This window comes from Melanaphis sacchari, unplaced genomic scaffold, assembly GCF_002803265.2.
Source record: "Melanaphis sacchari strain LSU unplaced genomic scaffold, SCAv2.0 Contig0_pilon_pilon, whole genome shotgun sequence".
Taxonomy (NCBI): Eukaryota; Metazoa; Arthropoda; class Insecta; order Hemiptera; family Aphididae; genus Melanaphis; species Melanaphis sacchari.
In genome coordinates, this window is record NW_020270366.1 from 17,938,584 (window position 1) to 18,010,672 (window position 72,089).

General features: G+C 29.0%; 4 protein-coding genes and 1 non-coding gene across 13 annotated transcripts in view; 4 read left to right on the top strand and 1 right to left on the bottom strand.

Moving 5' to 3' along the window:
* The first annotated feature begins 3,561 nt into the window (after positions 1-3,561).
* On the top strand, positions 3,562-35,757 carry LOC112596068. 5 transcript variants are annotated; one of them, XM_025341583.1, is made up of 7 exons: positions 3,562-3,922; positions 16,645-17,194; positions 19,105-19,281; positions 20,653-20,878; positions 29,389-29,682; positions 34,051-34,356; positions 34,674-35,757. In XM_025341583.1, exons 2-6 carry the CDS (start codon positions 16,819-16,821, stop codon positions 34,349-34,351), a joined length of 1,374 nt encoding a protein of 457 aa, XP_025197368.1. In that variant the 5' UTR covers positions 3,562-3,922; positions 16,645-16,818; the 3' UTR covers positions 34,352-34,356; positions 34,674-35,757. The 5 variants fall into 5 exon arrangements, with proteins under 5 accessions (XP_025197368.1, XP_025197350.1, XP_025197358.1 ...); XM_025341565.1 differs by having other exon boundaries at positions 3,563-3,926; positions 34,051-34,347; XM_025341573.1 differs by having other exon boundaries at positions 3,563-3,926; positions 16,648-17,194; positions 34,051-34,347.
* A 2,925-nt stretch (positions 35,758-38,682) lies between these two features.
* Positions 38,683-38,766, top strand: Trnal-uaa. The gene has a single exon. It is a non-coding gene; the product is annotated as a tRNA-Leu (tRNA).
* A 9,147-nt stretch (positions 38,767-47,913) lies between these two features.
* On the top strand, positions 47,914-54,680 carry LOC112593447. Of its 5 annotated transcripts, none has more exons than XM_025337846.1 (4): positions 47,914-48,100; positions 48,160-48,403; positions 49,435-50,086; positions 53,572-54,680. In XM_025337846.1, the coding sequence occupies exons 3-4, from the start codon at positions 49,435-49,437 to the stop codon at positions 54,078-54,080; spliced, it is 1,161 nt and encodes a 386-aa protein (XP_025193631.1). In that variant the 5' UTR covers positions 47,914-48,100; positions 48,160-48,403; the 3' UTR covers positions 54,081-54,680. The 5 variants fall into 5 exon arrangements, with proteins under 5 accessions (XP_025193631.1, XP_025193637.1, XP_025193625.1 ...); XM_025337852.1 differs by having other exon boundaries at positions 48,259-48,403; XM_025337840.1 differs by lacking the exon at positions 48,160-48,403.
* Positions 54,681-57,935: 3,255 nt separating this feature from the next.
* LOC112594548 lies at positions 57,936-63,088 on the bottom strand. Its single transcript, XM_025339371.1, has 3 exons — positions 62,564-63,088; positions 60,248-60,665; positions 57,936-58,609 (listed from the first exon to the last, which is right to left on the bottom strand). The coding sequence occupies exons 1-3, from the start codon at positions 62,831-62,833 to the stop codon at positions 58,077-58,079; spliced, it is 1,221 nt and encodes a 406-aa protein (XP_025195156.1). The 5' UTR covers positions 62,834-63,088; the 3' UTR covers positions 57,936-58,076.
* Positions 63,089-64,094: 1,006 nt separating this feature from the next.
* LOC112596672 overlaps positions 64,095-72,089 on the top strand; it is an 11,508-nt gene continuing 3,513 nt past the window's right edge. Inside the window, exons 1-2 of the mRNA XM_025342438.1 lie at positions 64,095-64,609; positions 64,697-64,824. Coding sequence (XP_025198223.1) covers positions 64,723-64,824 — 102 coding nt within the window. The 5' untranslated portion in view covers positions 64,095-64,609; positions 64,697-64,722. The remainder of the gene's footprint in view (positions 64,610-64,696; positions 64,825-72,089) is intronic.

The following is a 72,089-nucleotide window of genomic DNA, read 5'->3' on the forward strand; positions in this document are numbered from 1 at the left end:
CTGTAATGGGCGCGTTGTAATGTACATACTACATAGAAGTAAATGGGTTCTAACATGAACCAAATGGTCAAGTACCTATACACGCGAGTTACATTTGCGACGACTTCCGTGCGCAGTGGCACGATTTGTAGCACATCGAGTCGAGAAACTCGAGCGCAAATAATAATATTTAGGTAAGTAAATCTGTTATTGTATGTAATTATAGTCGTCCGAAATGCTTTTTGAGTATTTAGTATTTTACGATTACGTACAGTTTTTCAATGATTATACATAAAATATTATTATTAATTTCAAAAAAACGAAAACTAGACACTTGTATAATATATTGACGTGTATTTTATTTCGACGATAAATTTTACGAAACATTTGTGTTTTTGACCGAAATACCAACGTGTACCAGTATTTTGAAAATTACGACGACGCGATATGATAGTTGTCGATTTGAATGGTATTAGATGGGTCAAGCTCCATTCAGTGGCGTATTTAGGTTTTTGTCACGGGGAGGAGGGATATGACTTTATAAATGAAGATACCAATGAAAGTATTGTATAATATATTATAATATTTTAATTTTTGAAAATTTAATCAATTATTGATAAAAAAAAAAAAATAATAATTATTTTTTAAATAATATGATAACTATAATTATTTGTGTGTATACAGCCTATAGGGGGGATTTATCTCCTTGATCCCCCCCATAAATACGCCACTGGTGCCATTATTTATCATTTGCCAATAAGAAGTTTTGACGTCAGTTTTTGTTCTGGCTAATTATTAAAATATTTAATTATAGCTAAAATACATACAAATTAAAGTATGTTACATATTTTATTATAATTTAATATTCGAGTATTCGAGTGTAGAAGAATTAATTTTATTCACTTTTCTCCACGCTTTGTTTTCGGGCGTATGTTGTTTGGGTATTGCGTACTATACTAATAATTATAAATGTATATAAAGAGTAATTATTAATTAAAAAGCGAAATCGGTAACACTTCGCACACACATATAATTATAATATTTAAAACAGTTCAGTAGAGACGACAATGTGCGTGGGAGTATGCTATCTCACGTCCGGGACGCGATGGGGTTCATCATAAGAAAAAGGATAAATAGGGATTTATAGACCAACGACCGGTATCGTGATTATTATAATAATAATTATTGTTACATTGGATAATATCAACTGCCGGCAGCTTTTTAATTACATGTTTATTCCGTCACAGTTGTACTTATTTCTAAATCGCAATGTTATAGATATATTACTATTTACAACATTCCACGTAAATAATTATTATTTTTAAAATAGATTTAATATTTATGCGCTTGTTATTTATAAGAATGAAGGGACATAATATGCTCTACTCCAGGACGTTAATTTTTGTAATATAAAAATGATTTTATAAACTAAGTATATAATTTTAAAATTACAGAATACTACATTTATGTGTAATATCATCATACGTCCTACTATTGGTAGTATCCAAAAATTAAGCTACTAATAATTTTGTTTTGAAGAATCTCATTTTAATTTATGCATTATGACTATGAAAATACGAAAGTATATACTTTTTTTTCAAAAACCTAGTTTTTATCTATTATCTTATTTGTTTAAGTTGTTAATAATGCTTATTATAAAAAAAAAAAAAATGAAAACAACAAACTAACATTTTTTGACTTAAATACAGTATAAAAATCTAGTATAGTTCCATACTTATTAGTTATTTTTATACCAATTACCAATTGTTCATTTCCTAAAAAATTGACATTCATAGAAAGCCATTGTTTGTAAACACTCGATATTTGTAGTTTGTACAACTAATTTCAAAACGTATTCATTTCACTTAGGCGAACTAAATATCGTGTGAAATTATTACCGTGAAAAACGTAACAAAATATATTTATTGGTTAGTTACTAATATTAGGTAAATATTTCAACCGGTTACCACAGTTTTACTTATTAACTAGGTGTCGATAGTTAAAACGATGTTTTATTTTATAATATGATAAAATCGAATCATGATCAATAATAATACGAGACCTATTAAAAGAAAATTTTTTTATGCGATGAGCAGTATATTACAACTTACAAGTATGGTTCACGTAAAATAAAAATGCTGATTTCTAGTAACTAATAAATTAAATAGGCATTATATCAAAATCGGTACATCAAGATATTTATATTTATATACAATATTTATAAATTAAATAGAATATTATAATAATTAAATTATATTGGTTCAATATGATCATATTAATTTTAGTGTGTATACTATAATGGAATATTATATTTTTATTTATGAATGGATTATTTTAAATTAAAAAGTATAATAAAAATGAAAATTTTATTTTTTCTTAATATATTAAAAATATTTGCTCATTATAAAGTTGTACATTTTAAATTCATTTTGTTCAATAGATTACAACATTTTTTTTTGAGTTTATAATATTAAACTCATGATTTTATAATATTGCTATTAAGATAAATTCATTTTAACCTAATTTATTTAGGTTTTACTTTAAACTCTTTGCAATTATTAAATATTTAGACTTATGTAGATGTTACTTGGCTTTTTGAGGTTTTAATCTGTATAACATGCCTATATGTTTAAGTCTGTAGTAATTCCAGTAATAAGAGTATTTGAAAAACTATTGAATAAAAGTTTTGATCGTACGAGGTCCACTAATACAGTCAAAAATTCACAGAAAAAATTTGGAAAATCACATAAAACATACGCAAGAATATTTATGTGCCTTGTCCCCATATAACGATTATTTTTGTTAGTGCCAAAATTAATATCAGTCACCATAACATTATTATAATATAGTATATATTATAATTAACTATATATACACTATATTATAATTTATAATTAATTATATATACACTTTATTATTATATTATCAATGGTGATAAATAGTTACATAAAAACAATAAATTACGTAAATTTGAAAATATCCCAATTTTACTGAATTAAATATTAATTCGACGATAAATTTCAAAAAAATATCTAAAAGCGTATTTAAAATTTAAATAAAAATTACAGTAAATAACTTATTGGGTATTTTTATTTTTAATAGGTGGCATGGTGGTATAGTATCTTTAAAAAACGTATTTCTAATTACTGTAAAAATTCGAGATAAATAAAAAAATTAAAAACTAATGTAGGTATTCATTTTTTTTTTTTTTTATAAGTAAATATGATATGTGTAATATTATAACTCGTGTGTTATAGACCTCACTGAATTTCATCATTTTATAGCATATTTTTAAAAACTCAAAGACTAATATCAGTCAAAAATATAGCTTCACTGATAGCCAAATAGTAGGCATACGAGTCACTATTATAATATTATTCGTGTATGCATAAAAAAAAAATTAGCAAAAACGATGGTGGAAAACGCGTTTCTTATGCTATCGCCTTGTTAAGGTCATCATCATCGTAGGAGAGATGCTTTTACCGCGATCGTATAATGAATTAATTTTACTATTACGTATATGGATACGAGTACTCGGGTCGACTGTCTTATTAGAGGAGGGCGTCTTGTCGGCCGGCCGTCTCTGCAGTATCGTTGTTTCCCGCCGCAACACACGCCGGTCAGTCGTCAACAACATCGCACGTTGCTTATTCGTCTTTATATTCACACACGCACGTAAAATATAACCATCTACAAGTAAAATCGTAAATTAAAGACGCATCGACATCACATAGTAGTGGAATACAACGATCCGTTTTCGTTTTAATAATATAATCTCATAACTATATTAGTTTTAATTTTTTTTTTCGCCGACACTACAGTTTGACTCGATAACGAGTGCGTTCCGAAAATCCAACATTCAGGGTTCGTGAAGCGTGCTGCAGACTTCCGATCAAGTGCTCACGAAATTCGATCACGGATACACACTACGTCGATACCCACAGTAGGTATTATACTATACCAATAATTTTTACACGTGGTGAGTCTATTTAAAACGCATATTGTCGATACTCTCGTTATTATAATATACACACGTATCGTACAGCCAGTACGTAGACTTTTGTCCTTTTATCTGCAGGTAATCTCAGGACTCAAGTCCTGAGATCTTAGCATATTTATTTTATCTATCGATCTGTCCATGGTTGTTATATTTTATCGATTGAATTTTTTATCTTCATGTACCGATCAACTGCAACTATAGAGTATTAAAGATTATCATAGTATTTACAAACAAGGCTGCTTAAGTTCCATCTATGCGAGATTAATCGATTTTAGGGTTTATATTTGGTACATCAATTATCAGTTTATGATTTTTTCGTCTGTTTAATTTTACTTACACATATTAGTGATATTATGTGTAATACTTTGAATGTGTATTACTTTAAAGGACTTACTAGTATAAACTGCGAAGATCAATTTTATAACAAACTAACATTTAGTTTTGATATCGATGATAATAATAATAATGTTTATAATTATTGTAATATTTTATACTTTTAGTTAAAGTTTGACTTGGCAATAAAACAAGTCTTAAATACGAGTTTTTCTATCACGTTCTGTTTGTGTTTTGTCAACCCGAACGTCGTCATGTGGGTGAATGTCAAACCACATCGTACACAGTATTAATACGCATGCGGATCTGGAAGGGTTTTAGAAAGTGTATTGGTTTAAAATAACTTAAACATAACTATTTATATATACATTATAATTTATAACATACGATAAGCACTGAATCAATATTCTCTAACAGACGGTACAGTTACTAATAAGACATTGTCATGTCTTTAAAGCTTAAACAAATGGAAGATATACTTTTATTTTAGCTAAAAATAATTGTATCATAAATACTTATACATTTTATAAGACATTTTATTTTTTAATTCAATACAATATTAAAAAAATATAACAAGATAACTCTATTATTCCTGATATATTTATAGAGATTTGTTGCACAGAATTATGCTCATGTTTTGTTATATATATAGATAGAATTTTTGTGTAATAGTGATATTGTATTTTATTCCGTGTTGCCTAGTGCAATAGTAAAGTATACATAATATAATATTAGTAATTATATATTCTCAAGTTTTAATTGCATTTAAATTGCGCACCATCGTAGTATCGTTTTATACCGTTGAATTAGAAAGTGCAATCGGCATTCAGAAATAATAGAACATATATAAAAAAAGTTAGTCGCTAGTAAACAAAAATAATAAAACTACAGCTTGTCTTTTGAAACTAGGTATATGCGTTTAAAAACACTTCGGTACACAGAACAGACATTATACATAAGTATTAAATGTGAACATGAGTCGTTCATGTTAATAAATAATAATAAATTTACTTTAGTAATATAACCAATCGTTTGGTTTCGGTCCGGTGCGGACTTATTATACAGACATAGCAAATATCAGATTATACGTAGTGGATTGCGGTCAATACATCCGTTGACGATTTAAATTGGTTTGCGTGTATAAGTGAGTAATAATCATGAAATATTATCGATTTATTATTATTAATTTCTTATAATTTAATATCACGAATTGTGGTAAATTGACTATGTATAATATAACTCAGCGGTGTCGTTAAATATGTTCAATAATATACGATGGTCGTATGTACGGCCGCAAAGCTTCAGTATTGTACCTACACATCTTTATAAAAGCCGTGCACAAATCGAATAATTATTACGTGTGCTTAAAAATCGTGGTTGTCACGGGTTAACTGAAAATTGATGTTTTCGTTTTATTTGAAACATAATACTTACATAATATTGTATGCTGAATGATATTTTTACCTCTCAAAATCCTGGTTTTATAGATTAAACCTACCAATGGTGTTTTTTAAACCTTATGATTTTTTAACCGACTTATACGCCATAGTTTTATTTTAATATTATATTGGTCATAGTAGTACCCTTTGAGTTGTTTAAAAATAATATAAACACCGAAAAATAACCCTGCATAGTGCGCGCACACAAATAGATACACACGTGTTGTACATGTCTTGTTCAGCCTAATTAACACCTGAACGATTTATCTTCGGCGAGTTCTGAAAGAAAAATGATGACGATTATATCGTTATGCTGCCGTTCACTATAATATTCCGTTTTATTTTGACGAATCTACATGGACTTTCTTCTATACATGAACCTACGCAATATACACGTTCCATTTCCGCAATGTTTCCAACTTTAATTAATTACGACCGCAGTGAGTGATACTGACTATAATATTTATATAAATACATTATTATTAATTGTAATTATTGTATTATATTGTGTTCGTTTAATGACTCAAAATTAATTTTTGATGGTTAGTTTTGATTAGCTGAACAATACAATCATCTCTATGTCTTCGCATACTTAACCTATATGTATACAAGTCTTAATTATTACAAAATATAGGTAAAATTACATACTCGTTGAAAGTTGTTTGTTATATTCTACAAGACTTACGAGAGAAACTTTTTTAATCTTTTCATAAAATAGTTTTTGTATAATTTGATTTTATTTAAGGACGATTAGGTAGCGGTTCTCTTTCGATAACGATTATTTACCATGGGTATTGCGCAGGTCAGTACGCACATCAGTATTTCATCACAATAATAATGTTATCCTTGAGATGAAGCAAAGAAATATTGAAGATAATTTAAACGAGGAAATACAATAGTCTTGCCGGTATATTAATGTTAACGGCAATACGTCCATAATATACTGAAGCAAGTTTTATCACTGAACTTTTTTCAAATTAAAAATTGAAATAGTCGCATTTATGTAGTTTTATTTGGATTATTATTGACATTAATATTTAATATTATAATAATGTTGTGAATTATGATGGAATTTATAAACAGGCTGAAATATTAAGCGCCGTGTACGTAACACTTGATTTTTAAATTAGTTTTTTATTAGTATAATGACTGAAAATTAAAATACACTAGAAAATAATATTAATAACGATAAATAACAATAGTAATAATAATAATAATAATATTATTGATATTATTAAATGTACTATGTTTATAATTATAGCGTTATTCCATTTAACTGTTTAAATATACAGTCGTGCAGATGAAAATAAGTACTATTATAAATATTATAATAAACCTTAATCAATTTATTTTTAATGAACAATAAACATTTTACACAATGAAATAAAATGTTAGCAACAATTTTATAATGATATATGGATTAAATGTATTTAGATGAATGAACTTAAATTGATATTTTTAATGTTAAACGTCTTTATTTATACCTAGTGTAATATAGTAAAATATATTATTATTTTATAGTGGGTTGAATTTGAAAATAAAAAATGTAGTATTAACACATAAAACTTTTGAAATTATTTTAAATTTTATGATTGTCTGCAATTTGTGAAAAAAGCTTTTGATAAAATTTACTTAAGTTTATATACCGAACCTATACTATACGTCCTACTTTAAATAAACAAAATTCGCTACGAATGCACACCTGCTTTATATCTCTTTTATTATAATATAACGACTGATTGTCACGTGGAAAAATATTTCTAGTAATTTAATTTTTTACTCCTTTGAGATTGATAATATTAATGATAAACCAAACTAACAAATGAACCGACGATGACCTGAAAACACCGACCAGTTTGAACCGCGGCCGAGGGAGAGGTTCTTTTCCGGCGAAGCTAGTCTAGCTAGGTTGTTCCGCGCATATTTCCTACATAATTATACTATTACTATTTACTATATAGTATTTGTTAGTTTAGATGACAAACAATTTTTCATCATCATAGCCAAAGAAGATCTTGCAACTGCTGCGGGGATTGGTTGTTGGTAAAATAAACTCCAGTCAAAATATCCCGTGTGCAATATTTCCCATGAAAATAATGTTTAGACTCTCTATTAAACATTATCTTCTAATATGCGGAAAAAAATGTTGAAGCAGATTGGAACCAAGTATTTTATTACGTACATAGAGCTATAATTATTATTATATGATTTGGACGTTTTAAATAATTGCGAATCAGAAATATATAATACTATTATTTACATAGTACATAAATTATTATTAATAGAGATATTTTTCACGAGACATTTTTTTAAAAATATTTTGACCAGCTATCTTACAGGAAGTCGTCGTTCTATTGTATACACCAATAAAAATTATCAGACGGTACTAGTTGGTACTTGAAATCATATTCGATATTTATCTGGTAACTACGTTAATCGAATTTTGGTTCCCGGAGAAAAATCTATTTTGTCGTGTTATATGTATATTATACTCACTGGACGGGTTTTCATATTGATCGCAGCTACAAATTCTATTATAATATCGTGTACAGCTAGTACCTATGTATCGTTTCGATGAATTTTTCCCACGGATATAAGTATGTGGATATTGGGCAGGAGAGTGCTCAGGAATTTCGAATGAGAGAGTATAATATTCGTGGGTTAGTGTGTAAAATAGTATTTTAGACGTTAGACTAACCTTTATTATTAACCTTAATAACAACTAATCCTCCCACAAACCCTTTAATGTTTTTTTAAAAAAACCTAAAAATTGATAATACAATATTATAATAGAACGAACGTATATAATACGTTTATATATTATGTCATATGATTTCCAGTAATTTCTTTAAATGTCCTAATTTTTTTAATAATTGTGTCAATGATGGATTTGCTTAAGAATTTTTAGATTGTATATGATTTTTATATTATTAAATATAATAATGTATCAAATAAAAGATGACAACATATTTTCAAATTTCTTGTAAAAAAAAAAAAAATATGTCATTTAATATTACTAATTATTTATAGTAATTATATGTATAATAGTTTTAATATTAATAATTTAAGTATGATTTTATAATAGTTTTACTATAGATTAGATACTTATTGGATTGCTTACTTAATTTTAATGTAGGATGTTCAAGTAATAGTTAACCATGCGAATAAGTGTATTTTCTTTTGTATTTATATCACTAAATTTTTGGACCTGAGCTCTTAATATTTTCCTGAATAAAGAAGAATTCAGAAAAGCATTATTTTATTTACTTTGACGTTTTAAAATGTAGATATATTAGAAACTATTTCAAAATGTTTTATTGACGTTATTGTTTTATGAGTTTTCTTAACATTTTATTTTTTCATTTGAAAATATTTTGGAGTAGTTTTTTTATGTTCTTGTTTTCTCCACTCGTTTTTTATTGCGTTTTTTTTTTATTTTTTGTTACAAATGGTCATTTATATACTCAGTTATGATGGTATTCGTAATTCGTAGACCGTAGTTCCGGGACTCGAAGTTTGAGATTGGAAACATTGACCACCGTATTATGATCACTGATCATCATTTATTTCCTACTATGTTTTATATTATATGTATATGTATAAAGTTCATCTCGATCACAATCATTAATATTATATATAATCCGAAGCTGCACCTTGTAATCAGAAAATTGTCACACTTTCTCCTTATTATGACTCAGGCAGATACCTATAACACTATAGATAGAAATAATACGCACAAGTACCATAATATTATTTTACTGATTATTTTTTAAAAATCGCAGAGTTCTATGAAATGATTGATAGAGCTAGTATACCTACATTAGATAAGTTAGGTATTCGCTTGCAAAATCTTATAATAATATTAAAACAGTTTAGCTCAGTTAAGGAAATAAAAAAAAAATCGAAGCATACATACATATTTATCTTCGGTAGAACTATTATTTGTATAATGTGCTATAAAGCTGACGGTATAGTTTAAACCAGTGGTTCTCAATCTTTTTAGGACCGCGACCCAAATTTTTTTCCAAAAATCTATCGCGACCCCCATAGTTTTAAATTTACAGAATCAAAAAAAAAAAAAATTTTTTATTACTTATTTACTACTTTATAATAATAATAATTGTAATAATATATTTATAATAATAATTTTAATAACATACTTTAATAATAATATAATACTACTTCTCGCGACCCCCCGTATCATAATCATTTCATCTTCACATTAAAATTTAAAAACAAAATAGTCGTGATTAATACATTATAATTGAAAGAGCTGACGAATTTAATCGAAAGCTTATGGCCATCTACAACAAACCGTCATGTCACTTGAGCATGTTTGTTTTAAGGTGTGTATGATGTTTACACACGATTGAATTTTAATTTGAATCACGATATTTTGGCTGTTTTTTCTAAAAGCGATACGAAATATTCAACATGTTTAGATTGATAAATAAAAAATCAATATGTTCATACATTTTTTGTTTAAAAATTGTTTGAAATATCTTAATTCACAAAAATATCGTAATACGAATAGTTTGGTAAAATTAAATTTATTATCAGGGATATTGGTATAATTATAATTGATCTACTTTTTTTTATTTATTTACAAATTTAAAATCAATACCAATAATATTTATTATATAATAATAATATTATATCAATTAAATATTTACTCATAATATAATATATTGTTATACATTAATACTTAAAGTATATAATCCAATAATAATAATATAACAGTAAATATATACCACAAGTTAAAAAAAATCTAACGTGACAAACATGATCGAATAGACAATGTTAAAGTGTGTCTGGACAATAAATCTACAAAGTTGTAAGTCTAAATTATCGTATTTTTTTTATACTTTTGTACCGCTAAAGTGGCCTTTCAAAAAATCATGAATCACTATTTTTGATTTCAAGTAGCACATGCTATGATTTTGATATAATGATTAATGAATAATAATAGTAATAACTTATGCCTACATAAGTTGGCGTTTTTAATTTCGTAATTGAACATTTCTTCACGATGACAGAATATTAAAAAGTATCAGTTAAGTAAGAAACGTATGTTCAGTTAATAGAATGTAGGATTATTTAAATATCGTAGTTACACAGGAGATAATATATATTAAGCGTATTTTAATTTTATTTTTGATAGATAGTATTTAGATGTAAGGTTTATTAACCTTAATAGCAGAAAATAGGCACATATTAAATAGCACCGATGTGCTCGTAAATATTTTGTATATAATATAATAATAATAATTGTGTATGATTATGTAGAATGATGACAATAATTATCGCATATATCGTATATCATATATATAAATAGCTATTAGTCACTTAATATATAACGTTAATATTTTGATATATTATTATCACTAATAATCAAATGAAACTTCATTGATAACAATGAAGTATGTACGAGTATATATTAACATACATTTTAATAATAATAATAATTTTACATTTTTATCGATGAGCGGCAATTATTTTACTGTTAAGTGATCTTACGCACTTATACATTTAGTCATTTAAACATCGTAACGGTTGAAATGGATAACCCGCCGAGTTGAATACACATGACCACGACAGTCTTAACATATTCACATGTATGATTTGTTCTACCAATCGAGATTTGCGGTATTACACTCGATAAACTCTTTTGATAGATACACCATACACATATTGTCATAGTTTTATTTTCGAGAACGAAAAAAATCATAATACTTCCCCATGTTTAAATATAGTGTATAATATATAATATTCACCATTATATATTTCATTATTTAGCGTTCTATGATCTACATATTTTTCCGATCGCGTGCACGATATATTTATACAGTGTAAGCTTACACTTCTATAATAATTAATAAAATAACAATATGTATATGACGTCACCTAGAACTGCTAGAGCGATGTTCGAGTATTATCGAGCGTATTATCCATGTACATGCGTAATACAATTTCTTGTGTTTGGTTTTTTTTTTTTTTTTTGACGAATTCGTGTGGGTAAACTAAACGCGTGGCATAATCGACGAAAACCAGATATATGACAATTCATTTCAATGAACATCCAAACGGTTTAAAATAGTGATACGGCTATTTGCGTTATATTTTAATGATCGTCACTGAACGCATAATATGTTTGCTGATCGAAACTGGAAAAACACGAATACGCAATAGTTTACTGTTTTAACGTTATATTATACGATATAGTAAATAATATACTGGTTTACGACTATCGCGGTGGTGGCATAATAACGGTTACCACCGGGACCGGGTGTACTCATGTTTATTACATTATCGTATCTACTTATTGATTACTATGTTAAAATTTGGAATTCCGTATAGGTATTGTATGAGTTAATATATTATGTCAATTATAACCGAACTGGTAATGTAGGAAATTTGCGATTCCTCAGCCAATAATGAAAAATTATTAAAAAAATAACCATACATTTAAACTTAAGATGTACTTCTATACAGAGTGATAAATTAAGCATCTTCGCTTTTTTTTTTTATTTAATAATGCAGTTATTCGAAATTAAATTTTTATTATTTAAAAAAAATATATTATATTATATTAAGGATTGTCCAGTGAACTAAAAACTTTTATTTTTAAAATAAAAACCCCTTTTTTAGTGTGAATTACTTGGTTGAAAAGTTTTACGTGTCAAATCAATGTTCAAATGAGTAGTTTTTGAGTAATTTAATTTAATGAGAATAATAAGCCCGTGATATTGGATTTGAAAGACGTGGAAGTTCAGAGTTGAATATGTTAATAATTAATAAGTTAAAATGGTTCAAATATAATATACGCTAAATCCAATATAAAACCGTTTTTAAATACTATTATTTTTAGTATAAACGTTTTGATAATTTAAAAATTATTCATCTGAATTTTGAATTAGGTAAATCATTATTTCCAAAACAATTATCCACTAAATAATTTACAGTAAAAAAGGTGAGTTCTTTGAAAAACAGAAGTTTGTATTGCTACAGCCTACAAGACATTCTTTAAATATTACAAAAAAATCTTAAGAATTTGGATAAATGGTCATTAAGTGTATCAAAGAATTCAAAAAAAAAATTCATATTTTGAGTGAATTCATTATTAAATGAAAAATAGGGGTGGAGAATATTTAGTGAATTATCCTGTATAATACATAAACTGTAAAAATAACTTGTGTCCAATTACGTCACTATCTGTATAATTATCCTTTATAGGAATGTGATTTAAAACCAAAAGACTAACGGAAAATATAAAATAAAAACGTTATACCATAAAACTTGTTTAACGCGTTATCTGATGTGACAAGTCTTGTGCAAAATTTAAAAAAAAAACAATAATGCATAATAACCACCTTTTATCAAAATATTAATCCGATGTTATAGTTATAAATATTATTTTGCTAGGTTTTAAATATAGAAAATAGAAAATTTTAAAATCTAAATTCTTATATTGTATGTTTGTGTTATAATTCTTAGAATCCCGGACTTCAATTTTGTATCTATAGCTCATAAATTATAATCTTAGTATGTAGTTTATGAAAGTATGTTATATAATACAACTAGTTGATTTATCCAATGTTGCTCGGGGGTTGTTCCCTATATAAATGATACGATTTTCTTGAGGCAGTATATAAGAGTTTCGTCCTAGTCTTCAGTATGAGTGATGTTTTTCTTCACATTTTAACCCAGGGTTAAGACTGGTGGCAAGTTTCATTCGCTGGCATGGTTAAAAACTTTTTTAAAATAAAATTAAATCAAGAGAAGCTAAACTAAAAAAAAATTTATTTTATTTGATAAAAAACTATAATATGACAATATATTGACAAAGTTTTATAATATTTCACGGCAAACTGTTTTATTTTGAGGTGCACATATATCAATCAACGAACGGAATTTATATTAAATCTTACACATTGGAAGTAGAGTGTTTTAAAGTCTTGAAAATAAAAACACGAACATTTTTATTCTATCATTGTAGAAATTTCATACCATGAAAATAAACAAAAATATAGCACTTTTGAATACGATATAAAAAAATTAGCAGCGGCTAAGTTAACACATCATAACGTAAATTAATTTGATATTAGTTGTGAAAATATTGTATAATATTATAATTTATAATTACCATACTTAACTGAAAACTAAATAAAGTATAACAAAAATCACATGGTTTTGAAAGATATCACAACTGTGATAAACTTATCTTCTTATACGAATTTTGGTAAATAATATATATAGTGTTTGTAAATGGATATTCTTATGTTATGACTTAACTGGTGTAAGTAATATAAATTTTTTTTACTAGAAATTATCTTATAACGGTAGAAATCAGATGAAAAAATGTTACCAATGGTTGAACCAGTCATGCACTTTGTCAAAAACGCGTATTTCTAGTTTTGTCAGTTTGAGCACTGATTTAACAGTTATTCGATTTTATAATTTTAATTTGTGTACGGTGATAATTAAGCCGACAGTAATAAATTTTTTTTAAATATATGTAATATCATGTATATTATGATATATGATATTATCATAATACATTAGCGTAAATAGACTAGATTTGGGGTATCTTCGAGCTGTAAAATTATAGAAGTTATGGTATTCAAACATGTTAGATTTCAAGTTCATCGCTATACTGAATCTCCCATAAACCATTAGGTACTACAAATTGTAACCTAATACTGTTGTATATTGATGCATAATAATTATGATGTTATGCTAAAAACATGATGAAATAAACTGCAAGTATAGTATATGTATTTATTTTTTTTTTTACAAAGTTTTTCTTTAGGCTCCATATTGTATATGTTGAATAATATTAAGCTAAATTGATAATATTATGCAGATAAAATAATGAACCAAGAAAAGTAGAGTAAATAGCTTTAAATAGAGGTATAATGTATCATGTTGCTTACGTTTTATATGTTTTATGTATGTTATATTGTTATTTGAAAATTTAATAAGCCATAAAAAAAATATCTGTGATAATAAAACTACGTAATTTACGCAAAAATAAGTAATAACCACTCGTTGATAAAAATATAATCGAAAATACCTATAATAGTTATAATTATATTCTTTTCGATAAATTAATATATAAGTATAGTAGATTATATTTATTTTTTTTAGACTAGTTTGAGTTGTATTATAATCATTATAATAAATATCATATACGTACATTTATATTATATGTAATGCACTATTAGACATTACTATTTGTTTTCTACTAATTAATTTATCTTCATAACTATTGATAAATATATACATTATTCATTGTGAGGATTCAATATTTTTTATATCGTACATATTATTAGATTGAGTGTTTCGGTTGATACAAAAAAAAAAAATAAAAAATAAATAAAATAATCCAATTAATTAAGTCCATCGCCGTGGACGAAGAACTGTATAATTTTCTTAAAAATGGAACGTTATTTAAATTGTCTTCTTCATTAATTTAATTATTAACAAAATAAATCAAAAACATCTACAGCTAGTAATATGTGTGGACACAAATACAAAAACGCTATACTCCGGAATGTTTACTAGGAAATATTATGTATAAAACACATAAGTTTTGGGACGAATTAATAATAAATACGTGCGCCAATAGTTGACGTTTATTACACTACGGCCGTTTATTAGCACTGAACGATATCCGGTAACAATTAAAAATAGGAAATTTTTTTTATGATCGCGTCTTCCTCGCTATTGTTTTGGGAATCTTAATGATAATTATTAACTACCACCGCCGTCGTAGATTTATGTTTATAACAAATGCATTAAAACATTTAAAATCAGTGAAAGGTCTCGCAGCGACCTAGTATCGGCGTTGACCTAGACCTTACTCCGGACGGCGAGAAAGTAACTTGCGTTGTCGGATACGAAACACGTATAGGAAGTAGGTATATTGTTTTGACTCGATCATGTCAAGTTCAAGTCTATGTTTATAATATTAATTATTATTATAAAACAAAAGTATGATACGATTTTACGATTTTGGACCCGAGATCGCCGGAACACTGCATAACATACACGTGGATAGGTATCTATGATATTATGTACGTTCAGCGTTTTCGAAAACCACCAGTTGCGCGCCTCCGTACGTACATAATATAGTACCGGTAAGATTTCTCTCTAAACATGTATTATTAGGTATACACGTCACTAAGATTAATTAGCAGCACTGTCCTACATCGCGGCGCATACTGCCTTATCCGCTTGACGGACCTCTCTGTGTAAATTTAGATATTCTGTCGTATTCACGAAAACGTTTTGATAAATTGAAAACCCGCAGACGATCTGTCGACACTCTTGATTATATTCTATTAAGGCTTGCGGCGTCAAAGTGTGTATTTTTTTAATGAATACTAACAATCATAATATTAAATTGTTACACGTCCACCGCTAAAGTGCTGCGAATTCCATAATTTATTATTCCGATCGTTTGTCTAGTGACAAAACAACAGTCATGACACATAAACCGTGTACGGTCATTTTTTTGAACTGTCAGCACGGCCAATCAGCTGTAAAAAAAACGTTGTTGTTAAATAGGAACTACTTATCGATTTTTCAAAACGACTTTATTATCTTTATTATTAATTAATTTACCGTCCGAAAAACAGTTTTATTTTTTGAAATAGTTCACACGCGTTACCTAACGATGCTTATATTGTTTTGGAACGTCGCTATGTAGATGTGATCCTGAGCAGAGAACCAATCGTCGCCGTTACCTTAAATCGGTAAATCGCGGCGAAAGGAATCGAAAATCGTGATCTTTGAAATAATAGGAACGAATTCTCGAGTGTTTTCGTATTTTTTATAATATGTATTATAACGACGGAGTGAAAGAGGTATAATTTTTTTATTTTGGTCCAGTAGAGTCGTTGGTCCGTCGCCGCCCATTGTTGAATTCAACAGACATCGAGCGAACGGCGTGGACGCCGCGATATGACGAGATCCGTGGCCTGACCCGTGCCGTTCGACCACTTCAGCCGTTGGACAGCGAGAACAGCGACCAATCCGACACAGCGATATACGCGATATAACGCGATGAATCGGACCACATATGCGGCCGCCCTGATAGTGGCCATGGCGCTCTGCGGCGCCGTCACCGTCACCGGATCTGACGATTCAGCGGCCGTGATGACAACTGCGGAAGACCTCCAAGGACAGCTGATGGACACGGTGGACAGGATGTTGGACGCGGCCGACTCGTATCAGTTGGCGCCCGGCGTCCGGATAAAGCGATCCGCCGAGGATACTACCGCCAACGCCACCGTCGATCACCGGGCCGACCGTGAACTCGATCCTGAGAAGTACCTGATCGACAGGCTGGCCCGGTACGCTGGAACGCACGTTCTAGACGTAGACTTTGCTGAGATGTTCCGGACTTCCGGAAGGTCGTTCTTCAAACTTCATCAACTGCGTGAGTATAATATACATTTGTATCATTATTTGTCGCGTGGTTTGGATTTTAAATTCGTTTGCGTAAGTGGGTAGATATAGGCAGATAGGTTACTTCAGAAATATAATTCAAAGGTTATAGGTGGTGGGAAAATCCATCAGAGATATTTGTTTAATAGTTGATAAATGCTACGGTATAATTTATTATTTTCTTAAACGCTTTATTAGTCATTATTATGTGTGCAGGAAGTAATTATACATTTTGATATTCTGTCTTTTTCGATTTACTAAAAAGTTGAAATTTACATGAAACAAAAAAATCGTTTTATTGTTAATATATGTTCTAAAAAGGTTCGCTTATTTAAATTAACTATCTTATAACAGCTTGGATTTTAAAATACTATGAAAGCATATACTCGTAATAACATAATTACTATGTGAATGGTAGGTTGAATTATTTTTTTATGATTAGAAAATATCCAAGTTTATGTACCTATTATACATGAACATACATTTACAGAGATGCATAGACAATTAAAAGATTAATATTTGAGATTTGGTTTATAGATTATAATAAATGTTTAACGTGATTTTGTTTAGTTATATGAATAAAATCTCATCAACAGTCAAATTCATACCATTATTATACTTGATCTGGCGTATCTGCTGTGAATAATTCCTCTTATTTTTTAGTTTCTCTGTAGTAGTCCATATTTCATCACTCAAATTATTAGACTAGTATAATATTATGTTAATTTTCTTTAAATATTAAAATTGTTTATTTTATTTGTACTATTCTACTATGTATGAAACTACGACATAAATTATTTTATTTACATTCGTATACATTACACTCTAAATGTTAATAATTTATAAAGCAATTAAATAAATTACGATAATTTGTATATTATTATATTTTAATTGTAAGTTATTATAGTTCTAAATAATTTAATAAGATAATATTTTACCGTAAATCAACACAATGGTTTTTAATTTTAAAATTTGATATTTATCTATACATAAACGACTATAAAACAATATTTTTAGCTATAGAATGAGAGATACGTATTTAAATTTATAAGTGGGTAATAATTTTTTATTTTGACGATAGAAAAAAATTAACAGTGGAAATAAGGTACATAATTTTTGTAAAAAAATATCTGTGACCTCTTTGACATAATATCCCCAATAGAAGTAACAGCCGGAGTAAGATATCAGGTGACTGATAGGTGATAATCAACAGAAGAAGAATTTTAGATAACTATATATTTTAAATTTGTACACTAAACATTATACTCGTATTTAATACATGTGTCCACACGATGATCTATATCTTATAAAATGTATAGCTTTATAAAATTACATTATATACCTAGGTACTATTAAGTAATAATGATTAGCTAGTAGTAAATTTCTGCAACCATTGGTAAACGTGATTACGATTATAAATTTTGTATACATTATAAAAATACATCGTTCATACGTTTTATAAGATGTATTAATGAAACAACGTAAAAAAAAATAAAAAAAATACCGTTCTACATAATAAAGGTTAGGTATATTATATAATAGGTAGGTATCACATTTATAAATATTAATTTAAATCGTTTATGTTCTGAAATTTAGATTTTATAGTATATGGTATTACCGTTATGAATTAAAATGTTGTTCTATATACTGTTAAATTTTATATTCTACTGAATAATAAATTGTTTACTTCTTGGCAGTAAAAATTTGCATACCTACACGTAATTATTTACGTAGTCTTATCAACATATTAAGTTATAACATCTGTAGTCAAATGATAAATTTACATACTGTACCTATTGCTAATAATACTTTATATACATACTCGCGAGTAAAATTTAATGATATAATAAATTGATGGGCACACACTATTTTTATGTATAAATATTATATTTTACGTTACAGCAAGATTTAACTTTGGTAAGAACTCATTTTTGACGGGTTTTGGATTGGGTTTTTTGGCGTTTGGCTTGAAAAAATTATTGCTTCCTATCATCATCGGTGCACAGATCATAAAATCCATTGCACTTGCTGCTCTGTTACCAACGATATTGGGTAGCGTTGGAAAAGTCGTTTCAAAAGGTACGTAAATCGTTATAATAATAATTATTTATATAATATTGTCAATATTAAAAAAATATATTACATAATATTATTTACCTTCTTTCTTGGTAATTAAAAAAAAAAAAAATTACCAATTTTATAGTATGATCAATAAATTTATTAAAAAATTGTTTTTATTTCAAATTTAGTATTTATGTTGTATTTCTTGTCTCAATTTTAACAGTTATCTTGCTAAACTTTAAACTATAATTTGATTAGCCTGTTATATTAATAAAATAAATTGTGTAATTTAATTGTACTGAGATAAAAATTTCTAGTAATATAAGAAAATAAATATGTGTCGCAGACAAGACGTTTTTATTTTTCACTGCTCTCTTTATACGGTGTGTCAGTTTACTTACTTTGTGACCACTTGTTAGATTCCCTTTTAAATTACTTTTTATACCTTCTTCACTCAGATAATTTCGTTTTAAGGAAATTGATTAAGAGAAATATAGGTCTTATATATTGAAATACATTCACAAGTTTGAACGTTTTGTTTTTTTAAGTAGATTGTGTGGATAGTACATGAAAAACTGTATTGTTATAATTTTTAAGTAATAAATACGTACTACGCTATTAAATAATATAAAATAAATAAATCTGTAAAACAAATAAAAAAGTACAATAATATACACAATTTTTTTATTCTGTTTATTTTCAAATTTCAATAAAATATTCCTTTTTTTATTAATAAACTTGTGCCATGTTTCATCATTAAGATGGAAATAAGAATAAAAATTCTGTTTAAGTATTCATTGCGTTAAAGTCTCTATAATAACTGATAACGCATTATTTGGAGTGAGCAAATATTAAATAGTCAATAAATTCATAAGTAATTATACTTATGAAAGAATCAGCTTTCTGAAAAAAAGATTCAGAATTATAATTCAATAAATAATTATCACAAAATGGATTATTATAAATTTATGGAAACTTACATGATTTATTTTCACTGAGTATTACTTACTCTGTATATCATTAAAACAGACGATTAAGAGTGATTTTGGAAAATTTATTTTGTGGTTTAATAAATAATTTAAATTATAATTGCGATCAAGAAAAACGTTATTTTTTACTTAATTTAATTTAATTCTCGTTTAGAAAATTAATAACATTTTATGTGTCTCTAGAAAAACACACATATATTTTAAAATTAATTAGTTATAAAATATTAACTATACATTTTTAATTTGATTAATACGAATAGAATAATTCGGAGATCTGCGATTTTTTAAAACTTAAATGTTTTTAAAATGACATATATTTCCATTAATTAATCTTGACACTTTAAAAGCTTTATTTGTATTTGACGACTGTTAATAATTATAGTGTGATAACTCGTTACAGGTGTATCGAATTTCGCATCGAGTTCATCGCACTTTGGCCCGGGAGCCGGTTCGGACGGTTTGAGTGACTTTGAATTTAAAGACCAACAATCGAACATCGGTCTGGGTTACGACACAGCTGGTGCCGCAGACACTTCTGGTTCGGAAACGGGTTACCAAGGCATTTGGACGTATCCACCAGATAACAATGTGAATGCAATAACCGCGAGCTACGGTAGCAATAATAGGTAACTAATAATTGTATTATTTCCTAAATATTATGTCACATTGTCAATCTACTCGCTAAACTGATGATATTTTTCGGTATATTCCTATACTATATGCATAAATATTTACATTATCGAATCGAAATTCAAAAGCGTATATGTTGTGTGTGTGTATGTATTGTCTATATTGTATAAGAATAATGTACGTGTCAACGTGTGCACGACTTGTTAGTTGTTTATACTAATCGTTATCGAGGAATACTGGTGTCTGACAAAATATAATGTTGACTAAACATTTGTATTTCAGTTGAATTATTCGCAATTTGTCAAAAATATCTTTTGGGAACTTGATTAGCATGTTTAAAGACAAAATTTTGCACCAGTTCATAATATGTAGGCACATATATTGTGGGCATGGCTTAAATTATAAAAATATATGCCGTTTTTACGTTTTTGAGTAATCAAACGTTATTATATTTTTAGCAATGTTTTTATTCTTTGTTATAAGTTTAATGAACTAAAGCTATCAGTAAACGTCTAATTGAGGCGGATAAGTATAAATTTATGAATTTAAATGAATGATAATATGATTTATTACGATGTGTTCGTATAATATATACAGAGTATATTTTTGAAGCAATTATATTACCGTTAGGATTACACAATTATTTGATATAATTCTATTGTAAAATACTCATAAAAAGACAGTCGTTAAAGTTTAAATGGTTTTGAATATAAAAATTTGATTTTGACTTAAATACGAATAATATCATGATATTTTTGACACTGAAATTGCGCACGACACGATTGTTTGTGAATCCGGTTCACACGACGTATTCGTATAGCTATTTTTCGTTTAAGAACCACGCGTCCCAGTTTTGAAATATGAAGATTTCTGTTCATTACAATATGATTCGTTAAAATCTATTTGAAGTAACCCGATGACCATAAAAACAGCCCGCAGCTGGAGAAATATAAAAAAAAGTTGCAGCAGTCATCTACAAATAATCAAGTCGCGTCGTATTCTTTTTAAGCTTTCGAGTTTTGGTATAACCTTAGGGGAAGGCTAAGATTAGTCAAACTATATACAACAATGAAATGTGTACTTATATTGTTACTATTGTTATATATATCAATTGTCTTTATTGAAATGTTTGTAGTTTTTAATAAGCGTTTTGAAGAGTGTTAAATATTTTTTTAATTCAACTGTAAAGCGTAAAATTTTAGGTATTAAATTATTAATTCCGTTATACCTATATGTAGATAAAAAATCGTTTATATCGCGTTTAAAATCATATATCCCCAATTAATTAAGTTGAATAATAATTAAATTTAAATTGCGCGAGTAATGTTCGTGAGAAAAAAATTTGTAATTTGTTTTACGGGAAATAAAAATGTAGGTATTATTATATTATACGTTTTTATAGTGTACCTACCAACAGTGCGTGCTCCTCACTGCGCTTATATTATATTATAACTAAAAATCCGGTTTTAGTATGTTGTGTTTTTGACCTAATATTTTAGTTGCTGAAGATGAAAACATATTTGTTTTCTCTCAAAAACATCGTGTATTACACACCATTGTTGCAAGTCATTGATAATGTATGATACCGTATTGTATATTTATATATTATTATTTATTATATTGCAATAAGACGTGAAACTTTGGGAATATTTTTGTATTGACGTAGAAGATTGGAGGATAACGCGTTGTTTCGTATTCAGTGGGAATATTTGCAACATCAATAATACAATAATAATGTGTAAATGAATTCATGTCATTACACGTTTCGTTACGCACAATCAACAGTCGCAGGACTGTTTCGTCGTTTGCTGCTTAATAAATATCGGTGTATTTAGCTTCTACTAAACGGATGACGTCTTAGCCTAAATCGACTATAATCATGGTATAATACGTATATTATATCAGTGTAATAGTATTAATAGAATTTTTTTGAACAGTGTTATTTTGCAGTAATAGGCGAAATGTAATTATGTTCATCGCGTTGTATCATTACAGTTTTACACATTGTACACAGCGTAGACGGTAAACGATTCATTAAAACCACATGACCATTTTTAAAGACGAAAGATGATAAGTCGTGTGTTTTAACTAAATGTATTATCGCATTGTGTAAGATTGCCCCGATCGTATTGTGTTGTCATTATACGTAAACACAGTCGTGTGGTCGAAAATTTGAATAATCGTGTTCATAAACGCGTATGATATACACATGACGCACTCGCGGTAAAAATATACAAAATTATGCGAAATGATATTTAAAAAAATCTTTACATCCGAAGTGTATCATATTAATATATTATTCACATAGTCCTTTTTTACCCATTATATGATCTAGCGAAAAAATGTATGCCTACAAGTAAAAGTAAATACCTAATTTGAGGTAACTAGATTAAAGCTTTTAAAATATTTTTATACTCGTATATACTTAAATCACGACGTTAACATCATCGGAATATGGAACAGATTTTTTTCCGGTAAATTATACTACCTATGTGGCTATGTGCTTCTTAAAAATTTACGATTAAAGTAAATCAAATGCGGTCTAATAATATTACGCAATATAATCATATCGTATTGATGCGTATGGAATGTAGTAGCTGCAGTTTGGGTGCTTATTGCCTCTATATATATGTACATATATATACATATAAAATAATATACAAAACAATTAATCGAACGTGCTCACTTTTATCGCATCATACGGTTTTCCTCAAGGCTCATTGTATACAAAATTTAAGTATTTGAAAATAAGCTTAAAAATTCAAAAAACCAGAATTTGATTAACTCATTACTAGATGGTAAAAGTAAACGTATTTGGTGAATAGCCCTGTATTATTATATTAATATAATGATAATATTTGCGGATTTGCAGAGTGAATTAAATACTAGAACGATAGTTAGCGGCAATTCGTCGTGAACGGTGACGCGAAAACGAACTGTTCAAAAACACAAAATGTTTTAAAAATCAATAATGTAATTTCATCTTTGTTATTATTATTATTGAACATATAATGGAAAACTGTAGAAACTATGGACGGTGGAACAGAAAAACAAAACAATAACGAAAGGCATGCGGACGTGCTTCCAGAACGTCATCTGGTTCGAACGACCGTTTGCGCGATTTTTGCGTTTGATTTTTTTTTTTTCATTGATTGTGTGTGTTATAGATAATGCGAGTGAGCACGCACTGGGAAATCATCATTATTATTGTTATTAATTAAATACATTTCGGTTGACCAAACGTCATCGTCGCGGCTGTAGTCGTCGTCAAACACTCTCCAAAAATGATACAAAGGAGAGAGAGCTCACGGATGAGCTGACGTATATGTGCGCACGCGTGTGTGGAACCAGTTTTTGGTTTTGTACGTGACTAAAGTGACCGGTCTATGAATTCCTTCTAGTCGTAATAATAATAATAATAAAAAAGTAATAATAGTAATAATAATAACAAAAAGAGAAAAACGCACAGAGTCGGCAGAAGTCATTTTAACCTCAATTATTATTATAGAGAACCTAGTTGGCGTAAATGTCGTGTCCATCTTTTGCCTGATGAGAGCGAAATCAAAAGTTGAAGAGTTCCGATAAAACGTCATTATGAAAAGAATGTATATAGTATATAGTACTGTTGCTACCTTATTATGTCAAACTTATTAAAGAGTGTAAACTTAATTGTTTTCTCAAAAATATTTTTATCCATCAGAAGATAAGAATTTCAAAATTTCATCAACTTCTTATATTATTACGGTAAAATTACAAAACAGTAAAAAGTAAAATTTGAATCAATTGTTTTCGAAAACGCTGTACTATTAAACATCAGCCAATAACAATAGATTAATAACGGCTAGAACAAATTACCATGAAATTTATAACTTGTTTAAACATGTGTTAATAAAAAGAAAAATATTTTGTGTTAGGTTTAATCGATTATATTTTTGCTTATCGCGTATTGACTATTATGAGACGAATCAATCGAAATAAGACATTTTATTAAACACCAACACAGTTTATTTTTATTAGGTATACATAATATTAAAACGAGTATATATTATATTCTTATACAATATACCAACTCCCGTTAGGTAAGGATATTTTTGTTTTTCTAGAACCACAATTTAAAATTTTTTTACAGCATACTATACCACATCTATTTTTGATGTTAAAAAATAAAATAATTATAATAATATGTTTTCGTTTATTTAATTTTAAATTTTTTTTATGACTCTAAATAATACTGGGAAAAAATCTTACCTATAGCTATACTAAATTTTCAACACTGTTATACGACATTGAACTAGACGCGAATCGTCCGTATCAAAATATTCGGAACAAAATCTACATAACGTGCGATAATTGCCAATAAGAAATCAAGAGCACAAAAACGTTGTACATCTGGACATCGTATCAACTTTATGGATAGACAACATAGACACCCAATATTTTTACGTTTTTTTTTTTTAAAATTAATCGTTTTAGTCGTAACTGCCGTGGCGACGACATCATAACACATTATATGTGTATACTGAATAAATATAATATTCACTAACCAGAGTAGTCGAACCGTCAAGGTCGTCGTGATGTTTCGGTGCTCGAGCCTCAGCCAATACGCTACAACGCTTACTCGCGCAGTGGACGCATTTCCAAAAGAGAAATTCATTGAATATGTTTCTGTGTGCAACGGAATGTGTGTCAAACATTAATATATGACGTATAGTTTTATAATTACTAATCGAAAAGGTATACAATTTAAATTGTATTCTTATCATATTTATATACATATATTTTTATTACATACACAATATGTATAATATGCAAGAGTCCGAGTCACTGGTGCGTTTCCACAAAAATGTTGAGTGTAAATCTATATACTAGGGCGTCCACTGTATGCGTCATCGTCGATTTTATAAATGACTTACATAACAAATTTATTTATAGTTAAGTGACCCGGAGACATTCATTTTTGAAACAAAATTATTTATTTATTTATTATTGAGTTTTCTAAAAATTTGATTCATCCAATAAAATATACAATTTTATGAAGCTAATTTTCGGTATAATTATGAAAGTAAAATCACTTATTTTAAGTAAAATATATTTCTTAGAGTATATTCTCAAGACTTAAAGTTTGAACAGGAGATAGGTAGAAAACCTATGCATATAATTAACGGTGAGATATTTGCTGTTGAATTAAAGTCGCACACTTATAGAACAAGACCGCTAAAAGATACAAATCAAATAATCTATAGCTTTGATAAAAATCGATTTAAACCGTCTGTCTAAATAAATTAGTAAACAATTTAAAAATTCAATATTGGCATTTATTAGAGTCAGCCAAGTGTAAAATTATATTTATTTTGATATTGTCGAGCATTGTAGAGATCTCATTTTACTATCCAAGTATAATAATATGCTAAAATTAATACATTTTGAGTATTAAGGGTCTTGTTATAGGCGTGCTGAGTATAATACGTAGCATGAATATGTCAAAGTTTCACGTAGCAATACCGTGTAATTAAAAAAAAATATATTTAACTACCACCACAGGTGTCACAGGTATATAATATATATGATATAATTTATAAAGGTATACTTTTAAAATAGTAAAAAAAAATGGAAATTGGTATATGGTGGTGTATATTAAAGTACACAGAGATGTAACTACATTATATTACAATATACGAATTTAATAGCGTACGTGATGTACGAAGAAATCGTAAATCATAATATAATTATATACACTTTCCGCGGACGTGGTATGTCATTTTTTCACTATGTGGCGGCGTATCCGTAAAAGTGAGATTAGGTTATACTAACATTCACATGCATGAATGGAATAATAGTTAGGGAGTAAGTCATCGATATTGTTTTTCGATATTGTCGCAATCTGCGCGTTGGAAATCATTTCGAGCAACGAACTATTGCCGGGCAATTATGAATTTTTCGTAAACGTGTTCTTCGTAATACATGCATGCCATTTATAATATCACCCGCCAAGTATCTATAATCACGATTGGTGTTTAAATTAATATTTTAGAATCATAAGCTGATAAAAAGTTTTCATCCGATTATGAATTTAATCGTATATGTCAATTTCAGCGATAAACAACCTAATACTGTTATACAAAAATAAAATAATCAAGATTTTAAAATATTTATTTTTTTTCACTGCTGATGAAAGTGCTTTATAAATGTTTGTAATGACGAACTGTTATTAGTAAGTTTCAAAATAGTAAAGCCGCAATAAAAGTTTTTATGTACTTCAGTATTCAACCCATTCATCCACCTCTATATGCTCATTTTCAAAATAAGTATAATACTTATATATATATATTATTTTTTTAATTGGACATAAAATAATCATTTTGTAATGTTCGAGTTTTTAAATTTCGGTCAAAACAATATTTCTGTGCACGGATTTCGTTGTTATTATAACATACAATTCATACATACTCTAAATTAGTATTTTATTAATATGTTTCTTTATGATATATTTCCATGGTACATTGTTCCGTTCGTATTGTGATATTGATAGACCGTCTATAATAGACCGATGAAATAATTGAAGCGCCGCGTGGTTTTCATCGCACAAAATATATCACTGTATACAATATATAACTATTGCAGCACGCGTCACAAACTTGGACGCCATGTTTCAAAACATCGTTAATTTATCATATTTTTATTATTCGATCGTATATACGTACGGGAAAGAAAGACGTCGGAAACGAAACGCAACATATAATATAATGAACATCGATCGCGACAGGCCAAGGAATCTCCGTTTCTCCGTTATTACAATTCTTACACATTGCTCTACGGCACGTATAACATTCAGTGCGACAGAAATTTCGAGAAAAAAAACATATACACACAACGTTGTTTACCGATTTCTAACGAAAAATCCAACGAAGAGTAATTTAAAAAAAAAAACTATTTGTGAGGTCGGAATATTTCAGACATGTATAAACGGAACGGTTTACTTTGCTGTAGATAACAGATAAATTGTGTAAGTATGATAAATATTTTATTATTAACACACTTACGCGGTATTAAAGTAAGCCGCCTAAGCTGCTGTTTAAATTACGCACCGTGGCATGGATTTCTATATAATCTTTGGAATTGTATACTTACCTATGAATTAATAATAATATATACGTTTCATTTTTGTCGTGGGCGATTATTTTTTTTTTTTAAGTGAGTATTAACCGCGTTTACTGCATGTCCTATAAATTCGAAAACGATAAAACGTGTATGCACTGTAGTATACACAATACACACATATTAATATTATAATTATCATACAATCCAATTAGCGCGTGTACTTGTGTTTTTGATAAACCAATACGTATATTATTATTACTGAGCTCGTTAATCATTATTATTTTTCAAACACCGTCTAAACGTTGATCAATTCAGATGTATTTTATGCGGAACGCATACGATCAAATCAAAACGGTACAAGATATTGTTATTAATTATCCGTATGTCTCTCATCTCACACGGTCATAATATCATGTTTAGAACAGCATCTGCCATGGGTTCAATTAATTGGTTTAATACCTATTAATCAAAAACATAAATGACTTCGGAAGATTTACAAGTTACAGGATAAATCCTAACGAGTCATTACGCTTACGAAATATCATAGGGTCTAAATAGTGCAGCGTATAACAGTATATTCTTTTTAGGCCATATGCCTAATATATTATACCTACCTACGATGGTATTTAAATATTCCTGATTTATCAGCAGATTGATTGCATCCGTGTATATACCTGCACACGTATTAATGTCCTAGGCGACTAAACAGAAATATAATCAAGCATATAATATTTAAAACGATATTATTTTATATAGGTGCTATATGACGATAAAATTCTGTTAAATCGTTTATTTTTATCGACATAACACACTCGTTTTTAGCTTTTAATTAAAAATTTTAGGTCAAGATAAAATTTACCCACTATGTTAACTATGTTATATGTATACTAATGTTGTTGACGTTAAAAGTAGACATCGAGTTGACATAATACCGATGTTTCATTCATCTTTATTTTTTTTTTGTTATTCATATACATGACGGTATTACAGTTGAAATAATGCATTCACGTACCTACTATCTATTAAAGCTAATATTATGGTATTGATAATCCAATAATAATAATAGTAATAAAAAAAAAAAAATGGGTAAAATATAGTATTTGATTGATGAAATTAAGTGGCACGGCTGAATTGAAAATTGTTAGGAGAGAATTTTAAATGACACGTAGATACAAAACTCATCGTCATATTTGGTACTACATCTTAGTTGTGCATTTGTGCGGGATGCACTTCAAACAAATTCTTCGTTTTCGTACGATCGCATACCTATACGTTAATGCAATTCGCAACCAATATCGCTTAAATTAAGTCATTTAAAAAAAAATTAAGTATATATAGGTACTTCATGTATACATGTTACTAATATTTTTCAATGTATTAATGATTATTTGTTATTGCGTGACTTCAGGTATCCATTGAAATATGGTCAAAACACTGTGTCAAGCACCAAGCTCCAGTCGGGCAACTATTACACAAAGGATAAGACTGAGGACTTTAAGGTATTCCATACGATACCGGCCAGCTCGCACCTGTTGGCCAACTACGATCCATTTTACAGTCCACTGCTGTCCAGGATCGATACGGTATACAAGCAGCTCGGGTACACGACTGAACCGTGTCGAGAACGATTGGTGTGTCAAATGTACAAGAACCCTGCCAAGTTCGCGCCGTACAGCAATCTTGTATCAGCGCAACTCAGCAGGTATGTTTTTGTATTTTCTATCACCGATTTTTGCATAGGTATATTCATTATTTATTTCATGTATGTTTAATATTCATTTAAGTACAAAGTACAAGTAAAAAAAAGGTACGTTAGCATGAATCTATGTGAGATGCCGACGGAGTGATAAATATGATTAACAAACTATTTCCATGTGCATACAGACTACAGAATTATGCAATTAATCGTTGACGAAAAATATCTTAAAATAATTGGTATTTTTTATTATTATAAAAATCTTTGTTCAATAAGATAAAAGTAATTCGGGATGTTATTAGTATTACGATCAGTGTTTACAGATTGTCCTAAAATATTGGAAGTTATTGAAAATAAAAAAAAATATACGACAATAAAATGTTTTAAACAAAAATATTTTATGCAAAAATATACAGAACAAGTCTTGTATAATAACGATTATAGTACGTGTAGGTTATAGTTTTAATGTAATTAAATTAATAATTTCTTCTTTAACTGAATAGCAAAAAAATAAAAACAACATTCAAATATATAGTTTTATTATTCATTTAAATTTATCAAACGACCAATTAGCAATACAAATCATAAATATGATCTTAAGTGTAAGCGTCTGAAAACATAAATGTTAAATTAAATATTTTAAATTTACTAAATATTTACAAACAGATTATAGTATATTAATATATAAATATTATACAATGTAAATGGACGACGAACTTAAAATTTTGATTCACATAAGAAATACAAGGATATTAATAACATAGACTTTTTTTAAAATGATAATTATATTATAATAATCAGAAAATATTATATGATTTATTTGTTACACATGAACTATGGGACTGCGGGAGTCATAAAAATTCTTGGTACATAATTAATACTTTTCTTATTTTAAGTGGGCTTAAAAAACAATTTAAACATAAAAAATAACGATATTTGGTTGCAAGAAAATACTATATATTTTTATTACAAAGTCATGATTTGTATTATTATTATTATTATTATTACTAAAAAAAATTGTGTGGGTACTTTTTCGTTTGTGTCCAAATCGTTATTGTATCGTAGCGTTAAGTTCTACGTATACAACTACACATAGTGGTTATCAGGATTCTTTAAATACAAATACACAATGTAAATTATTTCTTGCAGTGAGTAGGTGTGTGACCGCGTGAGTGTTATTCTAAATTAGAAATTTATCAGCACCAGTAGTGCCGCATTAAAATAATAACGTCATATTTTCAAATTTTATTTGTGCTGACAGTAAATATTCATCATTAGTACATACAATAAATTGTAGAATATGAATGCATAAAAACGCGGTTTGATCGATCGATGGTTGACTGATACTCCGCACCACAGAGTTATTGGACAGCAATAAATTCTATTTAGCACAATACAAACGATAAATTATAATTAATAAGTTGCCAAATTGTCGTACATGCGTAGTGCACTGATACTTTCACTCGGCCGATGTGCATAAAAGTGTTTTAATCGCGTGCCTATTGTTTTGTTGGCGCTTGCCATAATATGTAGGTCGTGACGAGCTTCTTCTTATTAGGCTGTTAGACAAACATGTTATTAGAATAATATTATTACTTAAACGGACGAGTAGGAATACTCGTAGTATTTAAAGAGTAATAGTCGACAACGATATTGTTTTCTATTCCGCTTAAAAATACAACACGTCACCCGACCATGGCATTCGCGTACAATTGCTAATAATGATATTACTACAGTCAACAATAATTTTATTTTACTTTTATTATTATAAAACATAATAATATGATAAAGCAGTTATAATAGCTAGTATTTTGATTCATACATTCGAAATTATTAATTGGCTCTATGGGACAATAATGGAGTTATAATGATCTATAGGTGCAGTGCACAGAACTATATGATAGTATTTTTATTGTGTGATTAGTAATAGATTTTGAAAAGTACTATCCAACATCGTACAAATTAGTTTTAATGTCGTTTACATCAATTAATGCTTATTCTAAAAGATCAACAACAATAATAATATAATAACCCCAATAGAAGATGCATTGTTATGTTTTTCAAGGAAAGTTCAAAATGTATAATATATATTATATTTTTTGTGTAGACTGGTCAATGTTAGATTTATTTTTAATTTATTTAAATTTAGTTGAAATTTTTTATTGTTAAAATTTTCATTTAATGGTTAAAGACATAATAATTAAAATAGAATTGTGAACCCTAGTAAAAATGTATAATCTTACTAAGAAAAGTCATATATATTTTTAGATAAATAATCTTTAATTATACAAGTCATTTGTATAATAAAATAAAATTTTATAAACAATAATATTTATTTAAATAATATTTTAATAGTTATAAAACATATTTACAGTTAAGCGTAGTACGCATTAAATAAGTGTATAGAGTATTGAAGTATCGTACAATGATTTACCAATTTAATGTGGTAATAGAATTCACACTATTCCCATCCACATTAAAATAGTTATCCTTCGTTAAGTTTTTGTCTAATGTTTCACATCATATTTAGAAATTTTAGTTGAAATGGAACGATTATTTGGTTAATTAAATTTGCATTTAAAACATATTCTATACTATACTAATTAAAATGAAAAAATAGCTTTTTTATTATATTTAAATTGGGTTACACTATAATAATCTACATGTATATATTTTTTCATCGTGTAATGTGTATAAAATATGTTAGTTTAAAGACAATTAAGTTGTTATAGAGTAAGCAATCTTACTTTTTAAGTTATACTTGAATAGTTTATGCTAAAATTGATCTACTTATAAAAGTAAAAATAATATTTACATCAAAACACATTTTAAAAACTAATAAATATTATACCCGGTTTGTTTTATTTTATTTTTAAATGTATTGAATATATTAAAGAATCATCTACGTTTATTTATATTTATATGTTAGAAAATCATCTTACACTAGTTTATATAGGCAAACAACTGTCCGGGTACATTTTTGTCATTTTATTAAAAGAGGCTAAATGTGAAAGTTTGATAAAACAATCATTCCTTAAGCCAAAAATTACTATCAGTAGTTGTAGAAACTTTTAAAATATTTTTTCTCATACGAAAACTGATTTGATAACCGTACGTGAAATAAATGTAAACACAAATTTCATTATTATTTTAATTAATTGTCTGGTCATAGATACTAATATAAAAACCATTAACGAGCGTATTACGAAATTTGAATGTAATTTTTATATTTAGTTACATTCACTTTTTTTATTATTAACATAGTTTAATGTTATTGATTTAAAACTAAATGAATACTAAAAAATATTAACCAATCGTAAAATCGTAAAATATACTGGTATATATTAAACCAATATCACATGTATCAAGTTAAAACAATGTATGTGTTTTTTACCATAAAATGTAATCACATTTAATATCAATATATTTTTCTTGGAATCTTAATAGGGTTTTTTTTTTTTTAAATTGCAGTTACCTATTAAGGTAACAGTAAAACACATTATACATTAAATTAATTATTTTAATAATTTAATTATTAAACTATCAGTTTATATTTATTTATTTTTTTTTAATCAATCAAACAATTACATTTACAAAAAGAAATACATACATATACACATTAATGATGTATCTATCTCTAATAAACATTGCTTGTGGTGGATATAGAGAGTTATATAGTTTAATTACATTTTTTTTACATTTTAATACATATATATATATATATTATATATATATATAATAATTTAAGAAAAATTTTCCATATTTTTTTACAACTAGTTGTTTACAATTTCTTATATTATATTATTGAAGTATTTGAAGCTGAGAAAATAAATATTGATACTTTCCTCATACATAATAATATATTATCTTATTTAACAAACGTATAGTGTCCACCAATTAAATTTTAACTGTAGATGTAGATTTAAAATATATATATATATATCTACTAGGTATATACAATAGTATAAACTAATTGAGCTATTCAAAAGTTACAATTTTTATTTTTAATTTTGTATATATTTGAATAAATTATAATATATTAAATATATTTAAACTATATCCATGTAATTTTTAACATAATTGAGTAAATCATAAAATGTATATATTTCTTTTTTTTACAATAACAAGTATAAAGTTATTTTACTTAGGTCAATAGTAATAATAAAAAAAAAATAAAAATATATAAATTATTATTTAGCATGATATAATACACATTATACTATAGTTTTATTTATAATAGCATTTTATGCTGACGATACAAAATAAAAATTTACAATAATGATGCATGTAGTATGTATAGTAGAAAAAGTAATATAGTTTAAAGTATTTAAAATGTACAAAAAAACAATCTTAATCGTAAATGTTTGGTTTCAGAGAGCTGAACGAACTGCGCAAACCATCGTCCGAGAATCCAGAGATATTGCGATTTTTCAAGTACATGAAAGCCGCCAAGGACGGTCAAGACAACAAGAATTGCGAGATGATATTCTCATCGTGCGTATCCCAAAGGTCACCGGACGATTCGGTGCCCATGATGACCACTTATAACGAAATCAACAAATTGGTACAAGCCCGAAACGCGAAGAAACTGGCGGAATCGTCCACAGTCGCCGAGGTCGTTAAGTCAGAATCATCCACCGTTGTTGACGTTGAATCGGTATTGACATCGAAGTGAGTAGTGTACGGTATATTATTATTCATTGTCATAACACCGTATTATTTATTTCATTACGGAGTACCTTCTCACTGAAAGGTCTTTTCACTGTGCATTTTTTGTCATTATATTTTCAACTACATCGATTAAACTTAAAGTTCAATGCTCGCAATAGATGACCGAAATAAAAAATTATATTAATAAAAAAAATTATATATATATATATATATATATATATATTTATCATATTTAATATATTATTATATTCTACTAATATTACTACCAGATATTAGTTGTAAGAGTAATATTGACGGACGGATGTTTTGAATTTTTTTTTTCGCAGGTGAATTAACGTCATTTATTTTCGATCCATGACGCAGCATGGCGGCATATATTCAGTCATTAGGAAATATATACGATACCTCGTATAGCTCAACATAGTTTTGTAGTTATAGTTATTCTGTATAGTTACGATTATATAGTTAGTATGCGGAATGTACAAGCATTATAGGATGATAGTTATTTGTTAAGCGCGCGGCATACTGTTATACATCGGTATAAAGCGCGCGTTGCATTTTTATCATAAAAATAATAATAATAATTTATTGTGTATACGCCGAGAACATAATATTTCGATAATTTGTCATAGTTTTTGCACTTAGTCGAGCTGGATACATACTTTATATTGTATTCTTTGTTCGATCGAAACATTCAGAGTGTCAATACCGGAATCGTCGCTCTACTGACAAATTCATCGAACTTTATGTTTTTGATACCTATTAAATATAGTTCATTGCTGAAATGGTCTCGGTCAATTTGGATGGAAGTTGTCTAAGTTATCTCAAGTTTGATTAAAACACGAAAGTCGTATTTTGAGTTTCATTTTTAGCACATTTATTTATTTATTTATTTATTTATTTATTTATTTATTTATTTGATTATTTATTTATTTATTCGATTTCGAGTTACTCGACTTGAATAGCAGAACGAGAGTAGGTACGCAAAATGAGTTTTCGAAACGGTTTAAAATATTACTTGTGATATCGGTACAACCATTATACAAATACACCGATATAGTTTATTTCCCTATCGTATTATCATTACAATAGTTGGTTTATAATTAACGGTATTTTTAATTTTCATGAAAAACATTTTGAAACGTTACAAAGATTTGTGAATACGTTATTACGAGTATAAACTATAATAAGACAGAAACGCGGTTTAGTATTATATAATCTATATATCGCAATTTCATTGAGAGATGTTTTGAGAATAACGTTTTTACATAGTTTTTAGTTTTAACTAATAACTATTAAGCATGTTTAACGAAACAGTTAGGTAGGTATCATACTTATCTATACTATAATAATTGTGCGATATGAATAAAATGTATGTTATCAATACAATTCAGTGCCTAATTTATTATACCAGTGATATTATCGTAATATTATTTGTTTAATTTTATATTGTATTGCATCTTTGTTTATAAAATATACAAGATCCGATTAATTTTAATTTTTAGGTATGTACTTATGATTTAATAGAGTTGTTGATCATAAATAATAATTGTATCCAACACATGTATTTATATGAAATAATATTATATTTTTTTAAACTGATTATAAATTGATACATTTATTATGTTTTATAATTTTGTAAGCACCAAACAAATTATGTACCTATAGTCATACAATGTAGATAAAACATAACATAAAATTATTAATAAGTTAGTTGTATATTTATCGTTGATGTATTGAGTACATGACTGTAAATTAATTGTATTAGTATTATTATATTTAGTATTTTGTAAATTATTTATGCACTAATCAAACACAGTTGATTATATTATGTTTTATAATCGAATTGAAATTATTGTTATTTTTTCGTTAAGTTTCTGTACTTTCAAAACACTTCCATTGTTAGCTTTGATATAAAAAAACTTTTAATTTAAAAACATTATTATAAATAAATTATTATCAATATTTGTTTGTTATTAATGTTTATTATTCAAAGCTATTATCTTAAATGAGCTAATTTTTGATTATTAGTGTATAGAAATTTTTTTTTTTTTACTCAAAACACAATCAATTTTTTTTAACTATTATTACCATTTAATATTTATTTTTATAAATTTTAATAGTAATATAGTAATTATAAAGTGCTTTGTATTTAAAATAAAATATCCAGTCAAATTGTTTATTTTTAACGACAATATTAGCTCATAATAGTCATAAATTATGACTTCTCAAACGGACATTTTAGTGTATTTAAAGATAAATCAAAACCAGTGTTTTAGGAGTTTTGCAGCTTATTTATTGAAAATTGAACATATATACTCGTATAAACTTAGTATATATAAACTCATGATTATGAACAAATATCATATAGCTAAAAAATAAATAGGCGAGCTAACTGAAATAAAGACTCTCTGTGGAATCTTATCCATAGGTTAGTTAATTTTTCAGAGTTTTTTTCTATGATTAATTTTAAAATTCCTTATTTTTAGGTTCGTTCGCCTTATTTTTTATATTTACCACTTTGTACGACGAACAGATCAATCTATAAAATTATGCAAATTGCCTACAAAGAAGATTCATTTTTTAGTTTTTAAGTCATCTTTATGTGCTATTGGTTTTATATTTATCCTATTACGCTAACTTCAATAGATTTTTAGTTTTACATTTAATTTTGTTAAATTCTTATATCTTTAATTCTGACGGCCAGCATTGAAATAAAACAATATATATAAAATATATAAATTGTTTGGAAATTTAAATTAGTTACTATAGATTATTGATTTATTTTATATTTATATTATTCATTGTATGGATTAATTAATTTTGATAAACTGTTGGGTAGTCAGTGATTGTCTATATGATTAATTTTGAATCTAATAGAATAAATGTAATAGTAAAACTATACATAGGTATAGGATTTAACAAAAATTAGATTTTTTTCTTTTGGTAATTTTAAATTGGCAGATTATATTAACTGTTATTGAATACGTGAACATGTTTGATTAATCATTAAATATGTTATACAATATATAGTCCATTAATGCCTCAATTGATAAATTAAATTTTTTAAAATATTGTCGTTTTAAAACAATATTTCAAGATATTGCCTATATAATACGCCGTATAATATATTTTATGTTATATTAAAAAAAGTTTTGATAAACCTTCTTTAATATTTTAATACCATTTTAAAATATCGAGCATTAAATGGTGTATTAATGTAATGAAATATATGTTTTTATGGAATAAATAATTTTAAGCATGACATTTGTCATTAATAATTACAACAACAAATAAATAATTTAATGTTTATAGACGTTAAGTACACGTGAAGAAGAAAAATGTGACTGAAACACCATATCTTAATAATTATTGTTGTTAACATGAGTGGAAAATAACTGCCATATTTATTATTATGATCATTATGAATTTAAAGCGAATGTAATTTCTATGCGAAAATGTTATCAAGATAAGTCGTTATTTGTCCAATGTCATTTTTATCATCACATATTTCTCTAACAATTGTCGAAAAGGGAAGACCAGAAATTATATAAAAATATAAATTTTTATTTAAATAAGATAATACAAAACCATCATTTTTCGTCGATTTCATATTTAGCTTTAATAACGATAAAGAAAAAAAATCTTGTTCTTTATATTATAGACACTATATAGGTGCCAAAATTTAGCTATTTATTAACATCTGTCAATATACATAACGTCATCTTCAAAATTAAATACGATATAAGTATTATCTAATAATTTAAATTTAGAGTTCTAATTAACTTTGTTACATTGACTATCTAAAAATGACACTTTTTACAATAATTGAAAAAAAAATATCTAGCTAGTTTTCTAAATTTAATTAAGAATTTCTTTTTAAAGGCATTTTGTTAAATAAAAGTAGGTAAAAAAAAATCACTTACATAATATAATATTAAAAAAAAAAATTATAATGTATATTTTTATAGTTTTTACTCTGTCTATCCCAAATTGCTTAGAATGTTATGGCAATCCAGTGAAGAGGTTTTAAAAAATCCTAATTGATCAGTTTTTAATGCTAGGAGAAACATGATTCAAAAAAATATGTGTAAAAGGTGTTAAAAATTTAGTTGATGACTAGATACATAATTGTTTATTCTTGGATACCAATTCCTAGATCAAAAATCACCACTGAATATCATCATTAACAATTTTTAAACGTCATATACTAGAATGTTTTATAACAGTGTATTATCATTTATTTTATTTTTAATTATATTAATGAACAAAAAAAAAAAAAATATTTAAGTTTGAGTAAATACAATATTAATAGTTTACATCTCCATTTATATAGTCAGGTTGGCCGAGCGGTCTAAGGCGCCAGATTTAAGCTCTGGTTCCCAAACGGGAGCGTGGGTTCGAACCCCACACCTGACAAAAATTGTATTTTGTTGTTTTCTCAGCTTAAATTATATTAAAAAAATAAAAAAATAAATAAATATTGGAAGAAAAAAATCAATTAAGCTACTATAGTAATGCTACTGTAAAAAAAAAAAAGAAAATTATACATATTTTATTATAAGTAGATTTTTTGTTCAAGTAATGAAAATAACCAAAACTGTACATTTTTGAATATATATATTTATATGACTCCCAGTTGTATAAAATATATGTCTTTTTATGTGTTTAGGAATTCAATTTTAGTTTTTGGGACCTATCTAGTCTATGAATTTTTGACTAAACGGTTTTTCAGAATTAATCTACTCTAACATCAAATGCCCAATTTTCTTTTTTCTTTGTTTTATTTTTAATATTCATAAAGGATTTTAAATTTTTAATTATAAATAGAATATTTTTTTCTTATACACACAATCAACTAGTAACACATCTAATAACTTAAAATTTTCTTTCGTTGAACCTAACAAAGTATTTTTACTTAGGCTGACCCCAATAATTTTTGTTTATAAAAGTTGTAAAGATCTAACTACATTCTGATTTAAATCTCCCACTCCCGAACCAATAAACCATATTAAAATATTAACTAAAATAATGATAAACAAAATAACTTATTGCATAGTTTTTAATAAAATATTATGACAGCTAAAATATAAGAAATGTATTAAAATAACTCACCATAAACATAGATTAAATATATAATAATATATATTTAATCTATGCCATAAATAACCACAGGTTTACGAATTATTATTAATCAGTAAAAAGATATGAGATTCTTAATTCGAAATTTGGAATTCAGATATAGTATCTTTGAAATAAAATGACCGTCTTGAATAATGTTATAATGCATTTTATAAGTTGTCGTGGATATACTTGCTTGAATGTTTATTTGTATGGTCGATTACATATTTTGAATTACTTTAGTTTTGTATTTCGCAATAACAAATATTTATCGTACTTCTGTATTTTTGTATAGACATTTGCATAACATAATAAATTGATATAAATATTTTCTTTTTTGATAATTTTTTAACACGGAGAACATCAACCGAATGTCCGGGTTAAGAAAGTTTAAAAAAATGTACTCTGATATGACGTCGGAGGATTCGGAGTATTTTGTAAAAACTTCCTCGCTAATTCCCGAACGTATTGAAAACAATACAAAAGTACAGCCTTCCATGTCTGCTGCACACATTGAGATCGAAACGCCAAAAGTTGTGGTGATTAAACAGAGAAGTATTCGTGCGACGTCAACTCGACTCAAGTCGCAGTTTAAAGCATTAGCCGATGCTTTACGAACAGCGGCTATTCTGCGTTCGTTAAACTGGCCAATGATAGTGCTTTTTCCACGCTCAACTTCAGAAGACGAAATATCGACATTATGTTTCAACAGTGATGGTAATTCGAGAATAACGGTCGTCTGTCCAGACCGATTGATTCGGGTATTCGCAGAATTGGCATCCTCATCCAAACTAAGAATTAAAGATCTAACTTCGGAAGATTACTTACGTGATCATCGGTCACAGAATGTACCACCGCTGAAGGTGATCAGAAGTGACAAAAACGATTTAAACGTTAATTTAGTGGCAGCACAGAATATTCGATATTTTAAAACTGTCATAAAAACACACCAGAGTACGCGCAGTTATACGTCAGAAGACGACGTATACCTGGCAGATGACGAAGGATATACGGCAGGAGACGATGAATACGTAGCGGAAGACCCAACTCTTACCAGAAGGCAAAACATTATTTGTGCGATCACCCAACTCCGCGGCAAACACAAGTTGAAATCACTGACTTCGGCACGTTTTAAGATGTTGAACTCGTTAACTGACGAATTACAGGTGACGGCCACTCGGAGGTCAAAAAATTTTCCTTCTGTTTCATTATTTAGTGATAGTAGTGTGGCGTCATCGGAAATACACAGACGGTGGACTAAAACAACTATATCGAAAAAACTGTTAGAGCTTGAAGAGATTTCACGAGAAATTAATAATGCCAGTTCAAAGAGTGGAAAGCACTTACCACCGATACCCTTATGTCTGCGAGGAAGTACACCAAGCTACAATATTGAAGAATCATTAGTGTCTCCTGCAAAGGATGTAGAAGAGATCTATTTGTCGCCGGTGTCTAGCAGTTTGAAAGGCGTACAGGAACAAGAGTCGTTGTGTGCGCAAGTCAGTGAATTAGATGTCGAAATAGTTCTACGTGACGATGTTGAAAGTGACTGTGACAAGCAGGATGGAGCCACTACGAGCACAACGGAAGAAATAACATCAGTGTCAATAGTAGAACCATTGAAATCCAAACGTCATAGGCCATTCCTATCAGCGTTGAGAAGGCGAATTCTCAAGGTCTGTAGAAGTTTGTGCTGCTGGCGTTGCAAATAACAATGGTAGTAGGTAGACGTGGTAGGCTTAATTAAATTTACAAGGCGATGAGTAAGATAGTTCCAAAAATCATTGATTTATAATATCTACCGTGGTTTGTATTCCATACATCATTGATGACCTGTAATCAAGGCAGTTAGCCAGTTTTTGATATCATAATTTATTATGATATAAATATTACACATAATGCTTGCAGAGTTTATTATTAATGTATTTGTATTAAAAAAAAAAAAAGATTTATGAAATAAATATTTATAGAGATACGTATATTGTACGTAGGTAATGTACCTATAGATTTAGTTATGTTATATTAATTAAATGTATAGCAAACTTGTTCCGTATTGTTATGTAAAAAATAAAAGTTAATTATTTACAAAACACTGGTTAATTCAATTGACGGGTAGATGTACAAGATAAAACAATTCAAACGCAATGATGCAATTATATTATAGACTATAGTAATGCATGTGTATTTTTAATTTTATTAAAATGCATATCCGCGAAAACAAGTTAGTCGAAACTTTTGATATTATTAGGGAAATTAAAGTGAAAAATAAAAAGCTACAATCTATAACTCATTAGTGAATGTTTTAATTGTGATTATATTGTAATAGTGTATCTACCCATTATAATATTTACATTTTACTATTTTAGTATAAATATAATATATCTTAGACGGCTAGGCACGTTTATCATCTCACATTAATTTTGTATTATTGCAAAGTACCTCAATTACAGATATAACTACATTTTGATTACTTAACAATATTTACAATAATATTTCAATGATAAAATCTTTCAATCTGCTACATATTCGCGTTCTAAAATAGTTTCGTTTCATTGCTTACTTTGTGAATCACTACTAGATTCGTTGGTAAAGTAAAGTATTATTGTCGTTGACACAAAAAATTCACTCATGTACTAAAACATGATTTTTTTGAAGACGTAAAAAATGTTTTAAAAATTAAAAATATTATCAATGATAAACTAAAATAAATTTTATAATCGTAAAACTATATAATTAGGTAGTTATTCCGAAAAAAAATTGAAGTAAAAAACTTAGTAGATATGAATTTATTGTATAAATTGGTAATATTTTATTACAAAGGAGGTCTTGTTAGTTACAATTTATGGCTATACTTAAATTATTTATTTATTATTCTTTATAGTTGAAAAATTCATGAAATTTGTTTTTAAAATTAATTGTTAGTTTTTTTGTGATTTAAATAGATATCTACTTAATTAATTCTTTTAATTATTGTTTACAAAAAAAAAAAAAAACAATATTTTTTTGATTTATTATTTTTTGATTATAAGATATTATAATGTGTGGTATTATGATAACTTATGTTAAACTGGTTAATATTGATTATTAAAATTGAAGTTTTTATAGTTATTAATCAAATTGCTTAGTTGATGATGGTTGCTTTTAACATAAGTATGAAGCAAAATTTAAATTTTAGTATGTTATAATATATTATTAATTTTTACAGAATTTAGTGGCAGGTACTATAACATTTGAAATACCTATAATATATATATATATAATATATTAAGTTATATAAATTATTAAATATCTCATGAGGATAACATTTTTTTTTCACTGATCTTTAATCCTAAGTATATTTCTCTTCTCTATTATGCACGATATATAGTAGAAAACCTAAGTTTTTAAATAAGTGCTATTATTATTTATGCCATTTATGGTTATTTAGTAATTATTTTATATTATTAAATAAATATATATAACCATATATGAGTGGGTACTGTAAAAAGTGTATAGTTTATTATTAAATACTTGACTAATAATGTCTTATATCTAGGGAAGGAGTTATTGGAGAGGGGCATTTTTCCATAAAATTAATACCTCTACAAATCTCTACAAATTTAGAATATATGTATTTAAAGTACATATTTAAATCAAATTTCTAACAAAAGCTAAAAAAATAAATAAATTATATATTCTATTATGGATATCTATATATATCTATTTATTTATAAAAGACATTTATAATTCCTGTACACAGAAATAATACAATTAGGTAATAAACATGTTAATAATTAGCGTAATTTGCTTGGAAAATGTGAGGGGGAGGGATCCATCGACACTACTAAATTATGTAGGTATATTTAAAATAAATTTTAACAATATTTTAAATGGCAATGTCAATTCTGTCTTTTTAAGCATAATATGTAGCTATTAAAAAATATAGATTAATAATAGTGTTTGACAAAAAGAAAATTGTGTACAGACTTACTTTATACGGTAATAACATTTTGTGTAAATAACTAAATATGTACCTATATAGAAACGCACTGTGGTAATGCATATAAATAAAAACCGGTATTAAAAACAACCAGTTTAGCTTCGAAATTCCTCGTATATTTTCAAATAAAAATGTATATGTTTATAAATAAAATTATTTTTTTACTGTATAATACATTACTTTCGATTCATTTTAAAATCATCTGTTTTCAGTGTACGCCGTACGGTAGAATTGAAAATCAACATCTCCACAATCATTTTATTTAGCGTTTTGAGTAAGGTAACACGTACATACTATAAGTATAGTTAGTATGACTTATGTGTGTCATGGTGTATTTAAATATATATTCAAGCGTAACACGATTCATAACATCATTATTGTTAATATGGTTGATTTGATACAGTACACACTATATGTATTATACTCCTGCAAAATAATCGACAAATCTAACCACAGCCATTCAATAATTATAGTTATACGATCATAATTTAATTTATACGATTGATGTATTGGGCGCCCTAATTCATATTTAATGCGTCTATTCTAAAGTAATATATCGCAAAATAATTGCATTCTTCCATTCCTCTAAACTTTTAGTTTTATAATACAGGTTTATTTTTTAAAAGATTAATTCAGTGCAGTGGTTCTCAAACGGTTTTAAAAATTTGTTTTACTCTTATCCATGAGTATCCGAAGGATACACACAATATCAACAAAATATGAAAAAACCTTAATGCGTTGAAAATTTGAATTTAAAGGTTATTTTAATAAATTCAATCCACCATAATGATAGAATATACACAAAATTATAATTGTTATCCGTCGTATAAGTAGAATATCATAATACAATGATATTATTTTGTTCATAATCGAATTGATTGTTTGTTAATTATGAATTTATTTAATATTTTAGCAGAATATGCACGTGGACAAATTTTAAACAACTTTGTTTACATATTTTTTTAATAGAATCTTTACATTGATGATAGTTTCTGGTAGTTCAACTCTTCTATCTGAGCTTTAAATTATATTTTGATATCGAATTCATTCAATACCGATTCGTCAGTACACTGAGCATAAACACATTTAGACAATTTCAAGTTTGTATGTGAAATTCATAAATATTAAAAACAAATAAAATTAGAACCACACTTAATATACTTTATCGTTCATGTAAAATCATTAATGACAGCGACATCGATATTGAATACCATGCTGGTTCGTTTTTGTTTATCGTTCATTGTTGTGAAGTTGTTTTTGATTCTAATCTTCCGGTGTTTTGTCATTACAAAATAATTAAGTGGGTATGAAAATTCAGTGGACTAAAAAATGTAAATTAATTTCTATATTGAATATTCATACTACGACTTTAAGAGAATAATTTGTTATCTTTGGATGATATTATAAAGTTTTTAGTTTTTAATTTTATACTTAGAAAGCTTCAGAGGACTAAAATATAAAATAAAATGTTAATTTGAAATTATTATAACTTTAGGGGATGTACATTTATATTTGTATTTTCTAACTTTTAGTGTCTATGTCTCTTTTATATTATGTATTCCAATTAAAGGCTGCACTACTGCACTAATTATCTAGTATTTATTACGTTACACAAATTATTATTTTTTTTTTTTTATCAGAGGTTTTTAAAATTTCTTAATGACAACTTTTGCATTTAAAACCATACTATAAGCATAGTATCTTTCTAAAGGTTTTAATAGAATATTAACGAACGCTGTATAAATGCTTATACATAAAATAAAAATTAAAAACTATTTATTCAATAATCGAAATTTATCCATTAGTATTTTAAGATTTCCCTTGCTATTATTTATTATATTAATCTTATTTATAAAACAGATGTTTTACTATACATTCGGGATAATTTCTATCAACCTTACCGATTTGTGCTGGTGTACTCCAAAGATCAGTCGTAGAACCACTAATATTAAATTTATTTACTTTTGACTAATCCACTTCTTTTTATAAAAAAATTGGTGATTTTGCAAACGACAAGATACTCCTAAATCCCTATTCTAATTCCTAAACGCCATTAAATCTCGTAAAAAAACCACTAAAAACTTTTGTCAAACTGATTTAAACTATATCTTCAATTCGCTCAAAATATTCGTTATTTAGATCTACATTCAGATCGTCAATTAATTTGGGTAGTCGTGATTAATTCTTAAAGTCTCACCTTAAACAACCCTTCTCGATTGCTATGTTTTTTCTCGCACTTATAAATATGTGAATATCAAAAATAAACTTCTCCCGTATAAATTTTTGTTCGAAAAACTCTCACGAGGAACATCGTAAGCAACGATTGTGACAGTTTGACTACAATAGCTGATAATCATAATAATAAGTCGTATTCAACTTTTCACATCGATTGTTTGTGGTTTTCCGGCAAAACGTGTGCCGTATTGTAATTGCTGATACATAAAATTAATTTATTACTTATATATTATTTGTCGCTCGACCCGGATGCCGGTCAGCCCGGCCCATTGAAGAAAGTCCGATGCGTCACCAACAGACCATAATATATTATAGGCACATGGTGTATGGTAATAAATATTTGTAAGTTACGAAATACTACGGTTTTTTTACCTTTCCAGAAGTGTATACTACCCGCGAGGTCGGATAACGATAGTAAAATATTTTGTAATTGGGCGCGCGCATAGCCGCACTGGAATATATGAAAAAACAGTGACTCAGTGAGTTCAATGTATTTATTATGTGGTAGGCGTCCATACAATAACAATAATATGTAATATCACAACGTTTGTATTATGTAATCCAAGGGGAAGACTCGCTCTGTAGTTCCCGGTAATCCGAACCGTAGGGTTATTATTATTGCTATGATGATAATATTGTACTAGACTTTCACGACGGAGTGGGCGACTATCGGCTATTATGATGGCATTGACGTAGAAATAAACATCTCGGCACGAGTGTACGGCCGATATCGTTCCGAAGTCAAACAAAGATTATGGTATAACTAAACGGCTATAATGTTATAAATTATATGTGGCCGAAAGCGAATTTTTACAATTTTTACGTAATATATTTGGTTGATTAAAATATGATGTAGGTTGACAAAAAAATTCGGCAGTGACTTATTGATCACAGAATATTCTTAGAAAAAAATAACTTGAAAAATTAGAGCTTATTAATTTTGTTTATATGATATAATAAGGCATAAGTGCCGAAGATATAGAAAAAATATATCATTCATGCCAAAATAACTGTGACATAAGTGCTAATAAAAAAAAATATACTTAATTTGTGACATAAGCACCAAATATATAAAAAAACCTATTATCAATTGTGCCAATATTAATATTTCATAATTTGAATATTTTAAGTTAAGTCATGAAATGGTATAAACAAAACACTTATATTATAATGTGATAATGGGCACATATTTTTTTATAAATTGTTTCTAACTAACTATAAAACAGTAATAATCATTAGAAAAAATTAAAGATAATATTTTCTTATAATAAATGTATTTATTAAGATTGTATGACTGTTTATTTTTTGCTTTTTAACGATAAAGTTTAAAATAAAATACCTGGAATAAAATATTCACTGTATGATTTCGACATTTTTATACGATAATATTATACACTAACTAATTTTCTTTTTATCTAATTCTGGCACTTTTTTCAACCAGATCCGATTATTCTGGGATTAGAAAATATTTATTTTCAATAAATTTTTCAATTTTTAATATTTTTTTCAATTTAATTATTTCGTAGGTTTAGGTTTGAAAAACGCATTGTGTGATAAGTTAAAATTGTGAAAAATGTTTAACAGTTCTTTTTCATCAGTCATTTATTAATATTATTTATCTCATTTCTTAGCGTAAATACGTTTTTGTCCACTATTAAAAAATACGTTTAAAATAATTGTGTATCAAATCACTAAGTCGGTTGTCATCTCAACTATAGGTAAGCCTAATATTATGATCGAATCCGATTTGTATTGTATTCGTAACGGTTTATTTAATTGTTTCATGTTTTCATTTAAGTTTTTAAAACACGTATATTACTAGACGATTAAAATATTATTTTATACCATATTTCTAATGTAGAACATTAAAATAATTAGATAATGCTCAAAGGTTATGTGCGTATTGTATTTTGAAGTCGTAAGCACCACCTAAAAAGTAATAACCCACTAAATTTGAGATTATTATTTTACGTGTATTGTCTTGTACAACAGAGTAGTTTAGTACACTTTCCACGTAGTCTTTTTATTTGTACAGTGTATAGTAATAATAATAACATGGATGTAAAGTTTTTGTTCGTTTAGGATTTTTGAGACTTGAGTGCGATTACCTAACGCCATTTCATGACACACTCACATGGTGTAGTCGTCGAGGCGGAGGAGGAGTCGGTGTGTTATGTGCGCGCTCTGTATATATATCGCAGACGGCGGACTACCGACCGGCAGACGGTTAGTGACATCCGAACGGTCAACGGACGAGGTTCAACTTCGGCAATCCTGTTCGACGTGTTTACGTCGTAACCATATTTCGGAATAATAATCATTATTCATCCACCGTGGTATAACGGTATACGATACATAAAACACAACCGGGTGAGAATTCTGCGCGACGATCGACATCAATAGACGCGTTACTAACAGGTATGGGAGTAATTATTTAGAATGTATAATACGATATTTGCATGTAATATTATATATAGGTACATACCTAATGTACCGTGACGTGTGCGCTGACAAACCAACTTCTGACGTTTGTATGCGTCGAAACTCGATCGACTTAATAATATCAAACATTACAGACGAAAAATATGTACATACCAATCATACGTAAAAACTACATCCATGACCAACGATTGTCATAAAACAATTTTTAACACCGGTTTATTTTGAAACATTTTAATAGATAGTGTGCATCGTTTTTGAAACAGCTAGACGCTTTTAAAGGTATGTCGATGTTTATTTTTTTTTCAAATATAGAATTATTAATACATATTATTATATTAGACGTTAAACTATTTTTATCGTCATAACTATTTTTTCGATATTATTTTTACAATTTGTTATAAAACCTCTTCTGCTAAAAATATCACAAATCAATCTATCTTAACTAACTAACTATTATTATTATTATTATTGTTTTTTTAAATTAAGCTGATAACAAGTGAGACTATGTTTAACAATTATTATAAACTTCACTACCTTAACATAACCGTACTTGACATAGTTTTGTTACGTTACAAGTGACATGCTGGGATAATAATTGCGTTTATACTCAGCGCGCTCTATACATTGTGTTGAAGTTGATATTGGACTCAGCAGAAGTTCATGCCACGTTGAATACTTTGCATTCAAATCTCTCAACAAATGTCGTTTTAAAAATTCATTCTTATCAAACCCTACAGTGCATTGGAGGCAGGCGACAACAATTTGAAAAAAATCGAATTTATACTATGACAAGTATGACATGATTATATTATGATAGATGGAAATACGGTTTCGATCAACTACGATTCGTTAGCATGCATCTATCAGACAAGTCTTATCACTGATTATAACAAAAGTATATGACTATAACAAACAGGGCTGTTGATTTATATTTTTATATCATTGAATTTCATTCTTAATTAAAAATAAACGAGAAACAACTTCGATTCGAGACATTAACATTGCAAATATAAACTATTACTATTTTGTTAACGTAGGTATACTATTGTATATACGACTATATGAGAGTAATAAACATTTATTTGTATTATAATTTTTAATACTTTACGCAAACATAATTTATTGATACCTTATTTATTTTAAGCCATAATCACCACCTTGAATTTATTTCGTCGAGATAATTTTACACGTCTTCGTGCGTTTTGAAACTAACGGCGTATATCACTCTCGAGTGTACAAGTTCAAACGAAAACTTTACTGTTTTAAATTTCACAGCTTTACATATGACAATTTTTTTTTCGTATTTGCAGATGCGTAATAGCCACAACTGCGTGAGGGCTGCGATCATGGTGACGAGCAACCGCCGAACGATGCGTTCACTGGCTGTACTGATGTTCCTTGTAGCGTCGGCCACGGGTCAGCAGTCCATGTCGTTTCCGGACGGCGAGGTTGGCGGCAGCGGCATCGCGGATAACGGGACGACGTCGGGCGGCGCAGGCTCCGGAAACAGGAGCGGTAAGAACCTATTCAACTGGTTGGGAAGTTTCTCGGACGAGGGCGCCGATCCGTACTTGTCGTCGGCCAACGGCGCATGTTTGCAAGGCGACATGGCGGAGTGTTTCAAGGCCCGTGCCCTGTCCGGTCTGGGTGACTTCTTTGTCCGGGACTCGTACCGGCTCAATGAGAACGTGCGGGTGGTGCGCCTACGTGACGAAGACGACGACGGTGGCCGGCATGCGTCCAGGGCGTTCGAGTTCTCGACGGATCAGCGGCCGGAGGATACTGAGTGGGATAAGCTGGTGAAATTCGCCACGCGCAAAGCCGAACGATTCCTGCGGTCGGCCGCCGTCGAGGTGCACGTTCCCGACGAGCTGACTGAGGGTGGACGGTATTCGCCCAGGTTCATCGACGAGATATCCTCCGAGCTGGACACTCTTGAAGACAAAAAGGCCAGCGTCATTAGTGAGTTATTGAATTTCAATGTATTTTTTTCAAACGATGTATTTTTAAAGGGGCATAAAATTTAAACTTTAAAGCACGGTTTTAATATAGATTTACTTACGTGTTGCCGATCGTGTGAAGGAAATGAAAATTCAACGGTTTTTTTGATTTTTGTACATTAAAAACTGCTCATCTCTTATACTCTGCAATGATCAAGAATTCATGTAGTTCAAAACCGGGAATTGAGACATAGCTGTGTCGGAATAAATTTGACATGAATTCGAGCGGTGGCGCGATAAACGTTAAAAATAATATTATATTTTACCTAATTTTCTGGACCGGAACACGAGCGCTTTAAAGACGTTGTTGATTCATTATAACAAAATAATAATTTAATATAATGATACAAAACCGTACAAATATTTCAATGCTTGGCCTGCACGTTTTGCATTCGCATGTACTACTAAACGGTAAAAATGTATAATTTCAATAAATCATAATATACAGTCACGTAACCATCATAAAAGTATTGTAACGCTGTATATCGATGTTTCCTTCCAAACGTAATTTTATATTAAAAATATAATAACCCAACTGTGATGTTTACTTTTCAAAAATTCGGGTACAACAATATCATAGCACTAATGTTTGGAACGGTTTACCTAGCGGCAAATTCGTACTTATCGCACAAACCAGAAAACCATTTCAATTGACTTACTCGAATACTCAACACTGAATCATTATATTGCACCCAGTTTAGTGATTCGATTACAATTTTAATGACTGTCGTTGTAACGATAGTGTTATAATTTTTATACACAAATGACTATTGTTTAGTATTATTTTATTATTAATTTTCGACTATGGACATAAATACTTAACTATAAATTTTGTCATATAATATTACATAAATGTTTTCTGATTTTTTTCTTCAATTTTAATAATTTCATGTACTAGTAACATACCTATATCTAAACTTAATGTATACAAATTACACACACCCATTATATACGTTATATATAAACGAAAAAACCGAAAAAATTATTTAGCTATCAGTGTCTTGTGAAAATATAAATACCATTAATTTTCCAATTTCCAATTTCTTAAATTGCAGTTATTATATCAATATTATATTTATTTTAGTATGCCATATTGTAAGGTATTTATACTTGATTTTTCATAGACGCGATCGGTTTCCCGTAATTTACCGTTCGGTCGATAATCGTCAACGAAGACTGCCCTGCACGTGTACACAATCAACAACGCATAATTGCGCACGTATTATGCTTGGAAGTTATATGTGTACAATGCACTTTCTCCCCGAACAATCATCTTGTATAGTTGTCTACAAACAATTTTGTCTTAATTTTTCTATCGCACTGCGTCATTACCGTACGTGATACTACTACCTATAATAAGAGTATAACCAAAGCGTATTCACTATATATACAAAGACATTTTTACATCGTGAAATATTTGACTTATGTATCTTGGAAAAATATCATACATTTTTAATTATTATTACTTTTGTAAACGTTTAAAAATCTATCAGTATTTGTTACTTTTAAAAAGAAACATAACTATTTATATTAAATATCTCTTGAGATATTTATTCAATTATCAATAAAAAACGTTCTTCTATATTAAATATATAATATATTATAATAATTATTATATATTTTCAAAGCGTTCACGCGCCAATCCGCGTATCGTTTACGATTTCACATTATTTTTATTTGTTCTCCACGGAACTGGTTATAATAATAAAACGAAAAAAATAAATCTTTCATGTACGCCTATGCAGAGCATATATCTACGTGTAGATTTAAGAGGTTAGTAGCTTTCGAACGTTACAATAATAATATTATGAACTAATCTACTGAACTCGATGAAAAATAATCCACCGAAATCGGACGTTATATTTTATGTTCCGTTGTTCGTTGGTATGTAGGCGCCTCTTGCGTTTTTTTGTGTAGTAATGTCATAATGTAAGTTATAATAAAATATTATGTAAATATTATTATTATTATTATTATTATTATATCGTATTATGTTAATACGATAAAAATAACTTGGACACGACTGTCGGTGTAATAGGAAATTAGCATCGTCAATTTAGTTTGTATTCATACATCGGCCGCGGTACACTTTCTATATTTTTGCACTCGGCAAACTGCACACTTGCGCTATAACACCATAACACCAGACCCCAAACGACAAATGGGCAAGCGAGTATTCACAAATCGTATTATGCTATATTATTATGTATTATACGATTGTGGGTCGCAGGCGGTAAGACCTCAATAGTACAGTAAGCGCGTATGGACTTCCGCCTCTCGCAGTTATAAAATATTGTGTTGATCGTCGTCACGATTAATGGTTGGTTTTCAACGCGCGCAAGTGTTATCGTAATGATACAACAAAAACAACACGGAGCACTTCCTCGACGTTTTCGTGTCGCGCGCGATCGCGTAACAACCAGCAACTGCATAATATGATACAAAGAACAGATATGACGCTCACGATATTATTACGATGGACAAAACGAAAACCCGCACAAAAGGTTCGACTTTGCAGTGAATGGAGGCTAATAATCGGCGAGAAACTCGCCCAGGCCGATTCATTTATTTTACCATAGTTTTCCTGAAACCGAAAGCGACATTACGGCGTTCGGCATGCTTATTAGTAGGCCTAAGCATTACAGTGATTATTAAATTACCAATTTTTTCTACCATACAGTACGAATGAATTGTCTACTGGTGTTATTCAAATGTCACCAGTTACGTGATGGCAGTTCAAGTTACATCCGATCGTATAATATTATTATTATTACCTGTTGAAACGTAATATACCATAAAATGAATTACGAGCAATTTTTGACTTAAACGCCCACCTCGAGAATAAGACGTTTTTATATTGAAATAATGATAATAAACGATATGATATAAAACATGTTTCACACGTAACAAAATAATCATTTGTGTATAATAATATCGTTTATAGGTACCTATACTATATTATTATATAATTACACGGAATCTATATTTTTATCTCATAAATGTTCTTGAATATTTTTCAATTATTTTTCTTAATAGTATTGCATAAGAAAAATTAAAATTCATATAAAAAGTTTTTTTTTTTTTTTACTTAAAAACGATAAAGATTTTTTCAATGTTTTAAGCTTCAACGATATTTTAATGATAACACGGCGTTTTGAATAGGCTATTCAGTAACGCTATTGTTATGGATTACATTTCATCGATATCTCTTCATTAAGTCAACATTATCTTAGTATTTAATAAAAATATTTAGATTCAACGCTTATTATAAATAATATTGAACACATACTTGTCAAAACTTTTTTTTTTTTAAGTAAATTACTTATGCGATAAAATAAACAAATAATATAAAACGGTGACAATTTTTCGGGCAATATGATAAAACTTTATAAATTTCATAAATTTTTATATTATTTTATTTTAACCATAATCGTTTTCGCGTTTCAGCCAAGAAAAAGGTTAAGAAATTGCTGATCCCGTTGCTAATTGTGCTCAAGCTGTTCAAGTTAAAGCTTCTCCTTTTCCTGCCGCTCATCCTGGGTTTGGCGTCATTCAAGAAGGTGCTCGGCTTCCTGGCATTGGTCGTGCCCGGCCTCATTGGATTCTTTAAGCTGTGCAAGCCCGATCTCCAGCATAACTATGGTACGTTTGGACACAGCAGCTACTATCACAGGCCGTCCAACGGAGGTGGACCTCTGCCTCAGACTGGACCCGTGTACTCGCCATTCCGTGAACACCAAGAATCACAATACCATCGCGAACAACCACAGTACTTCCGTGAACATCCGGTAGATCCTCAACAGTATCTATATGAGTCAGCTGACGCGCAGCCATACAATAGCCGGCCAGCTCGAAACCAGCAGGATGTCAAGGTACCGTCTACCGGTTCGGTCGCGTTCAAGGACGAAGCCAACGACATGGCGTACAACGGTTACAACAGGCAACAGCGGCGATAAAACCATAAAATAATTTATATCCATGGCTACAATAGAGACTTTACCGTCCCTGTTATCGTAAGATAACGATGTACATAGATTGTTCAATCTTCATAAACCCTGTGGTCCCTATTGCGTATCCCTTTTGTGTCCGCCGACTTGTCTTTCTGTGCCTATGTTTAGCATGAATATATCTACAAATATTATCGTCCATTACAATATATTATAAAAATATTATATTGTATAACATCTTAACATCATGATTTAATACATTTCCAATGAACCATTTCGACCTGTCGGAAAATCTCATATTTTGGAACAATTTTATCATTCGACTGAAATCTTCGGCTGTTTGTTGGCGATAAACGTCGTGATGGTTCGTTCTGTTCAGATGCGTAAAAAGCAGTGGGTTATTTTAATACAGTATTCGTAGTTCCTCGTAATCATGGCCACAGGAATCACTGATTGTTGTGACAACGATATATTATAAACTTAAGACCTTAATTCGTATTATTATTTTTTTTATATATTTTCGTGAAGCGTAAAAACTGTGTGCGATATTTTGTATAATTTAACATGATTTTGTATTTTACTGTAAATATATATATATATATTTTTTTATTTTTGAATTATAATTACCTAAACATATATTTTACTATCATAAATCCCACTGATTTAAGTATAATTATTATAATCAATGATATTATGTTACATAATTTATGTTGTTCACATCACAATTGTCAGGATGTTATTAATATACTTTGGTAAAATAAGCAAAATAAGTATACACTTTTATATGAATAGAAGTACTGATATCAAAATAACATCTATAATATAGTGTCACTAGCCAGTAGATATGATAGTATATATATTATTGGTACCTAATTTACAAAATTTATAGCATAATTATTTAAAAAAAAACATTACTTGATTTATTTTGATGTATTTACATGATGATTAATTAGGTATCTACTATCTATCCATTATAAATATTGAAAATTTGTATTAACTAAGTAAACATAGTTGAAAAATGTTAGCAAATTTGTTTTAAAAGTAGCCAAGCTGTTCCATAATATTATTATCGGAAATTTCTTAGTCCAAGATTGAAATCCTAATGATTTAAATCTCAATTCGATCAGGCAAGTTTTTTTCAACATTAGCAAAAAACAATCTAATTTAAAATACTGCCTAATATTACTTTTGAGCTGCTTCAAATTAAGTCAAGAGTTATTTCGGATACGTTCACTAACTATATATTATAATATACTTAATTTAGGGCTTGATAATTTGGCAATTAATTGAATACTAGTATATTATTTAATTTAAAAAACCTTAATATAATAAATAAATTCGAAACGAATCTTTCACTACAGTATTTAGATTTATTTTGTATACAGATCCATTCATTCTTTAAAATTCTGACTACCCATAATAAATTAATTGGTTTATCTTTTAAAATTATTTTATTTCAAATAACAATAATATAATATTTAACTAATATTTATTTTAATTAAAATTATTTCAATTAAACGGAGTAAAGATCGTATTGAAAATCGAGAAATCATATTTAAACATTTCGATGAGTGCTTATTGAGGCTGTATTATGAATTTTGTTGACAATATTCAGTAAAATATACCAGAAAGATTACAATATAATTTTATATATTGATAGGTGTTATCCTCGCCACCTAAAATTTGGTGTTTTTTCTACGTCGCGAATGATGTGTTCCATTTACTCCAAAAAGAAGTGATTAATATTCCATAACAATTCATTTTGCATATCATCTATCTTTTACACGACCGAAGATATTCACCGATTGTCATATCAAACTACTTGAGACAATCGAATACAAATTTATAAAACTTAAATTTATTTTCCCAACGAAATATATAAAAATAATATAGCAATCAGTGATATAATGATTGTACGCATATTGTGTTAGCAAATATTGTTGTTATATACTGTAAAAATAAATATAAAATAAGGTTAGATATCGACTGTTGTTACTGAAATAGGTGTGCTGAATTTTAATAGAATTATATATCACTATATAAGAAAAACAATTCTGAGGAGGAACGGTCTGTCAGTCCATGACCCATGTAAGGGTTATTCTAAATGACTCATCTGATTCCAAATAATCATATATTTTTAGATCTTATGTTTAGTGTAACATATGATACATTAAATAAAAGAGTAAAATTTCTGATTTATGTAACGGTTCCAAAAAAATGTTCTTCGTGGTTTCCTTTGGGCTTAGATCACACAAATAACAAATAATTGGAATTTTAATTCATTCCATACTCATCTGTTAGAAATTTACTGTTTTAATTTTTTAGCTCATTTCAGGTATGATAATAATAGTAAATATACTGTATCTTTAACATGTTCCCAAAATATGAAGTCGCATGGTATAAGATCAGGTGACACAGGAAGCCAGGAGCATGTATTGGTTGATACATTTTGAATAGGATAATTTTTTTTTTTTATTAATGTTACTATAGGATGATTTAATTTTTGCAGAAAACATTGCATTCATTGTATCATTATTATTTACTTATTATTATAATATACATTTATACCATAATTGTTTATTATTATTATTATTAACTCAAAAGTTAATAGCATTTTATTGTAGAATAGAGTAAATAAGTTCATAGTATACATGTAAATATCTTAAAATTAATCCACATATTTTTTAGATGTCGTTACGTTTAGAACAATATGAATAGTTTAAGTTTTAAGTTCCGACAAATAACGTTTTTATAAAATTGTAATAAAATAATTAACATCGTCATCAATGGTTAAAATATTATGTAATTTTAAATTCAAAAACTATGAAAAATAATTATAATTGTATAATATATTAAGATATTTTAGTCTCAATATAAACTATTGATGAGAAACGTATACAATTTCTAAACTTTAATCATACAAATTGAAGATTGTATCTAACTTTTTTAGTACTAAATACTATTATAGTTTGTATGATTTTGTAAAAAATGTGATATTGATTTTAATATTTATATTCATATCTATGAAAAACTTATATGTGGAATAATGTATTAGTTTTTCAAAGATTTTGGTCTAGTAAATAATTTTTTATCTTAGTAAAAACATGAAAAATTTAGTGAAAAATTAAATCAATTAGTATCAATGGCTATCCGTTTTTAAATTATGATAAAAAACGAAAATCGTTTGAAGAATAATTATTATATTTAATATCATAAGAATTTTAACTTAAAACAGTTACAAAAAAAATTGATTTAACTTTTTATTAAACTTTTTATTTTTACATGTAGAAAAATCGACGAGAAATTTTATATTGAATTTCCAAATGTTAGATTTAAAAGGAGACATTTTTATGAATTTCAAGCTACAAAATAATTTATATACTCTCAAAATGTAGACAAATTTGTATAATTCTAAATTTAAAACTTAAAAAAAATATTTTAACTCTAAATGTCCGTTATTTTTTAGTCGACAAATGAACAGCTAATTTTAGAACCTGGTGTTAAAATTTCAAGTTTATTTTTCACCTAGCGATAATTTTTCTTCTCGACATTTATATAAAAAAAAAAACTAAAAATAATTGGGAATTAAACCATGTATTGAAAATTATAATATAAATAATTTAGTAATATATATATATATATAAATTATATATATTATAATAGCCTTCTAAAATATTATAATATTTACAATCACGCGGTTGTGTTATTTAATATCGAAAAAATAACATCGGCTTATTACAAAATCATATTATGATATAAACGAAATTAAATTAAAAAAAAAAAAAAAAATTGAATAAATATTAATAATGATAGTTATATCACCTAATAAGAAATAAATAAATAAATATTTGTGATAATCATAATAATAATAATAATAATAATAATAATAATAATAATAAATAAATAAATACTATTAATAATAATAATAATAACAGTTGTATTAACGTCGACTGTGAAGTGGACGCTCAAACGATAACGTCAAAACTCCGATTGGTCGTCGAGACGTCAGGCGTTGTTGGTGGGTATGTAAGCGACCGGCGCCAGCGGATAAGACAAACGGCCGACGGTGGCCTCGTCGTCCGCGTCCTCCTCGCCGGCCTGTTCACCCGTGCCGGACGCGTCGTTGGGCTGGACGACGGCCGCCGAAACGGCCGGCGCCGCGTGCACGACGCTGACCCGCTGAGCCTGCGGCGGGCCGCGGCCGATCGGGTGATGCGTCCCGCCGTTCTCGTCCATGGTCAGGTGTCGAGCGTAACTGTACGGCGCCGACGAGTACGACGCTCCGTGCACCAGGTGTTCGTGGTCGTAGATGGCCGGCTTGGTGATGATCTCGTAATGCGACGTCTTACCGTAACCGCCGCCGCCGCCGCCTCCACCGCCTCCGTGGCCCTTGAGCGCGCACACGGCTGCCAGGACGAGTGCCAACATGGCGGTCATCAGCGCCTTGCCCGACATGGCGGCCAACGATGCGAAAGCGATTGCTGCCAGCGTGCCTGCTGACCACATGGCCGCTTTCATACCGTCCTTCTTACCTCGTCCTGCGTGTGGGCAAATATAAAACAACGATTAGCAAAACGATCGATACCCTGCAAAAATCGCGATAATATCGAATGCCTATGACCGCTAAAAGTGGAATTTGGCGACTAGGTACATATAGTATAGCAAATAAATACAGTCGAATTCGCTTATAACGATGCCATTTACAACGATAATCCGGGTAAAACGATTCCAAGCAATGTATTTGGTTGATTTTATATCTTATGTATTGCTACATTTTATAATCCGGATTTAACGAAGTTCGGTTACAATGATCAGATTCTCTTGGTCCCTTAAAGATCGTAATAAGCGAATTTGACTGTACTGGTACATGGAATCTACTGGTTATGAATTAATATTAAACTGACGCGCCTTCTTCTGAGTACTTGTCGTCATAAACCTTTATCAATTGAGTACAAGTTTAGAAAGTTTAGAACACGTGTACACGTAAAATTACCAGTAGGAACATCGTAAGACATTACATTTTCGTGGTCTATTTAAAATATTATTATAAACTATCTAGTACTCACTTATGGTGAGTTAAATTTTATGAAAACAGATCGTAGTAAAAAATATTATACAGGAAGGCTAATAATTTCAAATATAAAATCTGTTTTGAATCCGATTCGGAATCATAGAAAATGCGTACTAAAGGGGTTGTATTAATAAGTTTTTATATAAACATTTTCCAAGCATATTAAACACAACAACATTATAATATTACAAAAAAAAGTTTTGGTTGGATTAAATTTACATAAAAAAAAAAAAAAAAAATGCATGAATTGGGCTATGATTATGTGTACCTACTTTGTACTTACAAACACATGAGAATATTATGTTTTCGTGACCACTTTTACGTCTATTATATAATAATTTACCTCAATGAAATCTACTTGACAATAAATGTTTTTAAACGAGCATAATACGAGAAAAGTTCATTGTTTTTAATAGTTTAGAACTACGTTACAAGCTGATGCCATTATATTATTAAAATAAAAACGAAAAAAAAAAACCAGTAATGATTTCTTCGACACGCAAATGATCGCGTCTAAAATACGCAAAAACGAAATATTAATAATCGATTTGTGAAAACCGTATGATCGACAATCGAGAGAGCGTGTAAGTGAAGACGAAATGTAAGAAAAATATCGTGAAATTTAATGCCTATCATTCGTTTGAAATGAAAATGTTATTATTCTCGAGTATTATCGGTTGGACATAGTGTGCAAAAGAATAATTGTTTTGAACAGCACCAAATTTTAATATACACTTAATTTGTTTATATTCATTGGCCACAAAATAGTCGTCTTATAAATCGCAAATCACGTCGATAAATAATTCAATGTCGGGAAATTAAAGTAGTCTATTGATGATCAGTAGTAACTAATAAATAGTCATGAATTATTATGATACATTTTGAGGTGTTAAGTATTTTGTTTTTCTTAATAATATTAGTAGTGCTTTACAAAAAGTGTACGTCAGAAAATCGGGATAAATAAAACTAGTTTATTTGATACAGAAATGGTTCATTCCAATTTCACGTTCATCTAAGACCCATGTGGAATCACTGAAAAATTCACCCCGACCACGATAACATGATCAACGGTTGTTAAGTAACGCGTGACGATTATTATTATTACCAGTCTCCAGTAATCCGGTGGGTAGTATGTTGACGAGCATCTGGCTACTGAGATTGCGCACCTTCTCCACGACCGCCGAGTCAACCAGCTTAACGCTGATGGACAGGCTGTTCAGGTACGCATCGACCTTTTCCATCAGATACCCGTCCAGCTCATCAGCCGAATCGTTGCCCCGCACTAGGGACCTGACTACCTCCGGAGGTATGCCGCCGTGATAGTGGTGTTGCTTGTGGTGCTGGTTCTGTCGGTAGTGGTGACCGCCAGTGGCCGCCGTCTGGTTGCTGTCCGAAGCCCGAACAAGCGACACGCCGGGAACTAGCTGATAGGCACGGGCCGTGCCCAGTCGGTCGATCAGCCGAACCAAGTCCAGTTTCAGGCACGTCATCGTGTACCGATGTAGACATTTCTTCATCAACACCTGTTGCGCAACATATACGCGGGCGTGCGCACACACAAACGACGGTATGTAATAACAACTGGTACATCGACGAGATCGCCGTGCGAATTTAATAATAATATTATATGATTTGATATCTCATTATTTCAGTACAATGCATTAACAAACGATCGTCTTAACAGCGAACACTAGAGTGTTATGTATTATGTATTTCAAAAATTTTCTTTTTTGAAATCTGAAGCCTTTACTCGTACCGGTAATTGATAAATCGAGTTTTACACGCATTAAACATACAAAAAATAAATATCCAACATAGCAAAAGCGTAAAGTTTTTAGCATATTGTAACATATTATCTATATTGCATAGATGATAAAAGTAATAATCGTCAATAATTTTTGATACGTATGATCGTAGTGTTCACTGTTAATGGATCGATGTGCATAATGTGATATAATAAGTATACATTAAAATAAAATGCAGTGTACTGTGTGATAATTATTACTCAGAAATCGTTATTGTAATGTTTATGGGATAGGTGGGATGGGACCTACCACGATAGAGTGTACCATACGTGTCGATAACAATTATGTGTTATGGATAAAATTATTTATTTCCATAACAATTATTATTATCGACTGTAAGTATATTTTTATTCAGAGTCCTAGTGTATTTTCGTTGATACGGCCATTTATCGAAGAGCATAATTTATACGGAATGATCTATTTAACGTAATTACATAAGACACTCATTATTTCAGAAAACAAATTTTTAAATTCTTATTCGTATGAGAAATATAATTCGAAATGTTTTGATCAATAAAAATCAAATTATTTCGGACAAAATCTTTTTTTTATAAGTATTTAAAAGCAAGTGCTGTGTGGTGGATTGACGTTTTGCTATATACCCCTGTATATTCTCTCAGTACATCGCTAAGCTTCTAAACTTTTAATTAATATAAATTATAAATTACACGTCAAAAAGTTAATTTTCATGTAAACAATTTCTAAATGATATCGTTAAAATTAGTATAATTAATTATATACATTTGTAGAAAAACATTGTTTTTAACGACTTAAATTCAAAAAAAAAGTATTAAAAAACATTTATAGCTTAAAATAATAAATGTCTTACGTTAACTAGATCATTCGGTAGGCATTATGTATATTATTAATAAACTTACGTGACAGGTAATTCGATTAAAATAATGAAAAAATGTGCACGGAGGAAGATTTAAAAAACAGTGCGTAAAAATTAGAAACAGTGGCGTGATAGATGGAGGCAAAAAAAACTCACGAAATTAAAAATACATAGGTATTTCATATAGTAATTATTCTCGAGTTCTAGATTTTTCTTCAAGAATATTAATACATTGAAAATCTACGTTCAATAAGTGTGTTCATAGTCTCATTCCAGCGGAACTGATATAACATTTCAGGAAAAGAGCTTAGGTATTTATTATAAATATTAAATGATAAAATCGATGAATTCAAGCGAAATATCACACCACTTGTTAATAACGATTGACATACACACTTCACAATGTGCGCTCAACGTTCTATGGGCAATACTATTGTCGATAATATCAAGACGGGGCGAGATAAAAATTACCCGAGAACACGTATTTACGCACAGAAATCGGCGATTTTCAAAATTAATCGAATCTTCAGATGATTTTACTGTTCGACGACAGCAGGCCGTAGCGTTAGGTTAAATTCGGTTTAAAATATTACTTCGAACGACGCCAGCAACGGTTTGGAAACGGGAGAAGACGTTCCTACAATGACACACGACACCGTCGTACGGCAATCTCGTGTAGCCAACGGGTGAGGCGAAAAAGCGGTTGACTTGCCCCCCGACAGCAGCCGAATGACTGCGCGCAGGGTGCGAGCGATAAGAAAATGACGATTTTTCCAATTACCTGCTTCAGGAGTTCCGCGTTGGCCGAGTCGTCGGACTTGGCCTGGTGTTGAGCGTTGGTGGTCGTGGTCGTGGTCGTGGTGGTTGTCGTAGGCGGTTGCAACGACGACAGCAATTGCGGTCCTCCACCGCCGCCTCCGTCCGGCGCCGCAGCGACGGTTTCCATCTGCCCGCGCACCGCCGAGACGGCGTTCAGCAGACAAGTCGCGCACAGGGCCGCCGCGATGGTGACGGTCGCGCCGCCGTGTTTTCGCCGGCCGCACGTCTGCATAGTGATGATGGCGACGACGACGACGACGACAACGGCGGTGGTCGAAACGAGAAACGCACCACACTTGTACGACGACGACGCGCGGTCGACAGGACGATTGTGGTTACGAGCGGGGCGCGCGGTGTGCCCGTGGCCGCGGTATGCGTGATGTGCGTGTGGACGACGCGGAGACGACTACTACGGCGATATGGCTGCAGAGAGAGACGGTGTGTGTGTGTGTGCGTGGCCGTGTGTGTGGCCGTGTTATCGGTACGGAATGAAGCCACGAACTGGAGCTGGCCGACAGCGCGCGGGTAGTTTTTATAGAGCCGTGTAACGAAACGATTATCGGCGGCGGCGAAGAAGTGTGCGTGTGCGTGTGCGTGTGCGTGTGTGTGTGTGTGTGTGTGACGGCACGCGCGTGCGTGCGTATGTGCGAATCGCGAGCGACGGACGGATGGTAAAACCGACGGAAAAAAAATTAATGAAAAACCGCGTTGGAAATCGTTTTGCGCGCGTAGGTAAAAGTAAACGAGCGGTGATTCGGCACAAACCGACACAACAATGTGTGTCAACGGGGTAGATGTCTCGCAGATTTCTGCGGAAAATTAATTATCGCACGGACCGCGCGCGCGACTGCGATTTCAATGGGCTCGCGCGTGGGTTTTTTTTTTCCCCCCGTTTTTTTCCCCGATCTTTCGCGCGTCGGAAAACGAATTCGATTTTTTCGTCCGCTTTTGTTTTTACTCATTAAATCCGCGCCGGACCGCGGCGATCACGGTCGGTTTACACGTGTGCTGGCGTGTCATACATTTCACATTATAATATTATCGTTCGAAACGCTCGCCGGACCCGACCCCCGCCGCCACCGGTCTGATTTGATTCCGTACAGGTATAAACACCTCTATTACCCCGAACGTCATGCGTGCACACGCGTGAAAACGATGCCGAACGCTTGTTTGCCGGGGGTTTCGGTCCTGCGGGTTTTCACTGTTTTCAATTATTGCTCGCGAATTCGCGCGTGTGCAAACAACACGTGCGACGAGCATAATAATATCATATTATTCCACGGGTGAAATTATTACAACAACATGTGACGACAACAATACCAGCGCTATACGATAATGGCAATTACCGACTCTGCCCGTGTATCATTATCGTCATTATCGTTTTACGCTACAAAACCGTAACCGGACGATCGCCGAAATCATCCATCGTACGTAATCGTGAACCCGTCCGCGTTACAAACTTCGGCGGCGGCCGCCAGTCGGCCAAACCGTCCCGTAGCAGCATCATCGTGGTCGTGGTCGTCGTCTTCAGCCGTATCATCGGCAAAATGACATATTGTCGAAACGCACCGAGTTCTGTATTGTAATCATATATGTTTTGAACGACGCATACCTACCTGCAGCATCGACTAGTGAAATACAAAACGGTATATCGACGCTGACGTCGAGACGAAATTCACCGTCGGGGGAGGGAAAGACAAAAAAAAAGAAATTTAAAAAAAAAGTTAACAACCGATTTCGGATATAGAAACGTTTACATCGGGCGCTATTGTGTTTAACGGTTCACTTGTTGCGACTATGTTTTTCCGCCGATTCACGCGACAACAGCAATAATTAAACCCACGTACCTATATACAGGTATACATATCGGCGGTGGCGGAGGCGGATCACGCACCCCGACGACCGTAGCGACGGCGCCGCTCGTTAGCGGTACAATATCCCGGCACCGTCAGTCATTAACCTTCCGTACACTGCAGCCGTCGTAGCTCTCTGCCATCAACGCAATACTGTAATGACATATTAATATTATCGATTAAGATATACACGAATTATAATATTTTTGTCATTGTACAACGTATATTTATACACGTTAAAGGTACCACTCGCCGCTGCGACGACGACATGCATCACCCTCGGTGGTCGCCGCTGTGCCTCGCCTTGTATCTGATCGCCGGAGCAGAGGTCCTGCTGGCCGCCGATAACGTCACATCTACCCCGGTACAGGTACAGTATAATATAACATATAAAATTGGTAATAACGATAATAATTGGCATTATCAATAGATATATCGTGCCGATCGCGTGAAGACGTAGGTGAATAGTATCGCAAACATAGAGCGCGGTATTTACGAGTTCCGACCGGGAATGGCTTTAAGGGGGCGAGATTTCTTGAGTGACTTTTGTCTTAGACTTTCTACCGATTAGAATTTTTATCCGGTTATCGAATTCAATTTTTTTTAGGTGTACGCCGGTCAGAACAAAAGTGTAATGATTATTGGCTACGACTTTTATGGTAGGTTTTGATCGATTTATTTTGTTTGATCTACTCGAAATTTAGAACAGAGTTTTCGGTACACGTTTAAAAGATCCATGGTCTTAAGCGCCGCATATTTTTCTGCAAGCAAATAAATTTATAATTTAAAACTGCGTGTTTATTAAGTAGCGGTGAAATTGAAGACCGGATTATTATTCAGTGATTTCAGTTATGTTACTTATTATAAACAATTTATACATTTTAAATCGTCACAACAATTTTTGTATACACTTAGAAAAAATAATTTATGAAATAAATGTTAAACGATAAACCTATATTTTACACCTTCAACTACCACTTGTTATTAGGAACTAACAACTTCTTTTAGTAATATAATGATTTATTTTTATTATTAGGTATAAAAGTTTACAACTGTAATGATTATTAGCTGATAGTATACAATACATAAACATTCTTAAGAACTATACATAATTTAAATTATATAAATTTCATAAGACTTAATTCTTAATTAACTTAATCAATTTCAACTAACCCAACTTTAATGTTTAGTTTTGATATATTACTAAATCATTATAACGGATTTTAAATTTATTTACTAGACATATTACTAGACAATGGACAATTTCTTTATTCTTAAGTTAAGTGTCTTAATACTATCCTTTCAATAGTTGGACGGCAATCTCAATTTTTTATTATTTTTAACGAATTTTTAAAATTACAAATATTATTTCTCTTTCGTTGTTCCTCCTTAAAATTTTCCACATACCAACTGTTCAACATCTCGAATCATTTAACTATAATCAGCTATCATCTACAGAATGTTTAACTATTTCAATCATACCTGCTGTAGAATGTAGATACAATCATATGGATATAATTTTTGATTCGTATATCCGTAAAATGTTATTAAATAAATGTACAGTTTTTGTTAAAAAAAAAAAAAAAAAATCATTATTAAAATAACAACATATCGTATATCTTAATTTAGTTAATTTTTATTTATACAGATATGAACCACTATTGTATAGACTCCATTTTTTAGCGTATTCTAATGACCAAGTGGTTTTGGTAAGTCTTAGACTCGTATACATACATATATTTATATTTAACGTAGGTAGATTATAACCCAGTTAACCAGAGAATTATCCGCGATGACGCATAAGAAACAACAATGCATATTATGATTAGTTTTTTTTTTTGTTTGTTGTTATTTTCCAGCGTTACTGTATCGACTTCCTTATCATCCATTTATCCTAGATCCGCGATTCATTATCAGAATTCGGAATACTTAAAACGTGGATAAACTAACCCGTATTGCCGTAAAACCATTGACAATGGCGAGAAACCATTCATCCTATCGTAGTGTACCGCATGGTTGGCCAGTGAACGAATTTTTTTCCGTATTTTTTCGTCATCCTGTTATTCGTATTTTTATTTATTCCATTGTTTTGTGGCATTCGAAATTGGAGCGAACACATTGGTTTAACGAATTAATACTATTAACAATAATATGGCAAATTAACACGCATTGTATATTATAATTTGTTTTAATGTTACTGTAATTTTTTAATGCAACACGTACGTTAGAAACAATAATCAACTTATACAATGGGTTGGACTGGTGGAAAACGGCCTGTCGAGATTTAGGTACACCGTTGGTAAGATTTTTTTTCGATTTTTTTTTTATTTATCTGCGTATATTAGGTATTTGAACCGAATTTTCCAATTATTTTTATGACCACTTTTTTTTCTCAGTAACTCTTCTGGAATGTTTGTGTGTAGGCATTGTGAATAGTTTAACGCAAAATTTCCAGCAGATGAAAGCGACATTACGATCGTTACGTGCACGTAACATATTAACTATATTAGTTATTTAGTTATGGTACGTTGCGATGAAAAACAATTCGTTTAGTTCACAATCAAAATAATGTCTATAATTTATGGAAATGGATTACCAACAGTGATATCGTTGGTTCAAACATTCGAGTCCATTCTCAGAATCTTTATTTTTATTTTTAACAATAAATGATTTCTACTACTTTCACACACATACACTATTTTATTGTGAAACTAATTAAATAAGTAAAAAAAATTCACTGGTCATTGAATTAATGCATAAACTATGCAACACATACATATCAAAACTAATCAATGACTTACTTTCCCTAAATATCTAACATATTAAATTTTCTTTTTTTAAATAAATAAATAAATCAAATACATTTTTGATTCTAAGCGTAGCAATGAATGTACGTATTGATTTTATAACGATTTGTATATACAAATAAAGCGTAGCAATGAATGTACGTATTGATTTTACAAATATTTTTAAATTGTACATACAAATAAATATATGTATACACGATAAGCGGTTGAAAAAATTATTCGATTTTTAACTTAAAAAATGATTTTGAATAAAATTGTATTTAATTTGTTTTTTAAACGGGTCTAAAGCAAAAATTTTCAGTATTTTTAAATTAATTGAGGAATACAAAAAACAAATAAAGATAAACAGGAAATTTTCACTTAAAATCAGTTTTGGATAAAATTAATTTTTTTTTTTATTTATTTAAAAATGAATTAGTGTAGATACTTGACAAGTTTGTCGATTGTTTATTACTTAATTTGATCATTTTCTATGCACAGTATAATTTTAAAATATTTCGCCTATTTTTAAGTTATTTATTGACATTTAAATTTTCTATTATTATATTTTTCATAAAGTCATAAAAAATTATTTTCTGCAAAATAATGCTTGAAAATGTAATGAAACATCTTGTATAAGTTATTATTATAGATATGTACAAATATTTAAAATATATAGGCACAATTTATTTTTATAATTATTTAAATTCATCAAAATCACAACAATTTAAATAACATTAAATAATATAATAAATGTCATGTTTTTACCAAAAATTAAATTAACCTTCTAAAATAATAACAGCAAAATAAATAACATTAGGTGTGTAACATATTTATATCGCTATATTTAATTGGTAATATTATTGACTCCCTGATCTAGTGGTACAGCATGAAACTTTGTTTCTCTAGAGTCTAGGGCCCTCGTAGGGCTCGTAGACTATACGAGTTAGGATTTCTTTAAATATACATATTAAAGATAGCTAGAACAAAAAGAGTCTGATGCTTGAGAATTTTTTTCATAATACATTAAATAAATTTATTTTTAACATAAAATATAATTTAAATAAATAAAAAAAAATGAACAATTTTTTTTAATGGGTCATGATAAAGGTCCTGTGGCCTCTTAGCATAGACATAACCTAAATGCATCGGGACCTTGGTTTTGATGGTTTAGGCTTAAAAATACGTCACAGGACTATCTCCGATCAGAATTGTTTGGTATGTCCTTGAATATAATTAACACTTTTATTACAGTGATTCACTTAACTTTGATACCGAATATAGGTACAACTGAGCGATACTCACTTACCCATATTTATTTTTTTGCTTATTTAAAAAGTGAAAACCAAAATTTTAGTATAAATTTGTCAAGTGTAAATATTATTAGTATTAAAATGTATTATTTACCTAACCCAGCGGTTCCCAAACTGTGCTCCACGAAGCCCTTGGGGTTACGCAATGGTTTCCCGAGGGCACCGTTCATTATTGTCCGTATGTATACAGTTCGTATTAATTATGCTTCATAGAACACAGGCAAATGCAAATGAACGTTAAATATTTCTTGGGGCTCCACGAGAAACCTCCCCTTAAAAAGAGGCTCCGAGGCTGAAAAAGTTTGGGAACCGCTGACCTAACCTAACCTAACGTGTGGTATTAAAATTAAAATTATTCAATTAATATTTAAGACTAATGTAATATTATAAATAATATGAAAATAAAATAAAGTATTCAATGTAATCACATGAAAAGCAAAATAATGATATTTTAAAAATATATATGTATACCTATAATGAGTAATTACTAATATAAAATAAACTAATAAGTACATTTAAGTAATTGCTGTAAGTAATATATCAAATATGCTAAATTTTTAGTTTTAAAAGTAAATACTTACACAAATAAAATACATGATAAATAATTATAATTTCCTTAAACATTTTTATTTTTGATTTAAAATATCTATTTTTCCAATCGATACATATTTGATATTTATATATCGTAAACATTGTGTAAACTATTCAATAAATGTATGGAAATTAGACTAAAATATCTTAAAATTTTATTTTATTTATAAAAAATCAAATCAAATTATAATAATATTTACCTACGTAAAGCATATAATTATAGGTACAACTGAAAATAATAAATATAAATTTGTATTAATATATTAATCACACAAAACATTATTTAAATGGATTTATTATTAAATTTGAATTTAGCAATGATAATAAAGTTACACATAGGTAGTGCTTTTAGTAAAACGTATGGTTATTTAATATTTTAATATATTGTAATAAAGTATTAATCAACATTTGCTTGTTATTTTTTTTTTTTTTTTTTATATTTAGTTGAATTTAGTTGTTTTTATAATATGGAGGTATTAATTAAATTTTTATCACAATTGATTATTATTTATCACACTTAAATTCGATATTTAAATAGATTTATATATACTACAATAAAGTGCAATTTAAATTTGATATAAATACGACGTTACGAGAGGTGTACAATAAATATGCATTCAAATATTTTGTTATTATATACCTAATCTGTTTACATCTTATCATTTAAATCAACTTGATTCGTATTGAACTAATGTGAATTAAGGTACAAATAAAATTTTAGAACTGAATTCCTATTATAGTGTAATACATTTTCACCATACCAGTCACACTATGAACACTCGAAGCAATACTAATATCAAATAATTGAACATTTTTTACCTAATTTTTTTTTTAATTATCACTATAATACAAATTAATAAGAAAAAATATTCAAAAGTGTAAATTGATTAGCGTTTCTAATATATATTTAAATTATCAAAGATTAATTTTTCGGTGGAATATAAGTTTAAAAAAATACACTTTTTAAATGTATACAATTTTTTCATTTCAACAAAAACTAAAACAAAAAAGGGAATCAATCTATTATCGAATTTATAAAAATTATCACAATTCTTGATAAATTAAATGTTTGTTTGTATTTTATATTTAGTTCTAAGATGAGTTGGAATGAGCTGTACAAGATAAAATTAACAATAAATTGATAACTAGAAGTAATCAAATCAAATTAACATTTTATACATCATATTATTATGATACCATACAATATTCATTTTTTTACCTTATTTTTTCTAGGAGATACTCATATTATCGTTAACACGAACTAATAAATCTAATTTTATAATATATTAAATATTATACGAGTATACGATACAATATATAGTGATTGACAGTTTTTTAATTATCAATCTATCTACTTTATAGTCGTATTAATATTTTGTCCAAGAATCGTTTAGTTTTGATTCGTTAGTAATAAATACCAATTCTGTAAATACGGTTAAGCGATTAATTATGTGTAAAATTATAACAACATATAAAAAAAAACTAAGACATACTAGGAAATTATAATACTTATTATTATATATCATAAATATATGATTTTTATTGTACGAGACATAACCTTTTAATTTAGTTTAGTAATAAAAAAAAATCTATGTACAATTTACATATTTATACAATCAAATCGTAAATATATACATTAATATATACTAGTGAAATCTATAATTCAACTCAATTTACGTACCTATGTGAATAATTTGATGTGCATTCATAAACGCGTATCGTGTATGTAAATAATATTATGGTTCACGATCAAATCATGCGTTAAACCGTATTTTAATTTTATTGTAAAAAAAAAAAAAAATGAATAATGATAAATAAATAAATTAAATGGTTTTCCCTTTTCATATACGAGACATTTTAATGTTGATACTTGTATAACACGCGAATATAATATTGTTATTATTACGATGACCTGCATATTGATGATACGGTTATTAGTGTCGGATCAGACGTGCTCTACATCTGCGGCATAACCTTCTACACACATACACACAACACATATTCTCATCAGCTTAACACGTATATCACATGCTTTCGCATCAATACAATTTAAGTATGGTATTATTATGTTATATCTGTAAGTAGAGGAATCCGAATTCGTGTACACCTATAAGTGTTTTGTACAATATGGTCAATATGTAAGTCGGTGCTTAGGTATGTTTATAGCTGCGGGTGCCAAGTAACGAACGCAGCCGGTGATCAATGAAAAACGTATTTTCTCCGCGTGAAATCTGACCACTTAATATATGATATATACATATACATATGTATGTCTTATTTTATTATTATATTCGAACAAATATTTTTGTACAAAATTTATATTTATACAAGTACTAATAATTAATATATTTATTAAAATACCGAGTCACGTGAATCCATCGAATCTATTTTAAATATACGGCGTTAAGCATAATACGAGTATATTAATATTATAATGTAAAATTTATTTAAAAGACTTATTTTGATGAAACGAAAAAAAAAAAATAGCGGCTGACAGAAGTATTAGTGAAACATTACATTATAACAGTATATTAATTAGGATGTATGATAGTTAAGCACTTTTACCGATGAATTAAGTATGGGTGAGTCGAAAATGTCACTTTTATTATATACTAAAATTTATGTATTATTACTAAATATATAAATATATGTATACACACACACACACATACACACACACACACATATATATATATACGACAATATTAAGTGTTAAACATAATTTTGATTGATATAGTATAATGCAGGGTTCCAGTTATTATTATTATTTTTTTAAATTTAGAAAAACGTAAATTACAAAGGTTGTCATTTTCTATTTGGTAAACGATAGAATATTTTTATAGTTATAAATTATAATATAATAATAAAGGATATATATTATAATGTTTATAAAGTTAAAAACAATTAAGTATTTTATCTTAAATATTTTTGAGTATTGGAAAGAT

Excerpts from the sequence above, each read along its gene's own strand:
- LOC112596068 (XM_025341583.1), top strand. The coding sequence starts at position 16,819 with ATGAATCGGACCACATATGCGGCCGCCCTGATAGTGGCCATGGCGCTC. Across the intron at positions 19,282-20,652 it reads TGGAAAAGTCGTTTCAAAAG|GTGTATCGAATTTCGCATCG; the intron begins GTACGTAAATCG and ends AACTCGTTACAG. Across the intron at positions 20,879-29,388 it reads AGCTACGGTAGCAATAATAG|GTATCCATTGAAATATGGTC; the intron begins GTAACTAATAAT and ends GCGTGACTTCAG.
- LOC112593447 (XM_025337846.1), top strand. The coding sequence starts at position 49,435 with ATGCGTAATAGCCACAACTGCGTGAGGGCTGCGATCATGGTGACGAGC. Across the intron at positions 50,087-53,571 it reads CAAAAAGGCCAGCGTCATTA|CCAAGAAAAAGGTTAAGAAA; the intron begins GTGAGTTATTGA and ends TTCGCGTTTCAG.
- LOC112594548 (XM_025339371.1), bottom strand. The coding sequence starts at position 62,833 with ATGCAGACGTGCGGCCGGCGAAAACACGGCGGCGCGACCGTCACCATC. Across the intron at positions 60,666-62,563 it reads ACGCGGAACTCCTGAAGCAG|GTGTTGATGAAGAAATGTCT; the intron begins GTAATTGGAAAA and ends GTTGCGCAACAG. Across the intron at positions 58,610-60,247 it reads CACCGGATTACTGGAGACTG|GACGAGGTAAGAAGGACGGT; the intron begins GTAATAATAATA and ends GCCCACACGCAG.